Source organism: Nannobrachium achirus (assembly GCF_963921795.1).
Source record: "Nannobrachium achirus genome assembly, chromosome: 12".
NCBI lineage: Eukaryota > Metazoa > Chordata > Actinopteri > Myctophiformes > Myctophidae > Nannobrachium > Nannobrachium achirus.
The window spans coordinates 56,042,844-56,114,932 of NC_137832.1; the positions used below are offsets into that span (position 1 = coordinate 56,042,844).

The 72,089-nt window shown below is 42.4% G+C and overlaps 6 protein-coding genes across 7 annotated transcripts in view; 4 read left to right on the top strand and 2 right to left on the bottom strand.

The window, feature by feature from the left end:
• Positions 1 to 1,598, top strand: part of ppm1f (protein phosphatase, Mg2+/Mn2+ dependent, 1F) — a 17,957-nt gene extending 16,359 nt beyond the window's left edge. For both annotated transcript variants that reach the window (XM_080738266.1, XM_080738267.1), the window contains exon 8: positions 1 to 1,598. This exon is cut by the window's left edge and continues 833 nt beyond it. The gene's annotated coding sequence lies outside the window, so the exon portion shown is untranslated.
• A 6,777-nt stretch (positions 1,599 to 8,375) lies between these two features.
• On the top strand, positions 8,376 to 17,741 carry ube2l3b (ubiquitin-conjugating enzyme E2L 3b). Its single transcript, XM_080739600.1, has 4 exons — positions 8,376 to 8,436; positions 12,370 to 12,465; positions 13,162 to 13,348; positions 15,422 to 17,741. Exons 1-4 carry the CDS (start codon positions 8,410 to 8,412, stop codon positions 15,574 to 15,576), a joined length of 465 nt encoding a protein of 154 aa, XP_080595726.1. The 5' UTR covers positions 8,376 to 8,409; the 3' UTR covers positions 15,577 to 17,741.
• A 13,472-nt stretch (positions 17,742 to 31,213) lies between these two features.
• Positions 31,214 to 48,605, bottom strand: ydjc (YdjC chitooligosaccharide deacetylase homolog; the record flags this gene model as incomplete). Its single annotated transcript, XM_080738162.1, has 5 exons — positions 31,214 to 31,568; positions 34,026 to 34,203; positions 38,844 to 38,943; positions 46,823 to 46,982; positions 48,442 to 48,605. The coding sequence occupies 5 exons, from the start codon at positions 48,603 to 48,605 to the stop codon at positions 31,214 to 31,216; spliced, it is 957 nt and encodes a 318-aa protein (XP_080594288.1).
• Positions 48,606 to 53,353: 4,748 nt separating this feature from the next.
• Positions 53,354 to 56,665, bottom strand: LOC308295071 (ATP-citrate synthase-like; the record flags this gene model as incomplete). The annotated part of the gene is made up of 1 exon (XM_080738023.1): positions 53,354 to 56,665. One exon carries the CDS (start codon positions 56,663 to 56,665, stop codon positions 53,354 to 53,356), a length of 3,312 nt encoding a protein of 1,103 aa, XP_080594149.1.
• A 1,178-nt stretch (positions 56,666 to 57,843) lies between these two features.
• LOC308296004 (ethanolamine kinase 1-like) lies at positions 57,844 to 58,929 on the top strand (the record flags this gene model as incomplete). The annotated part of the gene is made up of 1 exon (XM_080739112.1): positions 57,844 to 58,929. The coding sequence occupies one exon, from the start codon at positions 57,844 to 57,846 to the stop codon at positions 58,927 to 58,929; it is 1,086 nt and encodes a 361-aa protein (XP_080595238.1).
• Positions 58,930 to 61,918: 2,989 nt separating this feature from the next.
• Positions 61,919 to 72,089, top strand: part of LOC308296408 (scavenger receptor cysteine-rich type 1 protein M130-like) — a 19,702-nt gene continuing 9,531 nt past the window's right edge. The window contains exons 1-9 of the mRNA XM_080739687.1: positions 61,919 to 62,076; positions 63,891 to 64,184; positions 64,940 to 65,248; positions 65,448 to 65,645; positions 65,743 to 66,054; positions 70,125 to 70,418; positions 71,207 to 71,515; positions 71,715 to 71,912; positions 72,010 to 72,089. The exon at positions 72,010 to 72,089 is cut by the window's right edge and continues 232 nt beyond it. Of these exons, the coding sequence (XP_080595813.1) occupies positions 61,995 to 62,076; positions 63,891 to 64,184; positions 64,940 to 65,248; positions 65,448 to 65,645; positions 65,743 to 66,054; positions 70,125 to 70,418; positions 71,207 to 71,515; positions 71,715 to 71,912; positions 72,010 to 72,089 (2,076 nt within the window). The 5' untranslated portion in view covers positions 61,919 to 61,994. The remainder of the gene's footprint in view (positions 62,077 to 63,890; positions 64,185 to 64,939; positions 65,249 to 65,447; positions 65,646 to 65,742; positions 66,055 to 70,124; positions 70,419 to 71,206; positions 71,516 to 71,714; positions 71,913 to 72,009) is intronic.

The window sequence follows — 72,089 nt, forward strand, 5'->3', positions numbered from 1 at the left end:
CTGGTTGTCTCTCTCGAAAAAAAGTTAATGCTCAGCCAAGGAACCCAGATTGAAACAAATCAAAAGTGTGTGCCAAACTACTGAGCATCTCTCAGCCTTTGTGTTCGCCGCCTGGTGCTATAACACACAGGTGTTAACCATAACGTTTGTTCATCTAATTAGTGTTGTTGTTGTTTTTTTGTGTAACCGTTTTACATGTCAATGGAATCCACAGCCTTTGAAATCTCTGTCGCTCATTTTAAAGGGCTCTTGGAGTTTTTCGTTCAAAGTTGAGCCGTCGAGATTAACCCCTTAATCCCTACATACTTAGTTAACCTGCGGTCTCAAGACGGACAACTCTTCAACGATCTCCCAGCGCTACAGAGAGTCTGTAGCTCCGCCTCGCAAACGTTGTGACCGGAGGGGTGGAGGCGGGTCAATCCTTTAATGATCGCTGATTGGTCCATTTCTACGCTCAAAATGACATTTCAGCCAGTTCACAATGTTTGTTTTCTGTAAAAAGTATTACTTAAATGAAAGGTTGTGGAATATTCCTAAAACGGCGCCAAAAAGCAAAAGGTTTTGAAGATGCAATAATTTGTGCTTTTAAAACACGAATCCAAGTTTTTAAATGATTTTTTTTATTGTATAGCATATTATTAAGTATTATGGGACGTAATGGGGAGGACAAAAATGCCTGCAAAATTTGGTGCTTCTTGTTTTGCTTGCAGTCTCTCTTTTTAAATTTATTTTAAAACGCAAATCTTGTACGGGGATCCCCGGGCACAAAACCTTTTCAAATGGGGGTCCGTGCCTCTGTGGCCAAATACATATCAATTTGGGGGTCCTCAAATGACATGAAAATGTTTGAGAGCCACTTGACTGCTGTATGGAAATCTAATGAAATTCAATGTACAGTATAGGCTTGAACGACGGAGAAAACCATTCACTGACAGTCCTAAACCCACTGTTATGAATTGAAAACAAAAAAACTAAAGGTCTGAAAGCCTGCTTTGGCCAGCGAGAAGAGCACAATTTATTATACAATTGACTAAATGGATTTCCATCACACTCTCGCCTAAAGCGAGGGAAGCGGCTCGTTTTGCTACTGAGGAAATGGATCAAAAGTCCATTCCAGTGTTTTCTTACAGGATTCCCATTAACTACTTGGATGGAAAAATAAGTGTTGTCCTTGTGTCTGTGTATCAGTATTTGCGTACAAGTGTACATGTGCCCTATGAATCTCCAGTATTAAACAACATATCATTGGTGAAGATCCAGATAAAGTGCTGTTCACACGGAGCACGATAACTGTATACTCCAACTATAACGATAATTATGTTAGAATCCACACCAGTGTTAATTTCGTCGACTCGTTGGCTATCTTTTTTTTCACTGACAAAAACAAAATAAAAACTATGATGAAAGGCTATGATGACTAAAACTGAGACTAAATATATTGAACATTTTGCCAACAAATAAAAACTGGACTAAAATGTTAGGGAGGGACTAGTGGAGAAGAGATCCAGTAGAACTAAAAGTCATTTTATGTTTGGTTGTGCTCGGGTGTTGCGTTCTGAAATGCAACCAAGTGTAAAATCAGCCATTAGGACACTACCAAGGCCTGCAAAAATATTAGTCATACAGTATTATATATATATATATATATATATATATATATATATATATATATATATATATATATATATATATATAACTAAAACTAATTGAAATTTTATTCAAAAGACTATGCCTAAACTAAATCATAATTTGCTATTTTAAATGATCACTGCGGTAAACCGTGTTGCACCAAATGTTGGAAGACACATGCAACAAGATATATGGATAATCTGACTCTTGATTATGAATTTATAAGATGAAGATGGTTGTACCCTACCCGAGGTTTAGCTTCATAACAGTACTCCTCATCTGCACTAACAACGTCGGTGCAGATGACCACTGCGGTGCAGATGACCGCGTGGTCATATCTATAGTTATCGTCATTGCGCTTGGTGTGAATGGCACTTAACGTGGTTTTCGGTGACCGTGGTGTCCACAGAATGTTTTTTTATTAAATTTCTTAACTGCCAGTGACTTTTCAGGATTCAAATAAAAGAATGGCAAAAGATCTGCATGCTAGAAATGCACCGCGAGCTACTACTTATGATGCTTTTGTGTGACGCTGTAGTGTGATCAAGTTTAGTAGGCTCTCAATTTACAAAGAAAAAACGCAAGGTTAAAATATGGAGGTAAGAGGTTTCTGCCCGACAGCAACGCAAAAAAAAAAAGAAGAAAACGAAAAGAAAGAAAAAACACTTTCTGTGGACACAGGCCCTTATGCAATCAGAACCGATGTGTATTAAAATGAATGATTGTTGAATTCTCATGTGCCAAATGCAAAAAAGATTTTTTCTTTTTGTGGTATTGAACAGTACTATTCTGTGGGCATTAAAATTGCCCTGTAAATTCTCTTGTTGTTTAGGACTTGACTGGAGTGCCTTTTTTCTGTCAATGAAATGCCTCTAACTTATGTTAGTTTATAATGACATATTATGTTACTTTAGGTCGTATCTAACTTGTATTATTACATAATATACTGTAAAAAAGAAAAAGAAATAATTGGCTAAACAGACACTATTCCAGGGATTTGTCCTGATGGCGGTTAGTTTCTCGCAGGAATGCAGTATTTCTAGAAAGAGAGGTTCATGCTTAAGATAAGCCATCAGTTGTACAGTATCTTGCTGCTGTCATTTCTGCTACTTGTTCTTTGTGTGCTTTTTAAAATGTTTGTGTTATGTGTTAAACCTCAACTCTGAAAGTTTCATTTTCACACTTTAAATGAGTTTAATAAACTGCATCTCTACTGGGAACGTGTCATCTTCTGACAGCAGTTTCCCCATGAGTGCATCCTCATATTTCTTTTTTTTTTTAAACAAAATGTGTTCCTTTAATTGCCTTTTTTTTTTTTTATAAGCAAACGGCATCACTTAATACATCTAAATCATTATGTCTTAATCATTGTTTTTTATATTAATGTTATGTGCACTGCAAATAAATCTGTCTTTAATAAGGTTTCAATACCAATCGTAGGTGTCGGACACCATCTTGTCCATAATTAAACAGTGTCTCAAAGTCACGAAAATAGTCAATCCAAAAGCTCACGATGTGTCACATCGTGATGCTTTGAGAGCTTGTAGATCTAATTTAAATACATTTTTAAAAGCTGGCTGTGGGTTTTATGAATATTTAACCAGCTGAAGGTATTATTAACAAGGGCTTGTGACTAAATGGTAAATGTGCTGGAAAGTAATGGTATTGGACATACAAGGTTTCCACCCAACAGCAAATGATGAGCTGATTTTGTTACATTTTGTTAATTATTAAAACAAACATGACTTCAAAGTGTTGATGATGAAGTGTGTTATTGTTATTGACAGTGGTAGAAAAAAGTTTTTTTTTTTTTTTAAGTAGCTAAAGGTAGGCCTATCAATAGGCCTACTGGAGTTTAGAACTACTATAGGGCACGGTCACACCAAAGTACAGAGTGGATTTCCGATTCCGCCAATGCATTTCAATGGCAATGGAACACACACACACATCTCCGGCGCCGTTGGTCCGTTCTCGGCCAAACTGTGCACACACACTCCCTGGATGCCAATTCAGAACCTCTGCCCAACATTTTTCTCATGGGCCTTTTATAGCGCCACCATGAGGCCGACCCGACATATAGGGCCTAAAATGTATGCTAATTAGTCGGTCCGGGTATAGGGCCTCGGGCTCAATGAGAAAAGAGAATATATTGTTTTATTACTATTACTCTGTGATAGAGTTCTCAAATTATTTCCAAACCAAACCAGACCATACCTATCTGTCATAATCTGTCATCCCTTCTGACAGATATGTACAAATATATGGTTATCATGTGTATGTTTTTTGATCAAATAAATAAAAACTAGAAGCAGTGCTCTTTCGAGCACAGGTCTCCACCAGGGCCAGGCCAGGCGTCCTGGTGGTGCTACTGTATAATAGGCCAATGTAAAAAGGGTGGCATATGTTCTTCACCTTAGACTTTTCATGGCAATCGGACACTGCATGCATGATTTGAAGCATGGTGTTCCAAAAATGTGTTTTGCTAAAGTCTACCTGCTGGTGGCACTATAACAGGCCAATGTGAAAAGGGTAGCATTTGTTCCTTGACATAGTGGGAATATGTGTGGCAAATGTCACGGTAATCGCAAGCTGCGTTGATGATTTGAGGCATTTTGTTCAAAAACGGAGCAATCCTGCAAACTTTGGAAGCGAATATTAGCCAATCAGGATGGAATATGAAATATCAGACGGATCAGACTTGATCACATGACTATAGAAATACTGTGTACTGATTTGTGTTATTTTTGGAGAAAATCTGAAGGAGTAATATCCAAAAATGTGTTTCGGCCCAAAGGTGGCGCTATAAAAGGCCGATGTGAAAAATGCAGGCAAAGGGTTTTTCCTTGGCCTCTAGGGAGTGCGCTTACAAAGTTTGAAACTGATCGGTGGAGTTATAGGTAAAACCACAAATCGGCCTGTTATAGCACCACCATGAAGCTGATTTAAAAAAAATAAGTGGCATTTCTTCCTCGGCCTAGTGGGAACGTGTGTGTGCGATTTCATGATAATTGCACTTTGCGTTTGTGATTTGAGGCATTTTGTTCTAAACAGCTCAATCCTACAAACTTTGGAAGCCAATCTTAGCCAATCAGGATGGAATATGCAAAAACGGACAGATCCGTGTCGATCACATGACTGTCGAGATACTGCCTACCGATTTGTAGGATTTTTGGACAAAATCTGTAAGAATAGTGTACAGAAATGTGTTTTGCGAACATCGGCCTCATGGTGGCGCTAGAAGAGGCCCATTTGAAAAATGTGGGGCAGAGGTTCTGAATTGGCACCCAGGGAGTGTGTGTGCTCATTTTGGCAGTGACCGGCCCAACGGCGACTGAGATTAGGTGGTAACAGACGGACGGACGCACACACACACACACACACACACACACACACACACACACACACACACACGGACGGACGGACGGACGGACGGACGGAGGGGAAAACATACTCTCACCATGCCTTCGACTGATGGAGACAACAAATCATACACTTTTTTTTAAATACATGTTGTAGTGGTAGATCTCGGCTTACACATTCAAAGAAAAAGTGCTCATGGGCTTGGAAAGGTTGAGGGCGTTCGCGTTCCACATTTTAGCGTCATAGTGGAGAATGCATTTTTTGTGCCAAATCTGGGTTGGACATGATCTGTGGAGCTCTGGTAAAGTTTGAGTTTTTTGTTTTGTTAAAGTAACATTATCAATACTACAACAAAGAGATACTTTGTTGCAGGTAAACATCCTGTATTCATAGGCAATCACAATTCACCCAATGACAAAATGTTTCAACTCTTTTTTAACAGATAAAACATATAATTGGACTTTGTTTCGCAACTGGTAACTAAAACTGTCAAATAATTTTGGATTAAAAAAATAAATAAAACAAATATTTACCAGTTTTGGAGTAAAAAGTGCAATATTTAAGTCTGAGGTGTAGTGGAGTAGAAAAGTACCTCGAAATTGTACTTAATTAATAATAATAATAATATAGCACTGTAGTTCTTGGCTGCCCTCTATAGCCTCAACAGATTCACTACAGGACACATAGGAAAACAAAACAGTAGGCCTATCATATTTTGACCTGTCTCAACCTCTATGGTCTCAACAAGAGGGACTTTAAGTAATTCTTACTGAACAGTCAGTGGATGAATAGGATAGCTTGCCAACTAGCCCACATCCCACACAGATGATTTAGACCAGCGGTGGTTCTCAAAGTGGGGTCCAGGGACCCCCAGTGGTACTGAGGAGGTTTCAGGGACCCCAACAAGATGAGGAACAGTTTAATGTCACGATTATTTCACTGGATACTAGAAGGTAATGAATGCAGTGATAGATTTTTAGATGATAGATTATGTTTTAAATTGTTGTTTCCTACAATAGTTATTCTTCTTCTTCTTCTTCTTCTTCTTATTGTTTCAAAATATTTTAAAACATTTTCTTTCTTTCTTTTGTTCAGTAAAAAAAAAAAGTTAAAAATTCATTCTATTAGCTCCTGGGAGACACCAAATGTCTCTTTGATCATTTAAGTTTCCGCCCCAACAGCAATGATATCATGTAGGCTAATGTAAGTAGGTGGAAGGCCTATTCTTACTACTTTAGTAATATTCTAGCCAATTAAAACTAGCCTACTTATACTTGTGTTTATATTTTTATGTATTGTGTATTATTGTAATAGTAGCCTCAGACACAGTTTCTTTTTTTTATTGTTGTATTTAAGAGTAAGACATTCAAGCAGTAAACACAAACCAGATCTCATTTTCCCCCATCTCGATTTCCCTCTCCTGTCCAGTATTTCACTATCTTGCATGTGACTCGTGTGAGTTTTGATTTACAACAATTCTGGACATCACAGTTTCACTTTTTGTGAACACGTATTACACCAAACGCAGTGTCCTATCGAATTGTATGACGGTAGGGGGCGTTGTTTTCGGCTAATCCACGCTTTGGATGTGTTTTCACTTAATGACAAGTTACAAAATGATACAGCTGGCTAATAGCCTATTAAGCGTGGGGGGGGGGGGGGTTCCAGAGGGCCCCTAGCAAAATAGTTAGGGTTAGGGACTACTGTCCAAGTGTCCATATATGGACCCAAGAAGAACATTGGTTCTCAAAGGGGGGTCCGGGGACCCCCCAGGTATCCTTGAGGGAGTACCAGGGGTCCCAAGCTCAATGATAGTTAGGAACCAAATGGACCCTTATGGGTCTGTATCAGAGAGTGTACAAATGGAACCAAATGGATCCTAACGGTCTATTTGGTTCCATTTGTACACTCTCTGAGAGTTCCGGGGGGGGGGGGGGGGGGGGGGGTCCTTCCGGGGGGATGTGCTGGCCATTGGTAAAAACTCCCGAACCGCCATAAAAAAAGAAAACATCGGCCGCTGGTAATTACATTAACCGCCTTCGTTCCATTTTGTAAAAATCACAGTAACCGCTCATCGGTTAGTATTTTGGGCCTCGCCGTGACTCCGGAAGGCAAAGAAATCTGGTGCGAGGCCGCGCACAATGAGGGCCTCTCCAACTCCTTTTCCCAGGCTGAATCAGGGGCCCAGCACGTCCCTGAGGGGGTCCCCAGCTAAATGATAGTGGAACCAAATGAACATGTAACTCAGAGAGTGTACAGATTTGGTTCCATCTGTACACTCTAATTTAACACTCCGAGTTATATTAACATTGATTGTACAATATAAACTGGGTTGCCTAAAGCATGTCAAACTGGTAACTGGGGGTCCTTGAAATCAAAGTGGTTGAGAATGACCACTAGAAAAAAAAATCTTCTTTTATGGGGTCCCTGGCGTATCTTTTCAAATGGTATCTCTTCACAAAAATGTGGAACGCCTTAGGCCTGAAGGCCTTAAAGGAGTGTGGATCACCCTGAAAAACCACTTACAGGCAGCAGCCGTTCGCAACTGGTAAAAACAAACATAGCCCAGCCCTACCCTCCCCCTGACCCTTCTTTGTATTTACTGTATGTTTTTTTATTTTACTCTTTCTTTAATTGTTTTTTTTTAAATATTTTCCCTTTTTTCCTGACTATATCTACTGCATAGTACTGTGTTCTATCCGTCTGTCTTTCAATGTTATATGATACTTCAATGGTTTCCTATGGAAATAAGCTTAGTCTTTTCTAGGATCTCCTTTTAGTAGACCTTGTACCAGTGAACTCATGAAACTGTACCTTTTCTCCTGCTATACCATCAACATGTGGAACGCCCTTCCACAAGCCCTAAAGGAGAGCAAATCCCTAGCCTCCTTCAAAATTGGTATGAAAAGTCACCTTCAGACAGCAGCTACCCGTGACTTGTAAATAGACTAAGCCCCCATGCTCCCCCCCCCCTTTTTCTTTGTATTCTGCCTTTTGTATTTGATGTTATGCTTTTGAAACTGATATTATCCTAGATAAAGTACTATGTTCTATCCGTCTGTCTTTCAATGTTATATGAGATACTTAAAGTGTGGTTCCTGTGGAAATAAGCCTCGGCTTTCTAGGATCTCCTTTTAGTTGACCTTGTACCAGTGATTTGTACTGTCATGAAACTGTACTTTTTTTCTATTGCAAACTTCTAATAAATTCTTCAATCAATCAATCAATCAAACTCCTAATGAAGTCTTCAATCAATCAATCAAAGGTGGCCCTAGCTACGTTGTGTGTGAAAACAGCTCCCTCTGGCGGCCACAGAATCGCACGGGGCCACCGGGTTCGGCGTGACAGCCATGCAGCAGCAGAGAAGGGGGCATCTATCCGCCGCGCTGTGAATGCCGGGAAGGACACAGTAGTTTCAAGATGGCGGCGAGCAGAAGGCTGCACAAGGTAAACCTCCTGATGTTCCTTTTTTCCCCCACTCCACCACATCCACCGTGAACTTTGAATGACGGACCCGTCGACCTCCCGGGGGTCGTAGCGTCTCACCAAAGAGCCGCTCGGGACGATAGGAGACGGAACGTGGGACGATAACGAGGCTAAACAACCCCGCTAAAAGCGAGAAGTCACTCCTCGCTGTGTTAGCCGCGATGCTAAGCCGCTGTTGAGATGCTTCCCGGCTAAGCGGAGCAGCCGGCGAAATGTAGGCCGGAGGGAGAGAGAGGAACCCCGGGGCGTTGGTTGGAGAACCACCGGGGCGGTGGGGGTTTGTGTTGTACCGTATCGTCGTCCAAAAGCCGAGCTAACTGCTCTTAGCTTGTTTGGCTAACGTTATAATAAGACCCATTGGTAGGGAAAATGTACTCGAATGTTTTACTTGAGTAAAAATATCGATACCGCAACGTCCAAGTGCGCTGTACGAAGTACAAACAGTATTTGTTTAATATCGAAATGTACTTAAAGTACCAAAAGTACTCGTCGTGCCGACTGTTCCCATTTCAAGTTTACGAATGTATGAAATTCCTCTGAAAATAGCAGATCTACAGGTTTAGATGTGCTATTTTCAAATGGCCAAAATGTGTGTAAAGTTGAAGTGGTTATTGTATGTTTTGTTATAATAATCCCAATTGTGATAATACTAACTCCTCTTAGCATGTTTGGCTAACGTTATTAAGACCCATTGGTGTAAAGTAACTAAGTACATTTACTCAAGTACTGTAAAGTACAGTTTGAGTTGCCTTCATTTTACAGGAGTATTTTCCAATTTCCAGTACTTATGCTTCCACTACATCTCAGAGTAAACATTTTACTTTTACTAGTAAAAACTAGATTGATTATTATTACAAAACATAGATTAACCACTTCAGTCCAATATGTACATTTCAGCCATTTGAAAAAGTACAAAAGTACTGGTATTAGTATTATTATTGCTATCAACATGTACAGGTAGAAAGGACTCATTCAGAATGTCCCATATTTTGAAAATGACAGATCTACAAGCTCGCAAGTAGTGAGCTTGTGGAATGTAGATCTGCTACTTTGAAATGGCCAACATGAGTATAGGACTGTGGTATCTTAGGAACTCGAAGAAGTGGTTAATGTTAATGCATGGTTTGTGAAAATGACAGATCTACAAGCTCGCAAGTAGTGAGCTTGTGGAATGTAGATCTGCTACTTTGAAATGGCCAACATGAGTATAGGACTGTGGTATCTTAGGAACTCGAAGTGGTTAATGTTAATGCATGGTTTGTGATAATGATCAAAATCTACAAAGTAACAGTGAAGTAAAAGTAAAATATTTGCCTCTGAGATGTAGTGGAGTAGATAGAAGTAAAAGTACTGAAAATTGGAAATACTCAAGTCAAGTATACAGTACAAATAACTCAAATGTGTACTTAAGTAAATGTACTTAGTTACTTTACACCACTGTTAAGTCGGCTAGCTAGCTAAGAAGCTCGCTAACCTCCTCTGTCGGTCTCCAGTTAGCATGCTAACCCGCTGCTCACTGTGTTTGGTGGCTGTAACAACCGCTAGCTTCAGCTAAGTGAGCTAGCCTAGGTTGTTGGGGATGGGTGGGGATGGACTTATCGTGCGAATTAAGCCAGAGAGAAGGCGTTTTCGTTTGATTATTTGTTCAGTTCAATTAATTGTTTGGTATGTGGTTGTCAGCCATTGAAAAGAAGGCAACACCAAAAACACCAATGGTTGTGTTGCTCTGGTTTCACTTCAGCTTGATGTCTGTCAAGTCTCTCAGCCGTCACATAATCAGCCGGAAAACGCAAAACTGTTAATTAAAATCTCTGTTTGTACAAATTAGAAACAGATGGATGAATTAACACTTAAAGATTTGATCAGGTCACATGGGCCCGTTTTTTTTAAGTTGACTTGTGCATTTTCTTTTAACGAACATTATATTATCAGCTGATCATCATCATCATCATGACGTTATGCAAATTGCAAAAGTGAAAGTAAAGCCTCATTTTTAATCCATTGTACAATTGTTGTCCAGGGCAAATAAAATCAATCTATAAGATCTACAAGAGTGGCTTGTGTAGATCTTGCTACTGATATTACTTGTGTAGATCTGTTATTTTTGTCGAGCGACACCCTTGAGCGATGGTCTGTTTTTACCGGTTACACTATACCAACTGGAAAGACCTGTCTGCATTGTGGATAACCTGGTCACAGTACACTGCAGGTTCAATGTCCGACATGTACGTGATCAGTCATAACACCTAGCTGCCTTATTTTCAAAAGTGATGCCCAGAAAAAGATGAATCTGTCTATGTACTGTTTTTCTACTTTATAATAATTAGACAACTTGAACTTGCATCCCTATTCGGGGAGGGGGAGGCATAATTGCAGATACCTAACCCTAACCCTAACCCTTTAGATTGTAGTTATACACATTTGTGTGTAGACAAAAAAAATCAGTACAGAGATCAGTAAGGCACCCTAAAGGGCGAGGTTGCCCAGGACGGAATTTGTTTGCAAGTTTGATTCGAGTTGCGGTTGGTTGTTTAAGTTGGACAAAATGTTCCCAAATATGGATATGACTGACGTCTGATATCATAGATATCTTATGTTATAGACCACATGAGACTCACACACAATATGTCAATATATGGGCATTCCAATCTATGGGCTTAATATTGATGACATCAGGGATCTCCATATATGGGCAGGTCAGCTATTCATGGGTTGCATTTGTAGTCCTACAAGTCCATTTTGAGGACCAACACGGGTGTTTTGATTAACGTAGAACATTGGTTCTATGCCAATCAGACAAATTGAACGCCTGTGTTGGTCCTCAATATGTCCGGTTTAGGACTACAAATGCAACCCATGAATAGACATTGACGCCTTTGTAAATGAATTCTGTCTTGGGCTTGGCCATATATGGATTTTACATATATGGGCAATGCCAAATATGGGTCAACAATGTGATGTCACAACAGGTCAGCTAATAGACATTGAGGCGTTAAGCTGCCTTGGTCATTGAGTCAACAATGTGATGTCACAACAGGTCAGCTATAGACATTGAGGCATTACCTACCTACTGACTGACTCACTCACTGACGGTCAGTATCTGCCGGGTTTGATAGTAAATGCTCCGTACGGTGGCAAACACTCTGGCCCAGTTGACGAAGTCTAGAGGGTTTAACTGGTTATTGGTTAACAGCCTGTACTATAGTTTATATGAGCTGTTTGAACTTGTGCGACTAAGAGGTGTGTCATTGAGTTATTACCCACAAAAAGGAACAAAGTGTGTCCCTTATCAGTTCAATAAGAGACATTTGTTTTTAGTTCCAAATAAGGGAACTATTCCGTATTTCAAGGTACAATTGGCAACCCTAGGAACAAGTGTTACTATGAGTGACGTGAGGGCTGTCTGACCAATATCGATACTTTGAGTGACGTGAGGGCTGTCTGAGCAATATCGATATTATCTGTAATCCCAGGCCATGTCAGGTAGTTGATATACTGTATATGGCATGAGTGTTGCGTTGTCCTGGTTTTAACCAGTTACGGTTAGTATGTATAGTTGATCTACAACACTTTGCATTGCAGGGCGTTGTAAGCTTGTAGATTGTCTATTTTCACTATTAAACTAATTCTATCATCACACACACACACACACACACACACACACACACACACATATATATATATATATATATATATATATATATATATATATATATATATATATATATATATATATATATATCATAAAATCGATAACGAGATGTTTGGTAAAAAAAAATATATATAATTGTATTTCATTTTGTTGAAATGATGGGCCATCCTTCTGGCAAGGATATGTAGACACCGTGCCTCCTCGTAACCTACATTCTTCTACTTTTCCCCTCACTCTCTTAGGAACTCGAAGAACTTCGCAAGTCCGGAATGAAAAACTTCAGGAACATTCAAGTCGATGAATCAAACATATTGACATGGCAAGGGCTCATTGTTCCTGTAAGTCACTTTTCAATTGTCTTTCTTGGTAGATGAAGTGCGTTTGCACACCTACTACTTTTCTGTTTTTTTAAAATCTTCTGTTTGCCGTGCTTAATGTAACTCACTCTGGATTAAGCGTCTGCTAAATGCCTAAAATGGAAATTGAATCAGCTCTGTTTGTTCATAACTGTAGTCCCAGGTTTCCCAGTAGCAGATATAAACGGGGAAACGCACATGGCAGTGGCACCTTTATATTACAACGGAAATCATCATCGTGTCTCGTAACACTTCCTATATGGGGGTCATCAATATGTCCATACACGGATTAATGTGTCAGTGGCAAGACTTGTCTGTGGCGAATGTTTTCTTTTCTTTTTACAAAACATAATGTTTAAAAAGACCCAATTACTGTCAGTCTTCAGGTGTCCTTCAGAATGTATGACACTGATTAACTTTTAATTTTTTCAAGAGCCCCCATTAACAAATGAGTACAAATTGACTCATTTGTAAATGGTTCCATGTGTACACTCTGAGTTATAGACCTGTAATGGTCATTTAGGGCTAGCTCTTTATGTGTTTCTGGTAATATTATTTTCGACTCATTTTCATGTCCATGGCAAAATTTTAAATTTGACAAATGTCCACAAGTCAGCATGGCGATAACCCCTGCACTTCTGCCATGGTTTGATCATGTGTGCACCTCCTCTTCTCCAGGATAACCCTCCTTATGACAAAGGGGCCTTCAGGATTGAAATCATTTTCCCCGCCGAGTACCCCTTCAAGCCTCCCAAGATCACGTTCAAGACAAAGATCTACCACCCCAACATCGATGAGAAAGGACAGGTTTGTCTGCCTGTGATCAGCGCGGAGAACTGGAAGCCAGCCACCAGAACTGACCAAGGTGTGTGATAACCTTAAGCTCTATTACAAAAGGAAAACAAAAAAAGAATATTGACAAATGAAAATAGATAATCTACAAACTCTCCAGGCATTGTGAGCTTGTGAAATTACATTGCAATATCGATTTCAAAATGGGTATAGCAATCTATTTGAGAGTGCAATGAATTGTTTATTGGATATAATTTAAATATTGTGCATCCTTAACCTAGGTAGAAAAACGATAATGCGTTTCTATAGCAGTGCATTTCTAGGGTAGAATAAGTGACCATGTGGTGTCCACATAAAGAATTTATTGAGTGGAGAAGCACTATTATGTGCATAGCACTTGCCTCGCACGGAGCATTTATTGATGCCCGCAATGTTCGAAGTTCGAACCTATCACCGATGCTGTGCACAAACGGCGTGTCATCTGGCATTAGCGCTAATAGAAGAGTCTTTACGATAGAAATGCGTGACAAGGGCGGTGGCAGCTTTCAATGGACACAACCCCTAAACGTATAGGAAACTAGAGGGGTCCTAGGACTGATCTTGAGAATCACTGTTCTAGATGAAAGGGAGGTGTAAATTATGTTTTTGTTAACGCAAGTGTTAATATATCTCTATTCCCATAGTGTAGTAAACATTGCTATAGAGTGCTCTGTAACAGTGCTCTGTAACTCTTCTCTCCAGTTGCTTGGCAAATAGAAAATAAAATTTCAGGCCGGAATAACACGTTAATCCAATCAGGAGAGAGAACTCATGCCGGATACACAAGTGAAATTGGAAGTGAATAAACAAAATATGAGCATTGAGCAAGCTAATTTAGAATTTGAACACGTTAAAAAAAATCTGATAAATGGGTCCTCTCTCCTGGTCGGATGAAATTGGTAACACACCTGAACATGTATTTTCTGTTTACTAGAGAGCTGTAGCGACAGGGAAACACCTGGTGAACAAACACGCAATCTACCATCTTTTGTTTTAACCAAAGAATTATCAATTTATACCACCGCACCCTTTTTTTTGTTAAACAACCCTGACTTTTTAGTTTAGTCCCTGTCTTCCAATGAATTCATATATTGTTCATATTCAACCTGTAAAACATAAACGTTACATGTTCAGCTGTGTCACTTGAGCATTCATATATTTCATGACATTGACCGCAGGAAGTCAGTGGCCATGCTGTCGCAGTGAGTCGCGTAAAGATAGACGGCATGCCATCGTGGCCTGAATGCATAGCATCCAGAGAATGCCAGTCATTGTGTACGTTTCGTGGGCTTCACTGACGCCTTGCTTATTGGCCTGGCTGGTCATGGCCAATCTGCAAGCTCAGTAACTAGCTGGATGACTAAATGTGCTTCATTTGAGAAAATGTTGATTCGGGAAGCTGTGTGGGAGGGGGGGTTTGGGGGGGGGGGGGGGGGGGTGAGCAATGTAACCAGTCTCCAGCTGGAATCGAACCAGGAATGTTGGGATCTTCAGTTGTCTGGCTTAAGGCCTCATCGTTTGAAACACATAGCATGTAGTACATTTTAATGCAACCTAATTTGCATTGGATATGGGTAAGGTCCCTGCGTTATAAAAGTAATTAAAACATTTTAAAATGTTTGAAAGGGAAACGAAGTCCTCAAATGTGATGAGATTTGATTATACTGTAACATTAAAAAAATGGAAGTACATTAGGCCATAAGATGGCACCATTTCTTTCTATTCCGTGTCTCATGGAGGTCAGGCAGGTTTGAATCATTTCAAACCTTTGAAATTGTTCTATTAAACGCAAGAAAGGCTTATATTTCAGCGTGCTAACTTTCCAGGAAAAAAAGCTGAAGTTTTCGATTCACATGGAATTCCCATCAATGATGTCATCGTTAGGCAAGTTTCTGAACTGTCCAAAGGCCACCAACAATGAAACACCAGAAATGGTGCCCATCTTAAGCCTTAGTGTGTACCAATTATAAGACGATACTATTGAAAATGGGAGAAGTGCTCCTTCAAATAAATCTACAAATGTTTGTTTCAGTCTGACTTAAAAGTGTTTGTTTCTCTCCCTCCCCTTCCTCTTTCTCTGCGCTGTGTTCTTTCATTTCTCTTGCAGTAATTCAGTCCCTCATCGCTCTGGTGAACGACCCGCAGCCGGAGCATCCTCTGAGGGCAGACCTAGCAGAAGAATACTCAAAGGACCGTAAAAAATTCTTTAAGAATGCAGAGGAGTTTACAAAGAAACACGGTGAAAAGCGGCCAATGGACTGATCACACCCCTCCTCCCCTCCGATGAGCGTGTGCTCCCCATATCTCGCTCGCTCGCTCTCAGTCTCTTATCCCCCCCCCTTCATCTCACCCGCCCAACCAAATATCTTCTTCCTGCCTTCTCGCTACCTACCCCTGCCCTACCCCCATTCTATCTCTCTCTCACACATACACACACTCACTCTGTCTCCCTCTCTCTCTCTCTCTCTCTCTACCTACACCAGTGGTTCTCAGCCCCCTCAGGGTTCCTCGAGCCGGATTCCGAATGGACCCTTTACTGGTCTGTAACTCTCCGAGTGTGCAAACGGAAACCGAGTGTTCGGTTACCATTTGCACAAGCGCTGAGTTACGGGAGGTTCCTTTTGAAATGAGAAAGTTTGAGAACCAATGCTTTTTCACCCACCTTCCCTACCTGTTCTGACAAACACACACACGCAGACATCATCCTAGCAGGCCAGGAGCAGCTCTCCTGAAGTACCGGGGCGATGGTGGCCTAAACAGCCTCCCTCCCCAACCAAAGGACTCGCTGTGGATCCAACATGGTTCCTCCTCCTACCTCCTCCCCCTCTTCTCCTCCTGGTGACGTAGCTCCAGGCCATTACTAACTTTCTACATCTATTATTTTTGTTTTCTTGTTTTTCTTTCTTTTTTTTCTTTCTTTTTTTAAATTGTTGTTAAAAATTTGCCAGAAAAGGAAAAGTGTCTAGAAAACATTTTCCGAAGACAAAAAAAAACAAAAAAACTAAACAAAATCGCATTGAAGGTTTCGGTTTTAGCGTTGTACCCTCTTTTCCGTAAACATTGCCGCCAGCCCCCCTCCGACCTGAGTTTATCCCAGATCTGTAACTTGTTTGAGGAAATGTTTTGGTTTGATTTATCCTTAATCATGTTTTTGCTATTTGCAAACCATCTTTTACGTAGTGGGGGGAAAAAAACATCCTGTATAAATAATTGTCTTGGTTAAGGAAATGATTAAAAAAAGAGACAGCAAGGTTCTGGAGGTGTGTGGTACTACCCCCCCGCCCCCTCCCCCTCCCCACATTGTTTCACCCACCTATCCTGAACACAGCTTCTGGACATGCACTGCATTCTGTGGATCTGTGAGCCAGCTCTCAGTCTCTCCCCCCCCCCTCCCTTCCACACACAGTAGAATCATATCACAGTACACCTGTTATTCAATACGTTGTTTAAAAAAAAGAGAGGAAAAAGTAAAAAAAAAAAAAGAAGAAAAATAATGTTGGAGTCGTGTGATGATTAATTTTAAAATAATTGGTTTGAATTTACACTCCTAAACATGGCGAGTTAACCCGGAGAGCATCACAGTGGTTTTTATTAATGCTTTTTTGTGTCTCTTGTGCCAAATAAACGGCACAAAAAACCTTCTCTCTAAGCCGGGATTGTGTCCCGTGACGGGCTTTGTTTTGTAATGTAGATATAAGTTAGAAATTATCCGAGTCCATAGTTTAGAAGGCACTTATGTGTTTGCATGAGGAACTGGGAGCCATTTTGTGTTCCGTTTCTCCTACCCTCTCTTGTTCCCCTCATTAAATTATTCCGATTGGCACTTGGTACCAACCCTAAAAAAAGCAGGAAATCCCTTCGATGTTGAGTTAATACTTTGTCCTACGACGTTGTTGTGCGGCGGAGATAGCCGTCTGGCTACGCCCACCTCATGACACTGTTGTACGACGCAGAATACGTTAAGCATTAACCCCACAGCGCATGTATAACAAACGTACAACAGGAAGCCCCCCTTTGACCCATGCATCAGCACAGTGTAGGTTCCCGATATATCCTTTTCTTTTCCTTTTTGCCGTGCGTCGGTCAGCGCAGCACCAGTTGCAGATCATTCTTATTCAATCGCCCTGCTGTAAAAGGGACCCTAACTTTGTCACATGGGGAGGAAGTTGGAGAAGGAACCCACTACCGGCGGCGGAGAGAATTAAGACCCCTTCCCAGGGGGGCGGGAGGGGGAGCGGGTCCTCGAACCAAGCACCTTGTACGCAGCTGGGAGAGGGCTGGCTGTCCCAGGGGCGTGCCGGACGGACGGACGGATGTTCGGACGGACGGACAGGGACTGGAGCGGCCCCAAAACCCAAGTGTAACAGCTGTATGATCTGGTCCCAATTATTTGTTTCATAATAAAGATGGCTAACTATTTTGGCCTCACTGTCTGCCTGGTGCTGCTGTGCATGTTTGTTTGTGTGTCAGCGTTAATTTTGCCAGCAACATTTTGATTTAGCTTTAGAATATATCCACCTCTTTCCGCAGGAATTTACTGGAGAATCTTTTGCACCACACTTCCGGTTAACAGCAGACATACAAGCTCACGTTGCGTCGCAGATGCAGCCGTTGTGAGCTTGTAGATCACACTCTGCCGCGGCGCCGGAAGCTCTGTGCAACTTCTGCGCAATGCACGATGGGATGTTGGAAAGTTGTGGATTTATATATTTTTTAATAAAATGTAATTTATAATATTTTAGACGGGGGTAGTTAGCAGTAAACAGTCACTAACATGTCGTTGCTGTCGGGCAGAAACAAAACCTTATCTCCTACAGTAGTAATATTTATTTTCATGTTTTTGTTTTAGTGAATGAATGCCCTACTTATCCTACAAGACTTGAGTCTCACAAAAGTAGTGAAAATAGCCTTTCTACAAGCTTACTATGGTTTTGGAAAATGTTTCCACCTGACGGCAACGATATATTACTGCAATGTTCTTTCCCCAGTAACTTAATGGACCGAGAGAAGACTATATTAAAGGACAACTTTAGTTTATTACAACAAGGGTTCATATTTTAGATCGTAATTAAAGAATATAAAAGATGAGTGTTAAATTGATTTAATTTACTTTCTATTGTTTTAGAGATTCTTATTTCAGTGGTTGGGGGCGTACAAGTGGCTAAATATGTAATTTTATACAGAATAAGCCCATTCCCAATATACAACGCAACCTTTCATGGTTGGATGTGACTTATGGGGGCTAGAAGTATTATTGTGAATAGCAATAAAGAAACTGCTGGCTTATTGTGCCTAAAAAGACATATTTAGCCACTTGTACGCATGCCCCCATGCGTATGCAAGCCCCACATTTTAGCACGGTAAATGCGATAAAACAATAGAACGAAGCAAATGAAAACATTTTAACACTCACTTTTTCTTTTCTCTAATTACAATGTAAAATATGAACCCTTGTTGTAAAAAACCAAAGTTGTCCTTTAAGCCTAATAATTTATACACTGTGGTAAATGGTTGTCATATCTGAAGAGAAAAAAAAGAACAGACCTAGCATGTGATGCCATGCGCAATTTGTAGATCTGTTCTTTTTAAGCACCTGCCCTCTTGCGAAATTGACACTTCTATGTGCAAGTTGGGGTAGCAAACCTTATATAGTATAGTAAATATAGTAATATTTTCTTGTCATGGTTACTCTTCATACCAAGTATTGATTGATTGAAGGCTTTATTAGAAGTTTGCATAGGAAAATGTACAGATTCATGACGGTACAGTTCACTGGTACAAGGTCTACTAAAAGGAGATCCATGAAAATTAGCCTAAGTAATGTAAAAAGATTACGTATTAAATGAGTAGCTTGCAGTGGTGGATTCATTTTATTTTAATTAAGTAAAAGTATACCACAATGTAGAAATACCCTGTTACAATTAAAAAGTTCTGTACTCAATTAACTTGACATATTGCCATCAAAATATACTTTAAATGGTAAAAGTAGCTTACTCATTTTGCAGACTGCCATTTAACATGTAAAAGAAGGAAAATAGCAGATCTGCCCGCTCAAACGTGTCACATCCCAACTCATTGAGCTTGTAGATCGGTCAATTTCAATTAGCTGAAGTATAAATAGGGCTGAAGTTTTTAAGTAACTATTAACTAAAGTTCTCCAATTATTGTAGTGTAGTAAACAAAAATACAATATTTGCCATTGTGGTGTGCCTAAAGTAGGTTGAACATTGGAAATACATTATAGCAACTTATTTACTTGCCACTAGAGGGAGGCATTTCTATAAGAACTATAGGCCTAATCAACATTTAAAGGGATATTTCACTTAAAAATGTTATCATCTAATCAGGCTTTTATGAACACCCTGAACAGATTTTAATTTGTTTCATTCACTATTTAGATATTTGATGTAAATGTTATCAGGCCCCCCTCCTCCTGGATTCATTAAAAACACCCATTATTCTGTTCTGGTGGCATACTACCCTCCTAAAACGTGAGCAGGCTGTGTTTTTTTCATTTATTTTTAATATTTATAAATATTTATATATACATAGCAGAAAAAAAGGAAAGATAATAGGGGGGGAAACAGAAGGGGACTCGGTCTATTGCAGGGTTGCCAACAGAGGACTGTCAGAATCCAGGAGATTTCTATTTTTTGTAAATAATGATCTACACACTATTTATTATATATGTCACAGCCTCTTTGACCTGGCCTGTAGGGCCTGTGGTGTCCATATGGTGTTCTCCCTGTATGTGTGCTTCTCCCACAGAGCCTATACTATGGGTGTCGGCCAATGAGCTTGATGATTAGGTGCATTGGGAGCACCTGGCCAGTACTCCCTGGAGCCCTACATAAGACTGGGTGGCAAGCCAGTCTCTCTCTCCCTGTCCAGACACAGCACCTCTTTTGTTTGCTTTCCCTTATGTTTGAGTTTGCACACTCTACAACACCCCACACTACACCTACCACACATCCATGCATTGCTGACACTACTGATTATTACTGACCTACACAGCTCAAACTCCTGAAAGTATTACTTAAACATTTTGTTAATAAATTATTGTTACATTTAAAACCACTACTACGTGTCCTCCTCAATTTGTCATGGCCCCACAGTCCGGGTTGTGACACATACACATTTAATTATTAATTATATATTTAATAATTCAGCTGTATTTAATTGAGAAACTAATTAGTTAAACTTTAAATGTTTTTTAATGGTGTGATGATACTTGTATTATGCCTATTGTAGCACTTTGAGATTGTCACGAATGTAAAGTGCATTATAAATATAAATATTGTTAGCCTTTTTTTAATCTGTCTAAAGTGAGAGGCAAAACAAGAAAAACTTGTGGCTGAAACTGCTATAGTTTTGATCATCTGAAACTAAGAAATCCATATATGACAAAAAGGGTATGAATTTTAATGACATTACTTGGGCTAAAATGAAACATCTCTGTTTGCTTTAAAGTGTTTTCAAGTGTAAATGTAGGTGCAGACTCAGTAAAAGTACAAATGTTCAAACGGATGGTTTTAAACAATAACCTGGAATAGAACTCATTTGTGTCAAAATGAACCCTGATCACCAGGGGCTGATCTAGTAGATTCAGTCATTCTATCAGGGGTAGAGGTGTTTGCAGTGGATTTTCATCTTTTGACCTGTCATCTCTCGTTTCAACTTTAAATATAACCTCCAAAATTGTATTAGTGTGAAAGGCCTGGTGGTGCATGAGTAAAGCAGATGCCTCACAACCTGAAGGTTGAGGGTTTGAATCTTGGTCAGGGAATGTCTTCATTTTTCTTGTTTTTAAGGCGATGAGGGCGGAGAGAGCCCAGCTCCCTCCTCACGCCCTCTTTTAGCTCCGGTGGAAGAGGGAGGAGTCTGCAGGTGTCACACCTCTAGGGGGAGGAGCTTTCGAAATTTACATGGGGAGGAGCTAGGAGCTTTCGAAATTTACATGGGGAGGAGCTAGGAGCTTTCGAAATTTACATATTAAGTTAAATAATTTGTATTAAACATTTTTTTTGATTTGTTGTTTTCATTTTTTTTTGATTTGTTGTTTTTCTTCATGTTAGTGATTTTTTTCCCAGTAATTCTGTATTTGTAGTGCTTTTTTTCCAGTTTATATATTAGTGATCTTGCTCATTACCAGTTTTATTTTATTGTTTTGGTTTTTGTTGGGACATTTTCATTGTAGTGCACTTTCAGGTTGGTTTATTTGCTTTTGATTTGTTTTGACATTTGAGATATTTCAGTTTTGTTTGAGGTTTGAACTTGGAACCTTTGACTTATAGACCTTGGTTTTAACCATTGAGCCACGCTGGCATGGATGATACAAGGGCGAACGTAATACTTAACCCAACTTTTAGAATTGAGATAGATAGCGAAAATTTCCAGTGGGGAATTGAACTACTCACCTTTGGTTTGTTAAACCTGTGTTCATCTCTTGAGCCACACTAGCATGGATGACACTTCAGCGGACGTAATACTTAACCCAACTTTTAGAATTTAGATGGACAGCGAAAATATCCAGAGGGGAATTGAACACCTAACCTTTGGTTTGCTAAACCTGTGACTATCTCTTGAGCCACACTGGCATGGATGATAAGAAGGCGAACGTAATACTTAACCCAACTTTTAGAATTTAGATGGACAGTGAAAATATCCAGTGGGGAATTGAACTCCTCAACTTTGGTTTATTAAGCTTGTGTTCATCTCTTGAGCCACACTGGCATGGATGATGTTATGGCGAACATAATACTTAACCCAACTTTTAGAATTTAGATGGACAGTGAAAATTTCCAGTGGGGAATTGAACCCATCACCTTAGGTTTGTTAAACCTGTGCTCATCTCTTGAGCCACACTGGCATGGATGATACAATGGCGGACGTAATACTTAACCCAACTTTTAGAATTTAGATGGAAAGCGAAAATATCCAATTGGGAATTTAACTCCCCACCTTCGGTTTGTTAAACCTGTGTTCATCTCTTGAGCCACACTGGCATGGAATATGTCAAGGCAAACATAATATTTAACCCAACTTTTAGAATTTAGATGGACAGTGAAAATATCCAGAGGGGAATTGACCTTCACACCTTTGGTATGTTACACCTGTGTTCTTCTCTTGAGCCACAATGACATAAAAATCTACTTTAGAGAACGTAATACTCAACCCACGGTGGGTTCTTCAGGCTTCAGTATTATGTTGATCATGGCCAGTAATAATGTCAGTATCATGTTAGTAATAATTATGGTCAGTATCATGGCCAGTATCATTTAAGTTATTCTATCAGGGGTAGAGGTGTTTGCAGTGGATTTTCATTTTCTGACCTGTCACCTCTCATTTCAACTTTAAATATAACCTCCAAGATCGTTCTAGTGTCAAAGGCCTGGTAGTGCATGAATTAAGTAAATGTCTCACTACCTGTAGGATGAGGGTTTGAATCTTGGTCAGGGTATGTATTCAATGTCTGCATTTCTAAGGCAACAGGAGCGGAGACAACCCAGCTCTCTCCTCATGCCCTCTTTTAGGCCCGGAAATCATTTTATTCAACATTGTCTTTATTGGGGCTTTTTTTAATTATTATGTTAGTGGTTTACCCAGCAGGTTTGTGGTATGTTTCAGTTTATATGTGACTGTCATTGACTTTTTTCCCCATTATCATTTCAATTGATAGTTGTTTTGTTGAGACATTTGAGTTTCATTGTAGGACTTACCAGCTATCTAAATTGTTTGATGGGTTAAGATATTTCAGTTTTATTTGAGGTTTGAACCTGGAACCTTTGATTTGTAAACCTTGGACTTAACCTTTGAGCCACGCTGACATGGATTGCTCAGTGGCGAACGTAATACTTAAACCAACTATTAGAATTTAGATGGACAGCAAAAATATCCTGTGGGAGATTTGAACTCCCTGCTTCAGTGAAATATGATATTCATCTAGATGTTGGACTCCAGAGATCTTAAAGTTATGTGTCTGTCAGCCTCTGTGATTATCTGACACAACACACTGTCAAGGGCTAGGACTTGAACCTCTGACTTCTCGACTTCAAGGCAGTTACTCTACTCATTGAGCTGCAATGACATTTACAAACCATTGGCAAGTAAAATCTGATCAATACAAATTTGGCCGCAGACCACTATCTGAAAACATGTAGTGCCAGGAGCTCCTATAAGAAAGATTTGTATTAAAAGATAAAAAATGTAAGATGTTGGAGACAAATAATCAAGCTGGGGAATCAAACCTGTGACTCCCTACTCCCCAGGTGTGCTACTGTCTGAGCTTACTGCTTACTGTATTTCAAATGCCAAATGGATAATCAGATAAAACCATAGAGTTATATATAGAATGAAATTCTATATATATATCCAAAATGTGGGGTGCCCGCTGGCCTGGTGGTCAAAGCGCATAACACATACTAGGCTATGATGCCTGCTGGCGTCGCCGGTTCAATTCCCGATCCAGATGACCTTTGCCACATGTCATTCCCCATTTCCTGTCAGTATACTGTCCTATCAATAAAGGCACAAAAAGCCCAAAAACTAATCTTAAAAAAATATATATCCGAAATTTGAACGGAGTGAGCCAATGCAAGTCGACGTCCAAATTTTGGTGCGCAAATCTTCGGAGGTGGCAATTGGTGCATTTTTTCAACTTGGACAGGGGAGCGTCAGTGTGGTGTAATTGTGTAATTAAAGCAACAAAGTAGATTTATTTGAGGTAATTGTACTCTAAGTTAGCCTCGTAAACCAGTCTCTCTTCCTGCCTTCATTCGAATGCGAAGGAGAGACTGGCCTCTAGTAACGTCTGAGCGATTGGGCTGGGCGGGAGCATGGGCGGGAGTAGAGCGTTGACAGACAACCCCTTCAGCCAATCAGGGACGACTGGTGTTTGGCTGCTTAGTTTTAGCCTCGTAAACCAGTCTCTCTTCCTGCCTGAAGATGGGAGGAGTCAGTTTACTAGGCTAACTCTAAGTAGCCGTGTTAAGATGTTCTTGGGGGAGTTGACCCCCAGACCCCGGTTGGGGAGTCGTAAACCCAATGTTTAAAAAGTTGGAAACGGGGCCCGGTCTGACTTTGAAAATGAACGCAGCTGCTGTTCTTGGCGTCGTCCCTGTTCGTCATTCATCGCGCCACCGCCGTGCCCGGGGCATCAGGTTTGATCAGATTCTCTAAACGTCATGATGACAAACAAATTGTTACAGCCACTGAAAACAGCTGAACGGCACAACATCGTTAACTGGATGGAAACAAGTTAATAAAGCTCTGTTTAATGGATGTGATCTTCAAACAGCTGACAAAATAAAGTAGGCCTAGGCCTATATCATAGGGCCTATATACGGCATACGCCCAACACCATTCAATGACCCTCAAGCACGAAATAGAGATCACTAGACACCAGACTATATCACCAAATCTCCCGTAGGCCATGATGTGCTTTGTGCAGAGTTAATCTGGCACAAAATATGCTGAGCCCTCTATATATCTAGTCAAACTGCGCCTTCTGGTGTAAAACTCATAACATGAACCAATTTACCAATGACATCATCTCCATAGCTTTTCTGTGTAGAACTCCCTCCAAAACATGAAACCAATTCGTACCTGTATCTAATCTTTCAGTAAAGAGCGCACAAGAGAACAGATTAAGTATTAACCATGGTGGTGCAGCGCTGGCCGGGAATCAGACCCGGTAGACCACTCAAGGACAGATTAACCTCAGCAATGGCCCCTGGTCGATAATTGATTTTTTTAAGATTAAGTTCTTGGGGAGGACACTCAGACCCCGGTTGGGGGTCCCTAACCCTTTACAAAAAATAGAAATCTTGTTGATTCTGACAGTCCAAAGTTGATAACCCTGCATATGGTGAAGCGGACTGATGATTGGACTCTTAGTTCATAGATTCCGTGTTCAAATCCCAGTCCTCCTACTGTTCATTGATGGAGTATTTTGACCTTTTCCAAGGCTAAAATTTGGAAGTGAATAAAGTCAGTTGAATTTCACCATTTTGTAGTTCTTCCTGTAAAAGGGTGGCTGGACAGAGTTCTTTCAGACATAACCCTACACCTTTAATTCTCAGGAAACAGGGGGAGGGACACCCCTCCCGATGGTCCTCCATGTACCTTGGGCAATGGGCATGGCTCGCGTCACAACTCCCAAAAACACTGGTGGGATTAATGAATGCATTCCTTCCCTTCCCCTCCCTAGTCTAAAACAATAAAGCAAATCATATGATAACTTTTGCAGAAGCTTAGCCTACCTAACCCTAACCCTTGCTTGTCTCATTTTTAAGGTTTATGCACGTCCACGACCACCAGTGAAACAGTTTATAGAGCAAAGGGAACGTGGTGACAAGCGTGGGGGCAACTACCAGAGGAATACCAGTCACTTCGCCAAAAATCCAACTCGCCAACTCAACTTGCTAGGACACCTGTCAACATTGGACTGTCAGTCCAGGAGAATCCAGGAGATTTATTTTTTATGGGGTGCGAGGAACTCCCCAACAGGGGTCTGGTGGTCCTCCCCCCAAAACTTCTTAACAGATATATTTTCCTGTGTTCTGTTGAATTTTGTGCATGTTTGATACTTTTATCAGGCTTGCTTTACTAGCATGGGTACCATTTCAGCCTTAAAATGCCAAATGTAGGTGTACAAATTTGATGACTGAAGCAAAGTAAGACATCCTTAATAATGACTTCACATCTGGGGGTCCTCCCCCAGAAAATATTTAACATAGTAGATATAATTGCCAATCATCCTGGTGAATCCAGGAGCATTGACATGCCTGCCCAATGGGCGTGGACAATTTGGCGAGTTGGATTTTTGGCGAAGTGACCGGTTACCCTACCAGAGGGGACTGTCATGTAGGCCTGCCAATCGTAGTGTGTTTGGTGAAACAGTTTTCTGTTAGAGCCTCCCAATCAATCTGGAATAGTCTCCCTACCTAATTTGACCTTCAAATTCAACCTTGAGAGGTGGCTTAAACTTTAAAATCATTTTAACCATTAAAGCAAATCAAATATGTAATCATGGGTAAATTATATTTGTCAAGAGTGCCACTTTCATATTTCACTGTAATTGTTCCCTCCCCAGTAGCCTACTATGTTTACTTATATTGTATATCGTCAGTGTCAGGCCAAAACTTATTAACTCCATTTTTGAGGTTTTTGGCATAAATCAGGGCTATTGAACACCCTTTATGTCTGAGTGTTGGTTAAAATAATATTGAACCAATAGAAAGTAGTAAAAATTGCTTGGGACAAAACCTTCTCTGTCAAACCTCACGATTGGCCCTCACTTTTTAAGCCCTTCGGTCAAAACCTCCTAACTCCACTTGAGCTAGTTTTCCCGAAAATGAACATTTTAGAGTTAGGAGGTTTTGGCCCGACAGCAGAGATATGTTTTTGTATGGATAGTTTTATCACTAACAGCCTGCTCAGGGACTACAGCTTGTCATGTATTTACAGTATGTTGGGATCTCCTCGAAAACGAGGGCTTTATCCTATTTAAAGAACACAAATGAAAACTTGCTTCTGGCTAACTCTGTCCCATTTACATTGATGTGAAAACTGACATGTTGATTAATAGGCACTGATAAATTAATAAATAGGACTACTAACAGCCACAAAGAACATAATGTAAAGCAGGCTAAAATAATAATTGTGTCATTTAGCTGGTCTTATTAATATTATTAAACATGGATTATTATTAAATGACAAGCATACACACATTTAACTACAAGGCGAAAGAATGTCTGTCTGCTCTCAAATATCAGCATAAGTAGGCTGTTTTGGTCTTATGTTGTTCCCATGACACATGCTGGATGAAAAAAGTCAATGCAGGGCTTTATAAACGGCACTGACAACATAAATTCATGATTTTGTATTGATGTAGTATTGTGTGACATTTGCTCATTATTGGCGAACAATAGTATTCTGTATTTTTTGTGAAATCGTGTAGTGTAGTACAGTGCTCCTAAAAGTTTTTTTTTTTTTTGTCAAGGACCCCCGAATTAATGTATTTTGTTTTAATCCTTCTGTGGAACCCCCCTTCATTCTTCCTTCTGAACCCAGTTTCAAGGAAAGAAGTTTACAACATGCATCAAGAGAGGATACATTCTTTTTTATCATTTAGATGTTTTTTGTTTGCTTTTTGCCTTTGACAATACGATTTAAACAAATCTGTTATTCAAAACAATACAACAGGATTAAATATATCCATATATACTTTTTAATTGACAATGTAAAGCCCTTTGCACACAGGACAGTTGTGTTTTCTTTTCGTTTGTTGCATGAATAAAACGCATTGGATTTGGTGTGCAATGCTGTGCGGAATCGGCGCTGCGGATCCCAAAAGGAGTCATAAAAGGAGTGATGAGTTTTTACCGCATACGACAAGACACACAAATCGAACTGGGTTAGATCGAGAAAAAAACGCACGGCCACAGCCACTCGTCGCACGGCTAATTCGGATCCGGTGTGCATGAGGTCGTAGAGAATCATTGTTTTCTTTTAAAAAAATGAAATTGTCCGTTTTATCCGTGCGGATAAACACGCCTGTGTGCAAAGGGCTTAAGACATCAGCAACATGGAGAATAGTCTGAAAATAGCTTTGACAATACTAGCCCATCCACACTGGGACAGGATAGCCCATTTTGGCTTTTCCCCCCCATTTTGGCACGCACTCCAGATGTGCATGGATCACAGATGTAGTGATAAATGTCCTGAGATGATAATAATCAGTCCTTCCCTTAGATAGTGGTTCCCTAAAACCTTTCCACACCACAGTTTTCTACAATTCTTTGAAAATAATTTCAAAAGACAAATTCTCGAATTGTACATCGTCTCTTTTCGAATATCCCTAGTCTAAAATAGGGCTAAAGTGATTTAATGCTAACAGTATATTAACACATTTTGGGGGAACCCCGGGAACCCCATCAAGGACTCTGAGAACCTCTGCTCTATAAGTGCCTCAATGTAGACAGTTTGAAAAAGACGAGACTAGAAGTACATAATTCCATAGAACCTCTCACAGTAGAAGAAAAAATATATATTTCTACCACTTTTTGTGGTCACATGTTCAGATACTGGATTCTGATTGGCTTAAAACAGTGGTAAATCAGCCAACAACCCACTCCCTCTCATGGTAAATGGCTTACATATATGCCTAAGACATTATATAAAAAATTCTGAGAAATATGGAGAAACCCGAATTTAGTGTCTGTCACTGTATGTTATATGCATTAAAGATGATGCAAGTGATACATTTTGGTTTGGTTAAAACTCATGTGATACAATAGCGAAGAACACTTTTAACCACAAAATTAACCAAATGCGTTCTCTCTCCTGATTGAATTAAATTGGTATCCAGTACTATTTTCTGCTTACTAAAGAACTGGAGAGACACAGAGACCACTGTTACTGAACTCTCTATAGCAATGATTACTATCCGAATGTAGAGCTATTTAAAGGTAGAGCGCGAGTCGCCAGATAAGGAACAATATCTGACATTACATACTAGTCCATATCTAAACAATGGTTTCTTTTTTTCCCTGTAATTATAATGAATTCCCACATTGTTGACAATATCAGTGGAGGTCGGAGATGTACATACTGTATCGACTACTTTGAGTACAATATTGGCATATACATGTACAGTGGAAATGTCTAGCATTCAAAACCAAAATATATTTGCAATGCTCCTCAAGAGTCTGTAAAAGGTTACATTAAATATTGTATATTGATATAAGTATCCTTTGTATTTGTTTACAGGGACTTTGGGTTAGCGCTCTAGTTAATGTTGGCTCAGGGTAGATACGGGGTATACGCTGTTCAAACAAATTTTTCCTACATTTATAAAACCCTTTTTTCTTTTTTACTTTTTTAGAGAATGCCAAATTATCTGTTGCCCTGTCCCTTAACGCCTGTTTTAACAAATAAATATAAATCACACCCCCTTTAACATGTGCAGTGCCCGATCAGGATGCTCCACCGCTTGGAATGCTAGTTCTAAAAATTAATAAGAACTAAGTACTCGAAACGGACAGACAGACATAAGAGTCTCTGGGGTAGATCATTTAGATGGATTGCCTAAAGCAGCCCTGCTAAAACATAAATAATGGTAGAGGCGGTTAATTAGCAATAAATAATTTTGACTATTGTATTTAAAACAGGACACGGCAATTAACCGAGTGCAGACAGAGGAATGCTTCCAGTTATTATGGAGAAAATGTGGAGAAAAGAAAGTGTCATGTTTTTCCACACATATTCCAGGGTTTAACGTTGCCCCTTCTGCTTTGTCGACCTCAAAGAGATAAGTGTTGTTGTGCCAGGTTCACAGAGCATCCTTTTGAGCAGCCAGCGCCTTTCTATAGTAAAGACGCGCCGGAATCAACCCATTTAGGCCTAGAATTATTGAATGCTTTAACCAGTGAAAAATAGCAGATATACAAGCTCACAGCGCGGCACCGAGTGCCGCGCTGCGAGCTTGTAGATCTGCTATTTTTGAAAAAAGTCGTGAAAATGTGTGCAAATCTTTGAATATATGTATTTTCAATGCGAATGTTTGTAACTCAAATTTAGCTTCTTGGTGGTCCCTGGAACTAAATATTTTGAGATGGGGGTCCGTGGCCAAATACATATCATTTTGGGGGTCCTTCACATGACAAATCCTGAGAACCACTGACATAGTAGTCTCTCAAGAACAGACTAACTGAGCTCCAGTTAAGTGAAAAGGACCTTTTCTTTGACGATGGCTAGCCAGATTGCTGACATAGAAACATAGATTTTTCAAAAAATCTAAGAAGGATTCAAGACACTAATAGAATAGGGTCAAAATTCTAATTTCACGATTTTTCAAAAATAGCAGATCTACAAGCTCGCAGTGTGAGCTTGTATATCAATAGTTAAAGCATAAAATAATGATACACAATAATGTGTACCCTTTCTGAATGGGTTTAAATTAATGCCGCCGCTGATCCTCCTGGCTATGTGTGACAACACGGTCATTTTACGACAACTTTGAATCGCCACTGACTTGCGCTGACCCGTTAAAACCAGGAAAGCCTCGAGTCGTGTCATTTTGGATTTTAAACGATGGCTATTCAAAAATAACAGATATACAAGCTGGTGCCACGCTGCAAGCTTGTACTGTACACATCTGCTATTTTTGAAAAAGCTTATAATGACAATAATGACACAACGTTCGAGCACGCGCTTAGTTAGTAAGAAGCGCCATACACTTGATATCCAGAGACCTCTGTGAAGTTGGCACCCCATATGATGAAAACATAATAAAAATGGTGTCATTCTTTAGTGCTGAATTTGTGCTGAATTGTGCCGTAAATTTTATAATTTGTGCTATCACTTTTTAGTTAATCTACATAACACCACTGTTCTGCTCCTATGTTCTACCATTATCTCCATCACCCTCTGCTGGCCACACCACTGTAATGCTGCTAAATCTGCTAATTCATAACCATATACATATTTATATATATAAATATATATAAAAACACAATTGATGATTTCAACGGCACAAATTAGAGCACATCCAGCACTAAAGAATGAGACCCTTTTTTCCCGATTTGGAGCCAAAAAATTGGGGGTGCAAGGCTCAGCAAAACTATAACTTGAAATATCTCAAAAATGATACCAGCACAAATTATAAAATTTACGGCACAATTCAGCACAAATTCAGCACTAAATAATGACACCATTTTTATATATGTTTTCATCATATGGGGTGCCAACTTCATGCAGGTCATCCAGAGCACTCCTCCACTCAAAAAAATAAACACTTTCTGTGGACAAGCCCCCCTTATACTTGCATCCTGCCGTGCACCGAAAACAGAGCTTGCAGATCCGGAGGCCGCGCGTTCCTACGCATAACAGGCACTGTTCAGAGGTCTTTAAAAGCACAGAGCTGAACCCTCTGCTGCGCGTAGAGGTCCAGCAGCGAGGGGTGGGTCAGCGCCGTCAGTTCGTGCTGCCTGTCGGTCGACTGCGAGAAGGCGTCAGGGCCCTGGGGGCCGCAGCCCCCCTCCTGGGGGTGGCTGGGATATCCCGGGTGGACCATCAGCTCGGCGGTGACGGTGAGCCGGTCGGGTGCGGAGGAGGAGGATGTGGCACCGGAGGAGGAGGAGGTAGAGGCTGCAGAAGGCTGGGCCTCCAGGGCGTGGCTGAGCGCCCTCTGCAGGTTGGCCACGGACATGTTCTGGCCCATGGTGGTCAGACCCAGGTAGACGTCAGGCCACCTGAGGGAGAGAGAGAGAGAGAGGCGGTTAGGGGCCGTCAGTCACCGACGTGGCACGGTTTTGATGACGAGGAATTGTCATACAAATAATTGGGGTTTATGATTTAAAGGACAACTGTGTTTTTTTTACAACAAGGGTTCATATTTTAGATTGTAATTGGAGAAAAGAAAAGATGAGTGTTTTCAGTTACTGTTTTCTATAATTTTAGCGACTTTAGTGCCTAAATACATCTTTTTTGACACAAAAAAGCCGTTGACTTCTTTATTACTATTCACAGTAACACTATTGCCCCCATAAGTCACATCTGGCCATGAAAGACTGCAGTGCATCTTGGGAATTGGATTACTGTGTCTAAAAATACATATTTAGCCACTTGTACGCATGCCCCCTAGCCTAGTAAACGACCAACTTCCGTTATCCAGGATGGTTTCCGGAAGAGGGCGGGTACGAGGCTACATGCCCCCACCCACTGAAATCAAAATCATTCAAATCGCTAAAATGATAGAAAGAACATTTTAACACTCATCTTTTCATTTCTCTAATTATAATCTAGATTCTAGAATATGTTGTTGTAAAAAAACAAAGTTGTCCTTTAAGCATGATTTTTTTTGGGGCATTGAATGTTGGAACGTATGAATAAAGATTACATTTCTGTTTGTCTTCTTGGCTTTTGTAAACAGAAATTGTGGCAGACATGACAAATAACTTAAATATACAAAGAAATGAATGAATGAGCTTGTAGATGTGTACTTCAGAGTACCATGAGCCAACCAACCCCCTTCACTCTCACGTTCATTTTGTAATTTCAATCTATGAAAATGTTCAATGTCTTTGGACTTATATCCAGGACGGCTAATTTGCTTGGTACCATTGCGGCATTTGACAACTGTTAACTTTATCAACAGTTTGCAAAACCTACAGAGGGTACAGTTGTACAATAATGATAAAAAGGATAACACAAAAGCCCATAAGCCTCAGTATTGGCCATGTTGCTGCTCCTGACTCTCCAGTCTCCAGTGTCAGTTGCTGAATGGGTGTAACATTGTTTGTTCTATCTGTTCATTCTATATTATCACCCCCTAGCACTCACCTTCGCACTCCACCTCACTCCCTAGGCTAGAACTCACCTCTTCAGACTCCAGCTCAACCCCTCGCACTCACATATTCAGACCCCTAGTACTTCTCTCTCCTGTTATGCCCTTTTGTCACATTTGTTCGATAGATGCTAGTTTACTATGCAAATAAAATCTCACTTCTTCTCATGTCTTTGTTCCTTAGATTAGTTTGTCTTGACCACAAAATGCTAAGAATGTTCTCAAGATAAGCATGTTGTTTAGAAAGATGCTAGGTTTCTTTGAGCCACTACACACTCTCTGCACTGGCAATAATTTTGTACACCCTTTTTTTCTAGTTACTTTCCACTGCTGGTAGCATTATACAACTATGTATGTCAACATGGCTGCCACAAAAAGGAGAGAGAAAAAAGCTCTATTCAGAACAGTGCAAAGTACATCAAACAGGTCAGAAGCGCCTCCTACTTCTACTACTAGCTAGGTGTGCGATGTGATTTCCACTACGTCATGTAAAAAGGTGCACGGAGATTGTGGCATCGGTGTCACCACTTCCCACCCTCAAGGCCACCAACAAGAGGCCAAGTGACACAGGAGCCAGGCTGATAATATCACTGTGCCGCTAACGTTCCCGTATCCGTATCAGCTTATCGCTGTATTCTGGTGTGAAGGCCACGTTTGCACAATGGGGACAAAAAGAACTGCGGACATTCCACAGTTCTCTCCCAGCTGTGTGTGTATCCACAGCAAACTGACACAAACAAAACACATGACTGTGGAAGTACTGCCGGTCACTTGACATTGAGTCATTCATTTAATGGAAAAAAACTTGCATGCTTACTTGTTACTTTTCAGGAAATGGGGGGAAATAACCTGGGTTCCAATGTATCCAATGAAGTTATTATTTAGTCTTTAGCTCTTGTTACTACTTATTTTTCAAGAGTTCAATATGTACCAAACCCACCATTTCATTTTCGCACACACAAAAAATTTAAAAACCTTAATTTAAATTTTTCCGAAAGACCTTTACAAAAATATTTATTTCAATTATTTTAAGCCTAGAAAACAGGCCATCGAGGAACCTGGTGAATCATGACCATAAAACCTTTGATTCTGTGAAAAGAAAAAATAAGTAAATCGCTAAACAAATGGTATTTATAAATTAAATGTTGTATATAAAATAATTAAATATTCAAAAATGTATTTTTCACAGAATCAAAGGTTCCATGGTCTTGATTCACCAGGATCGTGGATGGCTTGATTCTAGGCTTAAAATATTGATATGAATATTTGTGTAAAAGTCTAGGGGGAAAATGAACGGGAGATTCTTTTAGTGGCACCAGTAAACCACGTCCACAGCTACGCCCTATATAAATGCACCATATACCTGATTCTGTAGCGTGCGAACACATGCACGGACTCCAGGGCGTCTTTCTCCACCTGTGCATAGAAGGCTCGGAGATGCAGCGGCAGCCAAGGACAGTCCTGCAAGCCGGGCTCCACAGGGACGCGTGTGTACGGGATGTCAAAGTCACTGAGGACCTGTGCAAAGACATCACGCACCTCTGTCACACACACACACACACGCACACACACACATAAAAAAACGAACTCCCTATATTATTCCCTATATTTTTCAACTCGGCTGTGCGAAATGTTAGCTGTTTCTTTTTACCCAAATGCACTGTGAGCTTGTAGATCGGCTATTTTCGGGGGAAAGGATTTGATGTAGAGAAGGGTAAAAAGAGCATATCAAGTACAGAGTCCGCCTCGGTCATCTATTCATTTATCAAGGATAAAGGGTTTAAAAAAGAAAGAAAAAACAGTAAGTAAAGGTAGAAATTTTCACATTCACCAATTCAACCTTTTCAACGACAAAAAGCTACAAAACAACAAAGCGTGGTCAAAAGAGTCCATTTGGGGACCCTTTTTGTCGCTGCTAGGGTGAATGAAGCATTACTTGTCGTTTACTGTGAGCGCAATCCCACTTTTACAATATTGTCACTCTGTAGTCTGTACTAAATCTAACACAAACACTATGGGTGTCCCTAGCTCATTATCATGTCAAATGGGAGTCCTCTGCCTAAATATGACAATTTGGGGGTCCTTGATCTGAATTTCTTTTTGAGAACCACTGCACTATGGACTGTACCATTTCTGTCTATTGTACATGCTACTGTACTGTCTACTGTACATGCTCTGCCTCTCAGAGGCTCTCAAAAACGTGCCTACCAATGACACCAACTGTGGTTATTAAAAAAAAAAAAAACTTCAAACGTAATTGTTTTTTTTTTAATGCAAGAACAATGCTTTCTATTTCAGCGCGCCAACTTTCCAGGAAGAGAAAGGCTGTAGTTTCTATTAGCTTGGGATGGACAAAACGGCTCGGTTCTCTTTTCGTCTCTCGGGTATTCGGTTCCGGGCAGACCCTCTACTATGTATGCATCCCACTGTTTCTCAACCAATGGTCCACGGACTACAACTGGCCCATGGCATATTTATGAAAAAAAAAGTAAATACATAAATAAAATACTGTACCTTCTATGTAGGTAAATGTATTAAAATATGTTTAAATTATATTTAATAAGTCAACTGTCCATCAAATGTAAGAACATTTTTTAATTAATAGGCGAAAAAGTTTGAAATTAAATAATCACATAAGGGCTTCTCTTCTTCCCAGCTAAGACCTGCCCCATGTGGGATCTCACTATTTCCATAGACAACGCCCTGGTGACTTGGGTTCCAACTGCTAAGAACCTTGGTGTGGTCCAGGACAGCCAGCTCTCATTCAAGGCACACATTGCATCAGTCACCTGATCCTGTAGGTTCACACTCTATAACATCCGAAGGATCAGACCCTTCCTCACCCAGGAGTCAGCCCAGCTCCTCATCCAGACACCAGTCGTATCAAAACTCGACTACTGTAACTCACTCCTCGCTGGCCAAAATGCCGCAGCATGATTGGTCTTCAATCAGCCAAAAACCTCCACATGTTTCCCCCCTTCTCCGCTCCCTCTGGTTGCTCCCCGCACAGAATACAAAACACTGATGCTGGCCTTCAAATCCACCACAGGTATGGCACCTCCATTCATACGCCTGATCGCACCCTGAACCCCACCCGTGAACTCCGATCAGCTAACACAGGGATGCGGACAGAACCTTCGCTTAAAACCCCAGGACAACGATCCACTCGCCCTAGACAATTCCCCCTCCTGGCCCCCAAACTGAGGAATAAACTCCCAGTTGCAGAACTGCAGACTCACTCCTATTAAGAGTGAGTTAAGAGCTACAATCGTTGTGTTTGTTTCACTGGGGAATGTAAACAGACCCGCACCACGTGACTTAACTTCCGTTAAACGCAGCACTTCCACCACTTCACCAACCGGAAGTCATATCTTGCCCAGGGCGATGACTCATGACTCATGATGATGCGTCAATTTTGTCAGTCACTGGATGTCAAGAAATTCCACTGAAAAGTTAGTCATCGTCTGATTGAGACATCATTAGGAAACGTAATATGGGCACGTGTGTCTGCTCACTCATACATACAGGTAAGATACAAAACAAGTATATCAGTTAAAGGAGTAGTTCACCCCCAAAATGACTTTTTTTCTATTGATTACTCTTGCCATGGAGAGTAGAGTTCAATAATATTTTTTGGTTTTTGTTCACATTCCTAAGACAAAAATTTGATTCGAGTAAATTTACCCCCATTGATTCCGGATAGGGACCCGTTTCGGAACGAATGGGGGTAAATGTATTATCACATTTTTGTCTTAGGAATGCGACAAAAAACTAAAAATATTATTGACTCTAGTCTCCATGGCGTGAGAAAAAAAGTCATTTTGGGGGTGAACTACTCCTTTAACATGAGTTTAATGGAAGGTTGGATAAAGTAAAGTAAGAGAATGGAATAAGGGTAACCAACCATGGGATAGGTCAATTGGAAAAGATCTGTGTTTTTTGTTTAGTTTTTCTGGACCACTTGTATATTTCAGTTAAATAATGCCTGGGCTTGAAATATTGTCTCCGCCAGGCTGAAGGTCATGGCCGAGACAATGTTTTGCACCTTGTCAGTCATGTCCATGTTTGTATCCGTCTGTCTGTTACCACAAAATGGGCACACACACTCCCTGGATGCCAATAAACCCTTTTGCAAATCCCGCCCCATTCTGCCCTGTTACTATGATGGGACATTAACCCTGGGCAGATTGTTTTTATAGTGGAAGTGGATGTGATTTTTTTTCCCCTTCATAGCCTCATTACAGCTATATAAAGTACCAAAGGAAAAACACCTAGGTGATATTAATAAAAAGGGAAGACAAAGGTACAGTAGTTACATTGCAAAACAGGGGATTTACCCGAAAATATATGTTTTAATTTGTTTAATCCCAGTGGGACAGAATCCTCTTTGCAGATTCTTTTATAGTGGTAGTGGATGCGATTTTTTTTCCCTTCATAGCCTCATTACAGCTATATAAAGTACCACAAAAAACACATCTACGTGATATTAATAAAAAGGGAAGAAAAAGGTACAGTAATTACATAGCAAAACAGTAGTGTTCCCCCGAAAAATAAATGTTTTAATTAGTTTAATCCTCTGGATCAGAGATAGAAAGAGAAGCGCATTGCATCTTGGGTACTAGGAAGAGGACAGAGAGAATGTTTCTCCTCACATAATAGGCTGGCTTTTCGTAATTCTGCCCATTTAAATTATATGTACCCAATCGTGACTCTTAGACCATTGATAAGGTACATGTGAACTAGTTTGTTGAAGCTTATTCGTTATGATGAGCGAGATCGCTTGACGCTTGCCGTCGCTATCACCGTACCGGCCGATCTCCGTGTCGCGCAGTGCGGACAGTTTTTGAAAGCCTGAAGCAACATTCTCCACTGCACAAACTCCACCCCCGATAGCAAAAAGTGAATGATTTTTTCTGGTTGGCCAGTCAGGGAGTCTCAGGGACCAATCAGAAGGCTGACAAACGGTCTATTCAGGGAGTGAATCTCTGCCCCACATTTTTCACATGGGCCTGTTCTAGCGCCACCATGAGTCTGTTAATTGCGTAACACAATTATTTGACAAGAGGTGTGTCCAAAAATCACAGCAGTATCTCTATAGTCATGTGATCAACATGGATCTCTCCGATTTTCCATATTCTATCCCGATTGGCTATTGGCTTCCAAAGTTTCCCAAATTGGTCACTTTTGAACGAAATGCCTCAAATCATGAATGCAGTGTGCAATTTTGGTGAACTTGTGTACGCATTCCAAGGAAGATCAAAGAAGGAAGGGACACCAATGTCATTTTAGGCTCCATGGCCATCCGCCATGACACTTTGGGTGGCGGAAGTGGCACCGGAGGTTCGGTGAATAACATTGTGTCTATGAGCTTCGGCTAGGACAGCTCATGAACAAAAAATTATTCTGAACGATAGAGACCTTTATAAAACACTCAGCTCAGGAATATAAAAGAAAACATGTCACACATTGTTTTGTGCTGTGTTGCTTTTCGGTGAGTACACTGTATAACATTATAGAGGCATCTAAAGAGCACAATTTACGTTTCTGAACTAGATAGTATCGCGAGACTCTCCACCATTCCCTGTCTGGAATCCAAATCTCGCAATAGCTCAGAGACAGAAACGGCCGCCGCCGCTGTTTAGCTGCCTCAATAACATAATGTACCGTGCACATCGAAAAGCAAGTGATTGTAAAAATACCTGTGATATGTCTTCTTTTATATTCCTGGAGCGATTATACAACAAAGGTCTCAATCGTTGAGAATTATTTTTTGTTCATGAGCTGTCCCAGCTGCAGCTCATAGACGCCAATGTTATTCATCAAGCTTCCGTTGCAAGTTCCGCCACCCAAAGTGTCATGGCGCATGGACCGTGGTGTGGGCGTATCTTCTCCTTCTTTGGATACTTCTTGACGCATTCCAGGAAGAAATGCCACTTCAATTATTTTAAATCAGCTTCATGGAGGTGACATTTTGGCCACATTTTGTCCAACTTAAACAACCAACCAGGTCTGTGCATTTTTGTTGGTCAAAGTTGATCCCATGCCAAAGCACTAGCTCTCGCCCAGCAGTCTGCTGTCACCCAGGTGGATGCGTGCACGCGCCCATGTGCGCCTCACCCTTTAGGGCAAAGTCGATTCTTGGCCTTAGGGTGTCTTACTGGTTATTATTACTATAGTGTACCTGGCAGTACGTGGACGTGTTGGTGACCATCCATGTGACAGGGCAGGTGACCCGTGAGCTCCCTGAACAGCTTCACCTGAGCTCTGAGCTCCAGCTCCACCTGGACACAAACACACACAACACTACTATTACTATACACGTGAGGACCTCCCATGTTACACCTGGACACAAACACACACAACACTATATTACTATACACGTGAGGACCTCCCATGCTCCTCTTAGACACAAACACAGAGTTGTTCCGAAAAGCTGTTGATACTGCATAAAATGCCGGTATCGGCGAGTATGTCAGTCTGTTTCAATCAGATACGACGCAATTCGTCACATGACGACATTTCATTTACAGTCATGCTTTGAATGCTTCAGCTGATGTTGCACGAATGTTTTATACTCTTACTGTACTATTTACATTATTGTTTTACCAACTTGTGGCTGCACTTTAACTTAATTTATGTAAAAATGTAACCAAGGGTCCATTTCGACACTCTCAAGAGTTACAGACTTGTAAGGGTCTATTTGTAACCCCCTCAAGTAACCCTGAGGGTCCTAGATATATATGTTTTAATTGCACTCTGGTATCCGATATTGACCAATACTCAGCTTATGGGTATCGGAATCGGTATCATTTTGAATGGGTACATACCAGTGTTGATTTCCTCGACTAAAACTATGACGAAAATTGTTTGTCGAATGTCGACAGCATTTTTTTTCACTGACGAAAACTAAATAAAAACAAAATAAAAACTAAGCTGTGATGACTAAAACCAAGACTAAATATATTGACATTTTCTTTTATATATAAATTTTATTCCACAAATTTCTCACAAAGCCATCAATTCACATACCATGCATACATTACATTGTATCTTCGACATTTGTGCAATAAATCACACTGAGCGAGTAAGTATGTTCATTTCTTAAAAATCTTGAATTGTTCTTCAAGTAAGGTTGGTGCCTTCTTTGTGGTTTTTCTTTTTTTTTTTTTTCCTTTTCCCCAGCTACTCTATACCCAGTGATGTTAATAGGTTTTTAATGTAATGAGTCCCGGGACCCAAGACGGGTCTTTCGGATGAGTCCCAGGGATATTTTATGGGTCCCACAAAAATTCAACGCATCATGTCATTTTTGACAAAGTGCAGCATTTAACTTGAATTGGTTATTATATGGTTATGTTCATGTTACGTAGAAATGTGTCTGAAAGAAATGAACCACAATTCCAAATCTTACAATTTTAATACTTCCAAATAGTCATATGATGGTTTGATTTTTTTTTATACCTAACCGGTAATATCGGATGTTGACCACTTGGGGGCGTAGATAGAAGCTTTTACCGAGTCTTCATAATCAACAGCCAGTCAGCCACCTGTTATTTTATATACATCGATAATATATGGATCTTCTAAGTGAGATCATGATGTCTCCTGTTTGTACTGTTACTGCTTCTATGGAATGGGGGAAATGCCGTGCTTGTGTTTGCTCTACTGTACAGAGAACCAGTGGACTGGGTCAAAAGGGATTGCTTGTAGATCGGCTACTTTTGTTTTGAACGGTTGATCATAGAGGGACGTGCCGCCCCTCTATGGATGCGGGAGGGCAAGGCACAGGCGGCCGCGGTGGTCCGCGGCGGACCACCAAATGGACGGCGCCGCCACGAAAACACTATATCAATCAAACAGTTAGGCAGCCTAGGCTACATACATACTGTCTCAGATAGCATACATGCTAGGCTAGCTTGCTTCCTCCGTGTTGTAGTTGAGCCAATAAAGGTTATTTGACCACGTTCACCACGACGTTAATCGTCGCTATTGTTGTAAAGACGCAATGAAGACCTGTGTGGCTTCTAACACGTTGTCCAATGTCCACCACATCTATAAACAATAGCGTGTGTATCCAGTTGTTATTGAATGAAGAGGACAGAGGGAGAGGAGGCGGGTCGCTGTGTGAGCAGTGAGCATGTCATGTTTCTGCGCCATACACGTTCTGTGGGGGAACACTTTTTGGTGTATCACCTAACACGCTGTGCCACTATGGTCAGAGAGCGGCCCGGTGCTACGCTAAAACTCAGGCACCCATTGAATTCTGTGACCATCCACGGATACACAATGGCGTTCAAAACACACTGTCGTTAGTTCTATCGTCTGTTTTAAGACTTTCTACGCGGATTTCATTTGTGTTAACATAGCGTTAAGTAGCATGCCTTCACCCATGAACAATGGTGGCGTCTGGACTTTTTAAAATATATTTTTTTTCGCAACGTGGTAAATTATTTTAACGTGGACTCCAATGGAGGCGATGCGTCCGTGGGACCCAAGGACACTGACGTGAATGCGTCTTTAGGCAACGTGAATGCGTCAGAGACGCGTGACGCGCACGTAATGACATCACTGCTATACCCCTACCCCCCGAAGCTAAAGAGAGAAAGAGAAAGAGAAAGAGAAAGAGGAAAGATAAGAAAAAAGAGAAAAGAAAAGAGTTAAGAGAAATTAGAGAGAGTAAAGGAAGTAAAGAAACCAGCATGTTAATTCAACCTCGAGTGGCGCTTTATGTGTTGAGATCCAAAATAAAATAATAATTTGTATATGTACATAAGGAGGATTCGACGACGAGCGATTAAAGAGGCAAATAAGATTATGTTTCTTTGTCTAGTGTTTATTCTGGTTCCCTCTTCAGGGACACCAAAAATGGCAATACGAGGTGATGGATCCACATTTAGTCCTATTATTTCCGAAATTACCTCGAAAAAATATCTCCAATAGTCCACCAGGCTTGGGCATGACCAAAACATACGAGTCAAATCGGCTGGGGTTAGAGAGCATCTATCACAGGTGTCAGAGAGGTCTGGGTATATTCTCGCTAATCTGGCTTTACTATAATGTATCCTATGAAGTACTTTAAATTGAATGAGACCGAGTCTCGCACAAGATGATGAAGAGTTAACAGCATTTAATGCAGCATCCCAAAACCTATCTGACATAGTGATACCCAGTTCGGTTTCCCACCCTACTTTGATCTTCGACAGAGCAGGAGGAGTTGCTGTCGTTAATAGGTTATATAAAAAAGAAATATGGCCTTTTGATAGTTGATTTACTGGTAAAATAAGGTCAATGCCCGAAGCCGGTGGAATCTGTGGGAATGATAAGGTATTATGTCTAGCAAAGTTACGAATTTGGAAATATCTAAATAAATCAAAGTGTTGTAGATGAAATGCCAAGCGTAACTGTGTGAAGCTGGCAAAAGTGCCATCTATGTAGAGGTTTCCCAAACAAGACAAACCTTGTGTCGACCAGAAGGAAAATCTACCATCGGTTTTGCCCGGTTGAAATTGTTGGTCGTTACATAATGGTGTAGCTTGGGACCAGGATGTCCATCCAAAGTGTTGTCTAATTTGTTGCCAAATTCTTAGAAGAGTGTTGCTTAGGTTTGAGTGGGAGACTGCTACATACTAAAGCCTTTAAGGACGAAGAGTGACAGGAGTTAGATTCCAATTGAACCCAGCTGTCCTCGGTCTCTGAGAGCCAGAGTGCAATTTTAAACATATTTGCTGCCCAATAATAAGCCTGGAAATTAGGTAGGCCAAGTCCACCCTTTGATCTTTCCCTCTGAAGTAAAGGTTTACATATTCTTGGGGTTTTCCCGTTCCATATAAAATTTAAAATAATTGAGTCTAATTGTCGAAAGAATTGTTTGGGCAAGACATGCCCAAACAGCATGAATATATTGACATTTTCGTCAACAAATTAAAAACTAGACTAAAACGTTAGGGAGGGACTATTGGAGAAGAGAGTAATTTTATGTTTGGTTGCTCTGTTTTGGTTGCTCTGCTGAAAATAGCAGATCTACAAGCTCACATCGTGTCGCGCTGCGACGCGTTGTGAGCTTGTAGATCGGCTATGTTCAGCACGCAACCAAGTGTAAAATCATTATGATGCCATCAAGGCCTGCCAAAATACATTTTAGTTGACTAAAATTAGACTAAAACTAAAACTTTTCAGGTGACTAAATTACATTTTATTCAAAAGACTAAAACTAAATCAAAATTTGCAGTCAAAAACAACATTGGTACATACATCTCTACAACACTACTATTAATACACATGTGAGCACCTCCCATGTTCCACCTGGACAAACACACACAACACTTACTACACAAGTAGGGTGTATTGTTAAAAGGTTATGGGTCTATATAATAACAATTGCTATAGTGTTTGTTCCGTAACAGGGGTCTCCCTGTCTCTCCAGTACAATGATAAACTGAAAATACCTTTTTTAGGAGGATTATTATTACATTTCATCATTTCTTGTTTAGAGGAGAAGGCCTTTTACACACCTACAAGGACTGGTGCGTTGGAACAGTGGCGTTGAGAATTGGAGAAGGAGAGTCCCGCAAACAGTCTTCACTCACAATAACTTTATTACAACATTTCGGTCGTTCAGAGTCAGACCTTCATCAGGCATCATGCCTGATGTCGGTCTTCATCATGCCTGGTCTTCATCATGTCTTCATCATGCCTGATGAAGGTCTGAACGACCGAAATGTTGTAATAAAGTTATTGTGAGTGAAGACTGTGTGCGGGACTCTCCTTCTCCAATTATCATTTCTTGTTTACCGTTTCCACTTTCTCTTGTTTATCCTGTATCCTGTTGTACGAGTTCTCTCTCCTGATTGGATTAAAAGTGGTATCCTGACCTGAAAATGATATTTACTGTTGGGATATGGATCGAGAGAGTCACTAAGCGCTGTCTCCATTAGAACTGGTTTTAGCCTAAAACAGTGGTTCTCAAACTTATACTGATTTCTGAAGCAGACTACAGCATTTTGCTTAGAAAATGTTACGTCAAAAGTACAGTTCCCATGCCAATATGTTCAAAATAAAACAGCATAATGGCAAATAAGAAATAAACATTGCTTTCTATTCAATAACGGATGTACTAATCAAGGTATTGGTGTAATTTGGTTGAACAATTTACAAATGAGCAGGTTCACACAAAGTCTGTCGATGTTTTATCACACTAAATACATACGTATTCCCATGTTCTAGTTCAGGGTTCCCCAATAGGCGGCCCGTGGGCCATTTGCGGCCTGCGGGGGGCTACTGTCTGGCCCACACCAACCCCAGTAATAATGGTAAGATAATAAGAGCAGCAACAACACTAGTATATCGTCGTTGTCGGCTGGAAATCTCGTATCTCCAAATTTGTACGTTCCATCGCAAATCATACAAGGCCGTCGCACAAAAGTAGTGAAAACAGCAGATCTACAAGCACACAACACCTCGTTGTGTGCACACAGGCGTTGTGTGCTTGTAGATCGGTGTGCTTGTAAATTCAAACCGGTTTTGGACATAAAAGATTTTCACCCGACAACGACGATATCTGAACTGTCACTGGAGTAGCAGGAACGCCGCTGTCGCCGTCGCCCCCTGCAATGTTGTGGCCCTCGGCTTGGTACCCTAGACATAATTCGGCCCTTGGGGAAAACTAATCTAGTTTCTTCTCACGTACACCCTGCAGTACCCACGCATACCCCTAGGGGTACGCATAACCCCCATTTGAGAAAAACTGGCCTAAAAAGTTAGAAGATTGGATGTCAATCCAGTTGAACCAGTTAAGCTGCCTTTCCCAGCCATACATCAGGAAGTGAACGCAATGATAATATTGTACATACAGTACATGACGCCTGAGGAGGTGCAACCACCACGCAGGCTGACGAAACACTGTGCTGCTTTTGGCTGATGCTTAACCATTATTTTATGCTTTAACTATTTAAGAATAGCAGATCTACAAGCTTGCAGTGTGGTACTCTGTGCTTGTAGATCTGTTTGTTTTTGTTTTTTTAATCATGAACATTTGTGCAAGTCTTTGAATATTTTGACATGATTCTATAAATGTCGTCTAAATCGTTCTAAGGTTTTTTGAAAAAGGCATGTTTCTATGTCAGTGGTTCTCAAACCTTTTCATGTCAAGGACCCCCTAGAATTATATGTATTTGACTGCGGACCCCCATCTGACAAAGATAACAGATATACAAGCCTCGCAGCGCAGCACTCTGCGCCAGGCTGTGAGCTTGTACGTCTGCTATTTTTCAATAGCTAAAACATAAAGTAATGGTTAAAGTAATAATACGTTCCAGGTCTTTGACAATCGTGATTGTGGACCTGCACGGAATAAAGCAAAAAGAAAAACTCATGCCCGAAAGTTTAATGATGTTTTAGCCATTATCATTCTAAACCTTATGTTGGTGCTGCTCCACATAGAGCTGACCAGTTGAAGAATCACAGATTTGAGGCTTTAAACTTTTGCTTTTATGGCATTTCAGAGACCATGCATGTTTATTGAAGATGCTTCGGAAATAGCTAATGACCGAGAATGGCCGATCGCACAACAGATCGCAGCGCGGCGTGTTTGTAAAGCTGAGCTTGTAGATCTGCTATTTTCGCTGCGCAACATGCTTCCATAGAAGAGACGCTGGCTACTATGGAATCCATATGACTGAAATCAGGAATGGCCACTGAGAACTTTAATCCATGGGACATGTTATAATGTGAACATTTGGCAGAAATACACAAACAGGTGGTGGCTGCGAGGAAAATGCATAATTATGACAACCCTAAGTTGTCATAATTAAGTTATGACTTTAGGCTATTTGATTTGTCTCCACAGTGTGTGGAGGGAAAGGGAAATTGTTATTATTGTTAATAAGTGTTGTTAAGTAAAAAAAAAAAAAAGAAAAAAAAATCCGGGTAAATAACAGGACACAACTAGATAAAAACCATGCAAAAGCAATATTTCCTGGCCCCATAACATCTTTTGTATGTCCAATCCTACTGATCCGGAATGTTAAGTTCACACACACTCTGTTCGAGCTCTGGAAAAATCCTATAATACAGTGCATGTCTGAAAGTGGCACACACACATGCACATCCGTGCGCGCGCACACAGGCACACCCACTATGTCACACGCAGTCAGTCACACAACGAGGTCAGAGATGGAGAATGCCGGTATGGCACACAGAGAACGATAAGTATTGTTTGGAGTTGCAGTATTTCACTCCAACAAACACACAGTGTGAAGTCAAAACTATGTTGATATTTCTGCTGTTACTGTGACACTTTATTTACAGTAATACTAATGTAGCCGTTTGATAATATTATGGTTATTTTCGAGCGGTGCAAACCGCTCCTACGTTTGACTTGTGTAGGTCCCTATGTCCCTATGCAGTATCAACAGCTCACACGAGACTGACGTCATAGAAAGAAAGAAAGAAAGAAAGAAAGAAAGAAAGAAAGGAAAAAAGACCAGTTTTGCATCAAAAGTAATCAACAAACTAGAGACCCGGGACCCAAACTAGCAAAAACAGCAGATCTGAAAGCTCGTAGCTTGTAGATCAGCAATTTTTACAACTTCTTAAACATTTGTTTTCTGATTTACTAATGATATTTACTAATGAAATCACTTAGAAACTTTTTTTCTTTTTTTTTAGGAAGCAAATATTTAAGGGACCCATAGAAATGTGTTCTGCGACCCGCAGACTGTTTGGGAAACGGTGCAGTACAGTACAGTACAGCATTGGTTCTCAAAGTGAGGGAATTCCAGGGGGTCCCCAGCTAAATGATAGATAGGAACCAAATGGACACTTATGGGTAACTCAACACTCTCTGAGTAAAATTAACATTAACATAACACAGCAAATTTTACAACAGATGTGGTGTCTAAGAGATAGAAATGCCATTAAAATCGGGGTCCGTAGCCTAATTTATGTAAAAAGAATAGTTGAGAATCACTGCTAGATCTGTAAAAATCATCTCTTATATGAGGGTCCCTGGCATATCTTTTCAAATGGGGGGTCTGTGGGCTAATTAGTGTCAATTTGTGGGACCTTGACATGAAAAGGTTTGGGGACCAGCACAGTAGCGTACCTCTGCTATGGCTATGTGTCCACTCTTCAAAAGGTTTGGGGAGCAGCACAGTACCGTACCTCTGCTATGGCTATGTGTCCACTCTTCAGTGCTTCACGGAAGCCCATCTTTCCATGGAAGAGGCCTTCCTTGTTGACCAGGCTGGACTCCAGCCTCAGACTCTGGCACACGGGCACTCCCTCTGACAGGTTGGCATGGAGGCCAATAGGGATGTGATGTCTGCACGGGAAACAACCAGGATTAAAAAAAGAAGTGTGTGTGTGTGTGTGTGTGTGTGTGTGTGTGTGTGTGTGTGTGTGTGTGTGTGTGTGTGTGTGCGTGTGCGTGTGCATGTGCGTGCCAGGGATGGGATCGATATGACATTTTCATATCACGATTATTGTGACCAAAGAAATCGCGATTTACGATATTATCGCGATAATCAAAATCCATTATCCTGGGGTGGAACATTTGCCAAAAAATAGCAGATCTACAAGCTCACAACGTGTCGCAATGCGACGCGTTGTGAGCTTGTAGATCGGCTATTTTTTGGCAAAGACATTTGATAGAGACAGTATCAAGTACGTATATTATAAGTACCTTTTACCAATTATAGAGGGTTTAAGTGGTACCGGATAAGCAGCTCGACAAATAAAAGGTGAATTGATTCCAGTGCATGACGGAGGACAATATCACGATAAATTAAATCTCCACAATACAATTATCATGAGTGTTTTTATCACGATAAACGATAATATCGCGTATCGTCCCATCCCTAGTGCGTGCGTGCGTGCGTGTGTGTTTAAAAAATGGATTGTTTTCATTGCTTTACTACACAATGTCCCAGTGTCTGATTTCTATCTTGAACCATTAGGCTGTGTGTGGTTGTTCCTTTTAGCCCTTCTCCTGTTCTCCATACAAAATACATATAGGTTCAATAAACAATCTATTACAATCAATGCTATTTCTGTAATTACTTTTACATGAACATACGTAATATGTCTTAAAGGGATATTTCATTTCCAAATAAAATAAACATTAACAAATAAATATATAGAATATAAAAAAAGGAAAAATCACAGCCCCCACACGCATTATAGAAAGTTGTATTGCATGAGGGGTCCGTGATTCTTGATGTTTTTATTTTAATGTTTATTTTACTTGAAAGTGAAATATTCCTAGAAGTAACCACGCATAAGAGTTAATGGCAAAGACCTACAAGATTTTGTATTTACTTTGAAAATGTTTGCACTAATAATAATTATAATAATAATAATAATAATAGTTGAACATATACATAAGACTACACACAATACATGCACACATAAGACTACAGCCTACATAGGCCTACATACATACATACATAACCATTATTTTTTATTTCATAACATTCTTTTTTTTTTTTTTTACGACTGTCTTGTGATATTTTCTGCATAGTAGCCTACTGTGTTCTGTTTGTCTGTCTTTTAATGTTGTATGAGTTGTAAAAGGGACCCCCATTTAAACAAGCCAAAGGCTTCCTTATGGTGTTTATCCTTTTTTCTTAGTTGACCTTGTACCAGTGAACTGTAGCTTTTCCTAGGCAAACCTCTCTCACACACACACACACACACACACACACACACACACACACACACACACACACACACACACACACACACACACACACACACACACACACACTCTATTAACTACACACCTTTTGGCCAGGTCCGCTGCGTTGTGGGCGGCGGAGCCGTTGACCAACAGCGACACGTTGGAGATCCCTCCCGCCTGGAAGCAGTCCACGATGCCCCGGTTCCGCCGGGGACAGTAGCCGAAGTCATCCCCGGTCACCACCAACTTCACCCTGGGCACTGGCATGACGCTGGTCCCCTGGACAGGACGCTGGATGGCCGGGGACAGGAGGACAGGACAGGTCCGGGACAGACAGGGACAGCCGGACAAGTCACATAAGAGTAGATTGACACACACAGGCAAAGTAGGATGTGTGAGTGCCTGCGTGCGTGTGTTTTAGTGCGATCGCGCGTGTGTGTGTGTGTGTGTGACACGTAACACTCTCCCTCTACACATTATTTATAGATACATTGTAATCATCGCCCAGCGGATCACGTGGCTTATGTTCTTTGAAGCCGATCTTGAATGCGATGATCGCGCGACAAAAAGGCGATCGCCGTTCTGAGCTTGTTGTAGATCTGTTCTTTAATTGTCGTGCGATTGCATTCAAGATCGGTTTCAAAGAACATAATGTTTATGTGAACAGATTGCAGAAATGCCAGCAGTTGCATGCACGACACGCGCAAAGCACCGACCGAAGTCCCTTCATAAAAGTTTGTGTTTTTATCATAAACGTTATGTACTCGTAAACTTACCCATTGTATTATGACACAGGATCGGCCATTTATGTCCTAAAAAGCCGGGCAGAGAGGCTGCAATCGAGGAACTGTGAGAGAGAGTCTACTTCCGACAACATTGATGATGTGTATTCCTGTAGCCTTCTTTACTCAGAGCCGTAGCGCCCTCTTGTGGAATATGTTAGGAACACATTCGTTCATCAGTGGTGTATATTAATAGTGATATTTTATAGCTCCATATTCTGATAGTAGTCATTAATAGAGTGTTTGTTAAATAACAGGGGGGTTCAATAAAAGTTCCAGTTCCTATTTTGTCTTCTCATTTATTTGTGTCATCACTTCTAATTTCACTTGTTTACTCTATATCCTGATTGGATAAAATTGGTATCAGACCTGGAAATGCTTTTTCTGAAAGGCTGTAGAGACATGGAGACTCCTATTACTGAACATACACTCTATACAGCAATGGGTATCAGAATATAGAAAATCACTTACCCTACCTTTAAATCAATACAATAAATGTCAATGTGGGTTACACATTTTAGCCAATCAGGAAGGAGAATCACACAAAGCTCATCTATCAGCTTGTGTTACAGTTCCAATTTATATTTGTTTCATCGCTTGACGCTTCCAATGTCATTTCTTTGTCCCGTATCCTGAATGAGTTCTTTCCCCTGATTGGATGAAAACTGGCATCATGACTAGAAAAGTAGAAATGTGTATTTTCTGTTCACTAAAGAGTTGAGGAGACCCCTGTTACAGAACAACCACTCTAGTCTATGGGAATATAGAGCTATTTGAGAGAGAAGCTGATAAAAGACACACACATCCCAGACCTACTAGGCTGGGTGCTGGATCAAAAAAAAAAAAATGCTGCACCAGCGGCCCAGGCCTAATAGGCCTATTCTATTAAAATTCTGGTTGGCCGCACGGACGGTGAACAGCAACAAACCTAGCACCATTGGTCCGACCCGCACAGAACTTGGTACCAACGTTAGTCAGGGGTCTGCCATCAGAATAGCCATACCAGGGCAGGGTCCCCGCAGGGTGCCACAGGCACACCCATCCACACCAAACATGCCACAAACACTGTTTAGGGACCTGCTATCAGAATAGTCATACAGTATCAGCGGCCACGTTGGGGGCCCCCGTAGGACACAGGTACCCGGTGAGGCCCTGTAACTGGAATGAATGACTTTGGAGCCTTCCGCAGTCTACTTTGTTTATTCAAAAATAGCAAATCCGCAAGCTCACAGCACATCATATCATGGCCGAGATAAGATTGTAGATCTGCGCTTTTGAAAACCTTTGAAATAAAATGTGTGAACTTTTTGTATAATGATCTTTTTTTAAATTAATTTTAACTTTTTGTATTGTTAGTACATTTTGATGCCAATACTTATGTGCTTTTACTCAAATAGAATGTTGAATGCAGGACCTTTTCTTGTAACAGTATTTATATATTGTGGTATTGTTACTTTTACAAAAATAAAAATAAAACAACTTCTTCCACCACTTATCTTACCATAAGTTTCCTCTCCACGATGTCGCTTGAGAATCTAGCTGGTGGTTTGACTGACTAGGTACAGGATGTAGCTGTATGACTGACTACTAGGTACACAGGTGTGGCTCTAAAATGCTTTTCCCATGCAAGGTTTATGGGACCCCTCCTCCCCTGTGTGCCCCTTATCAAGGCCCACAACAGGGCTACTGTTTGACCAAACAGTCCTGTTAGGCAAACATTATGGTTAGCGGAAACTATTTACAGTTCCCTGTAACCAACAAATAACTGTTATCATCTCCGCCTGCAGGAAACCGGTGGTGCAGGAAACCGGTGGGTTCCTGCAGGCGGAAAAATAAGGGACACCTGGAAAAGGTCTCAGTGTATTAATAAAATCACACCCGTGTGAACTGAGCGGTGGTCGTGGAGGCTGCGCAACAGCAAAATAAATATATATATATTGTGTGTGTGTGTGTGTGTGTGTGTGTGTGGGTGGGTGGGTGTCTGGCCTGGCCTGGCCTGAACAACAGCGCCCCTCCCTTAACATGTGTGGTCACAAAAGGTACTACATACAGGCTACAGGCTACATACAGACAGACACGCATACAGACAGACAGACAGACAGACAGACAGACAGACCCACACACACGGCCACGTATAGGAGCGTTGTGACCACCGCTAAAAAAGGAAGAGGAGATCTGAGCGCAAAAGAAATGTTGAGGAGAGGAAGCAAAGTTAAAACAAAAGTTATTCTATAAAAAGGCTGACAAATGTTTTTATTGGTTAAGGTCTTCATCAGGGCGAGCACAGTATATATGTAAATGTTTTTGTATAATATTGACACCATAGCATACAGTATGCATATGAGCTGTTTGAACTTTGTAACATACGTGTCATTGATTGATTCCACAAAGTAAGGAACACAAGTAGTGTCCCATATCAATTCAATAAGGAGCAAAAATGCATTGATTGCACATTGCTTAGATGTATGGCCTATCTCTAAACAATGTGCAATCAATGCATTTTTTCATTGATTGCATTTATTTTGCATAGTCGTGTTTTAATCATGTCGCCAGACCTGATCTATAAATTGTCCGTCACCTAGTCACCGCCCTGGTCACCTAGTGATCATTTTGCGTTACTTTCTCCTCATTGGCTAGCGCCATAGCCAAATATGGCTATATGGACTGATTCTATTTAGCCATATTTGGTAATTCATGTCACTTTCTCCTATGTCTGACTTTGTGTGTTCTATGTCACCAAATAAGATCAATCAATCAAACAGACAGACAGACAGGTCTTTTAGTTTCCAAATAAAGGACAATTCTGTTATTTCAAGGGACGGTTGGCAACCCTAGGTGGATTGTCCACTCCCGGTGGGGAATGAGACCTTACCCCCAAGTGAAGTCATGCTCTTGTTCAGGAGTGATGGGAGGACAAAGCAGGATGTCAGCAGCATAGTCAATCTTTGTTCCCAGTCTTACCTGGTCATGACCGAAACATGGGGGTGGCTGGTACCCATCTCCCTTAATTATAAGCTGTGGTGTAAAGTAACTAAGTACATTTCAAGTCGCCTACTGTAGCCTACTGTACTTGAAGGTTCACCCCCCACATGTTCCCTATCAATTACTTACCCATTGGCAAATTCTTCTTTTTTTTTCTCGCATTCCTAAGCCAATAATCAATGTGATGAGCAGCAGTGGTTCCCTATGGAGACACAAAGAAGTCTCTTTGTCCCGCTCAGTGGTTTATTTCACTCTGAGTGTAGGTTACAAATGGAACCAAAATGGACCCCGCAGGTATAAATGTTTATCCATCCTATAATCCCGGTGGTTCTCATTCTCAACCTTTTCTGGATCAGGATCCCGCTTGAAAATATTAGAAGCGTTCACGGTCCACCCATCTGACCACTTAACACGACAGCCTCTCGGCTGCCGTGTAGCAGATCTACAAGCTCGCAGCGCGGCACTCGGTGCCGCGCTGTGAGCTTGTATATCTGCTATTTTTCAATAGCTAACATTCATGGGGGGCCCACAGTGAATCCTTGTACCCAGGGCCCAGAATTTGGTGTGACGCCCCTGCCTATATCTATAAATGCATGGAATCTCTCTGTGTCCTTTCCCCATATCTAAAGAACAGTGCGCGCGAGCGATCAAATTCAGACTGGCTGTGTGTATCATCGAAGACCTGAGGGAGTGACGTGCCAAGTGGCACGTTAGTCAGATCAGAGATTTTCCAGAAATATTATCTACAAATTCACAATCCCTATATTTATCTATACGTCTGTCTGTGTCCCTTTCATGCTCATATATTGAGATTTCTGTACAGTATATGTCCTGTATGCCCATGTCACTTTTATATATCATATAGGCAGGGTCCCTGATACTAACATCATAGACTGGCTTCCAAGTACTATGATAATGTGTACTGCTCTAAGTACACTCAACAATAATAATACCAGCGCAGTGTATGATGACAACAAGGTCTGGCACTGATATAATGATCTCTCCCAGCTCATCATAACTCTTCATAGGGAAGAAGGCCTCTTTCAGGGCTTGCTTCTTAGCTACTGCCATATCAGAGGCCTGGTTGGCACAGGACCCAGCATGGCCAAATTGGACCTCAGAAGAGAACATGGAAGCATAGGTGTCAATACACCAGCAAACCACTGGCTTGGTGATCCTGCCTACATTGTATTCTTTTGTTCCTCCTATATTTCTCCCAGTACAACAATCACCTTCTTGGTCTCTTTTGTTTTACATGGACATGTGTTCTGGGAGCACGTAGGAAATGTCATCCCAGGGGTGACGGTACAGACCCTGCTTCAGCCTCTTCTGGTCCAGGTAGTGTCCAATGAACCCCATGCTGCGTCCCAGGACAAAAATGGCATTCAAAGCACCGGACTCTACGAACTCGTCAGCCTCGTCCCTTGTGAATCCGTCGCAGGTCCGGAGCAAGTCCACGAAGGCCACACCAATCAAACCATCCACATTCAGGATCAGGTTGGGTTTCTTGGAAGTGGTGATCTTCTCTACATCTAAAGCATAGTCCAGAAGCTGGGTGGCGGGGAAATGCTGCTTCACAAAGTCCTTCAGGATCTGGACTCTCACGTCAGGGTTGTTAATGGACTTGACTCTGTGACCGATGCCCATGATCAGCTTGCCTTCCTTTTTCATGTTGTTGACAAACTCCATGGGCTGCATGCCGCTGTCAAACGCCTTGCTGAACTGCTTGGCTGCGGCATCCAGTGCACCTCCAAAACGATCGCCGATGGTGAGGAGTCCAGAGGTGAGGCTGGAGATCAGATCCTTGCCCGCGCGGGCACAAACGATGGTGTTGTGGGCACCCGAGACACAAGGGCCGTGGTCGGCAGTCACTATCAGGCACATCTCAATAAACTGACAGGCATAGCCGGGCAACCTCCTCTGGAACCAGAGCAGACCCAGGGTTCCTCCCACACCCAACTGCGACTTAAACACCTCGGTGATAGGCATGCCTGCGTAGACCAGCTCCTGACCCCTCTCGTCACAGACACTGGTCATGAACGAGGCTGGCTTACGGATCAGACCCAGCTCCCGTGCCCAGGAGTAGTCCATTGGCACAGTGGGAGGGGGCAGTTCATCTGCTGGCTCGATCACTCCCTTGGCAACAAGGTCATCATACACTGATTTAATGATCTCTCCCAGCTCATCAAAACTCTTGGGGACGAAGGCACCGGCCTCTTTCAGGGCCTGGTTCTTAGCTACTGCCGTCTCAGAGGCCTGGTTGGCACAGGACCCAGCATGGCCAAACTGGACCTCAGAAGAGAACATGGAGGCACAGGTGCCAATACACCAGCACACCAATGGCTTGGTGATCCTGCCTGACTTGATGGCCTGGCAGATCTTGTATTCTTCCGTTCCTCCTATTTCTCCCAGTACGACAATCAACTTCACTGCTGGTGTGTCCTGGTAGCGCAGCACATGGTCTGTGAACACCGAGCCGGGGTATCTGTCACCGCCGATGGCCACACCTTCAAAAACGCCATCCGTGCTTCTGGAGATGATGTTGTTGAGTTCGTTGGACATCCCTCCGGAACGCGACACGTAGGCCACGCTGCCCGGGCGGTAGAGCTTAGAGGCGAGGATGTTGTCCAGCATGCCCCCCGTATTGCCAATCTTAAAACAGCCAGGCTTGATCCCTCCGACCGTTGCTGGTCCGATGATGACGACGCCCTTCTCACCTGCAGCTTTGATGATCTTCCTGGTGTGGGCTTCGGGGATGCCCTCGGCGATGACGGCGATGGTGTGAATCTGCGGGTACTGCAATGCTTCCATGGTGCTATCGAAAGCAGACCTCAAGGAGGCAAAGCTGATGAGCACGTCGGCGCCCGGGTGTATCTTCATGGCGTCGCCCATGTTCTTATACACGGGTATCAGGATCTCCTTGTGGCCCCAGTAGAATGTCTGCTTGTGATCTCCAGAGAACGGGTAGACCATGGCCGTTACCGATGGCTCTTCTCTGGAGCTGGCATAGTCGAAATCCAGCATACCCTGCACCGCCCTCGTCTGCATACCCCACACTATGGCCTTGGTGTTCTTGCTGAACAGAGCGGTTGCCTTGGTTCCTGACATGGCTGAAGAGATCTGGCCCTCGAGGGCAGCACCACTCTGGACACTGTTGGCTGGTGAACCCTCTGCCCTGGAAACGTTCTCGGAGACGGACACGGTCCTGCCAGATACCAGGGTTGATGAGCTCCCAATGGAGTTGAGGAGGAAGTTGGCAGTGTGCGCGGCCACAGGGGGCTCACTGGGGACTGCTCGGTGGCCCAGTGCCATGCCAACAATGGCGGTCATGTGGGTCTCTATGCCGAAGACGTGAATGGGGATCCCAGTGGTCTTGGCCACTTCGCGCATGACCCTAAGACCCTCTTGGTAATTGGGACCACCACGGCGGACATAAATGGTGACCTCGTTCTCTTTCAGTGGCCTCTGGTAGTCCATGATGGCTCTGACGATCCCCTTAAATGTGGCCGCAATGTTCGTGAAGTTTGCAATGCTTCCTCCAATGATCAGAACCTTTCCATCGCGGTGTTTCTCTTGGGTCATCAACGAGAGGATGGTCTTGGCATAGTCGTAGGTCTGTTGTTCGCTAGGTGCTCCTGAATACTCCCCATAATTGGCCAGCTCGTGGACTCCGCCCAGGTCACAGATGGTGTCACTGTAAACAACCGATGCCCCGCCTCCTGCCACCATGGTCCATATCCTGCCGTGGGGGTTGAGCACCGTGAGTTTCAGACTAGCGCCACTCTTAGCATCCAGGTCGGCGATGTAGGCCTCCTCTGGGTAGGCCTCTCTGCCGAAGGGGGGAGGGAACTGCACATCCCCCCACTTGGCTTTGCAGATGTAGTCAGCCGTAGCATCAATCTTGGCCGCCATGTCGAGCACATACACGCCAGCCTCGTTAACCACTAATGGGTTGATCTCCAAGTAGGTGAAAAACAGCTCCTCATAGAGGTTGAAGAGACCCACGATGAAGTTGGCCAGGATGGCTTTCTTGTCGTCGGGGACGTGGGTGAGGAGGTTCGCGATGACAGCGTCCTCGCTGATCTTCTCATCTACCCCGACCAGCAGCTTCTTAGCCTTGGAGTCCACGTCTCCAACATCCACCCCTCCCTCGTGGTGAAACAGCAGGTAGTCGCCCTCCCGGGCTGCATAGACACACACGTAGAACTCCTCCTCCTGCCCGTGGGCCACGAAAGGTTCAACCAGGAAGTTCCTAAGGACTCCCGTGGTTTCCCCCACTGTCGTCTCTTTCATGAGGCGGGGCTTTAGCCATTCTCTGACACCATTCAGGTCCAGGTCGACGCCCACCAGGCCCAGCTTCCCCCGCCGCTTGATCCGCTGGTCGGGTTTCACCACCAGCCTCTCCGTGAGCACCCAGGGGTGCTCCTCTGCCAAGCGGTCAAAGTCCGTATGGGCCGTCACGCTGGCGAGGCGAAACCTGTTCTGGACGACGGTTGACGATGTATGGATGTACTTGTAGAGGAACTCTTTTCCTGTCTGCTCGGAGATGGCTTTGGCTGACATGACCGCTGTGGTTTAGAGCGGCCTTGTTGTTAAAGTATGATGATAGATGCACCCTGATCTTAAGTTGACTATAATGAATGGTGGCTCTGCAACAACAGGGACCTGGCTGTTAGAACACTTGTGATACACGTGACAAATGTTCTTTTAAACTGAACTGACTTGGAATCCCATGTCATCAACTATGACGGCATATCAGGCAACCACGGCAACCTGATGATAGACGTCACAGGAAAGGGATCTATTATCAGTATTTGATATCATAGGAAAACACATGGAAAACACATGGACGACATACACACAAAGTCACGTGTTGAAGCGGTTAGCACTGCTCAAAAGCAAACACAGAACACCCCATCCATCGATTGGTTTGTTTATGGTTTATATCCAAGTCAGAGTGACATGGCCGTGGTCTGCTGGCCCTTCTAGTAGCCGATTTTGATATAGGATTGTGGGGATCTATTTGGGGGTGAGGAAGAATTGTGGTTGTAAAGCTTTATAACCAACCTTACTTAATGTACACTACCTTAGAAATAAGTCGATATTTAAAATGTAGGCATTTAGCAGATGCTCTTAATCTAGAGCGACTTACCAATAGAAAAGATGCAATTGAAAATTGCAAGAGTGGTTGCATATTTTATTGCCTGGATAGCCAGAACGTCACCACTCCCCCAGAACTCAACTACACTAACGACACCAATCAGAATCAGACTTACTCTATATAATGGTGACGTCACCGAGAATGCTGCTTCCTGATTGGCTATGTTGACCATAATAAAATAATGGCCGGACTAGAACAATAGTTGAACTCAATGGAGGAAAAAAAGTTGGAAGATGGAATAAAGTCGGACAAGTACTATAGTCACTAAGATATTAGTAGTTACGTACAGTACTTGAGTAAATGTGCTAACTGGCATATATAGTGACGTCATATTAGAGACATACTGTAGTGATGACGTGAGCATCGAGGCAGGTCAACTTACATTTAGGCACAATGAGTGGCTATTCCCCATTAGCTTCCACAAAGTGGTCGCCTGTCTTCCTGGGGTCCAAACATTATATACCGGACGGCCCCTTGCAGTCAGCCTGTTTCCCAGTTAACTCGCTTCAGTAGCTGGTTTTCACAGTTCAAATATTAAGCGAATAAAGCCAAACAAACAAACTAAGGTTTTACGGTGACAATGGAGACGCAAATCCACATGTCCATCGAGTCGCAGGTCATTCGCAAACTTCCCATTCACGTGGACGAACACAACATGGTGGATGGGGCGATGGAGCTGATGAAAGAGCTGCGGCCGGCGTGGCGCCCGGACCGCGTGAAGACCAAGCTCTTCACCAACGGAAAGACCAACAAGATGCTGGGCTGCTACGCCGAGGACAGCCCCGGTGATGTGGTGCTGGTGCGCGTGTACGGAAACAAGACGGAGCTGTTTGTGGACCGCGAGGCCGAGCTCGCGAGCTTCCAGCTGCTGCACGCCAGCGGCTGTGCCCCCCGCCTGTACGGGACCTTCCGGAACGGCTTCTGCTACGAGTACATGGCGGGCGACGTCCTGGGCCCGCTGGACCTGCGGGACCCCGCCCTGTTCGGGCTGATCGCCGGCGAGATGGCCCGCGTGCACGCCATCCGTGTGCGCGAGAGCAACGGCGGCCGCACCCCTGAGCCCAACCTGTGGGTCACGATGCGTAAATACCTCTCCCTGGTGGCTGACAAGCTTGTCGGCCACCAGGGGGAGCTGCCCAGCAGGGCGGCGCTGGAGACGGAGATGGTGTGGATGGAGGAGCACCTGTCGGCGCTGGGCTCCCCCGTGGTGCTGTGCCACAACGACCTCCTCTGCAAGAACATTGTGCGCTGCAGCGAGGACGGCCGTATCCGCTTCATCGACTACGAGTACGCTGGCCACAACTACCAGGCATTCGACATTGGCAACCACTTCAGCGAGTTTGCCGGCTCGAGCAGCAACCCGTTGTACCCGGATTACGGGCTGTACCCGGGCCGCGAGCTGCAGATGGAGTGGCTGCGGGCGTACCTGCGGGCCTACAATCTACTCACCGGAGGAAGCGACGAGGTGGCCCCCGGGGAGCTGGAGACCCTCTACGTGCAGGTCAACAAGTTTGCCCTGGCCTCCCACTGCTTCTGGGGCCTCTGGGCGCTCATACAGACAAAGTACTCGGCCCTTGACTTTGACTTCATGGGGGACGCGGTGCTCCATTTTAACCAGTACTTCAAGACCAAGCCTGCGGTGATGGCCCTGCAGATGCCAGAATGAGAATGTCCACCTTGCCTGCATCTGACCGACCACAACAAGATGCACTTATTAGGTCTAAAGAGGTTACGCATCCCTATTCTGGGGTGAACATTTGCTCACAACGTATCATATTGCAACATAATGTGAGCTTGTAGATGGCTAGCCCCATATAGAACCTCACCCTCCTCTGTAGAACTGAGATGAGGTCCTACCGTCCTCTATGCCGGCTGCAGTAGAATTCGTCCACAGCGGTGTAGATCACCCTTTGCACCACATCTCATCCAAACAGTAAAGGTTGGTTCCACGCTCCTAGATTTTCCGAACACTGGCAGATACAAAATGAACGTTGGGGTGAAACAACCGCTTAAATCGCTTGTTTTGTCAGCCAGTGTCATGTTTTTAAGTCTTGCAGGAAGTTTCAGACAGAAAGGCAGCATTAGCGCCTCCCCTGGTTGAAGAAAGGCCAAAGTATTTTATTTTTTTAGTTCGAGTGGTGCTAGCTTGAGGATTGGTCAAGCAAGCTTCACATGACAATTTGGCTCTCCAGACAATAAATAGGCAACCACACTCGCAATTTCCCAGAATTGCATCTTTCTAGTTAGTGTGCATGGTTGCCAGAGGGCAATTGTCTATCCAGGAAAATAATAATAATAAAGCTGGGCTGGAACTATAATGTGTTGCCCTCTGGCAACCACACTAACAACAATGAGTAAGCTGGCACTTCGACAGAGTGCCCACTTGCCCACTCACTTACATACAGACAGCACTAAAGTAGTAGGCTACTTGCATGCTCTGGCATACAAGTAGGCCTTATATGGCCACAAATGTACAAGGTGCAAGAGTGAAAGTCTAGTTTCCACTAGGAAATGAATTCCGTCTTACCATTTGTATTATATATTGTGATGTCAACAGGGGCGTCACAAGGGGTAGGAAAGTGGGACTGAGTTACCAGGGCCCAAGGTGGAGGGGCCCTATAGTAACTTTAGCTATTGAAAAATAGCAGATATACAAGCTCACAGCGCGGCACTCGGTGCCGCGCTGCGAGCTTGTAGATCTGCTATTTTTGAAAAGTCGTGAAAATGTGTGCAAATCCTTGAATGTATGTCTTTTTTAAGTGAACATTTGTAACTCAAATTTTGCTTCTGGGGGGGTCCCTGGAACTCAATATTTTGAGATGGGGTTCCGTGGCCAAATATATACCATTTTGGGGGTCCTTCACATGAAAAGGTTTGAGCTCCACTGACATGGAAACATAGGTTTTTCAAAAAACCTCAGAAGGATTTGAAATATTCAAAGATCTTCATGATTTTTCAAAAATAGCAGATCTACAAGCTCGCAGTGTACCCGGGGCCCAAAATTTGGTGTGACGCCCCTGGATGTCAAGTGAAGCATGACCAATCCTGTCTGATTGGACATTATATTGTCCAGGGTATCCGGCCTTACAACCCGGATAACTTGCCTATAGCAACCACACTAACTAGAAAAGCGCAATTCTGGGAAATTGCAGTGTGCTTGCCTATTTATATTACACATTGTGATGCCACATGAAGCTTCACCAATCCTCAAATCCTTTATATTGTCACAAACAGAAAAGGGATGTTTTGGATTACTCTAGAAATAACAATGAAGCTGATCAAGTATTAGGCTAGGCCTAATAGTCTGGTTGCCAACCACACTAGTTATGTTTTTTTTTTCTTTCTTTGATTTATTGATTACATTGATCCAAGCTGGAACAGATCTGACTGATCATTAAAATAAACATGGCTGCCTTGTTAAGTGGTCAGATGGGTGGGCCACAAGCACTTTCAAGAAGTTCAAGTGGGCCCTGATGCAGAAAGAGTTGGGAACCGCTCGTATTTAGATAGTTGTAGATTTCTGTAGAAAAGCTAATCTAACAAAAAACATTTTCTGTGGGTCCCTGACATGGCCTAATCATGTCAATATGGGGGTCCTTGTCAGGATCAATGAAATCACACCCAGTGTGAAGTGAACGGTGCCTTTTATGAGTTCATTTCATTAAGCGTCCCGCAAAGCTTTGCCAATGCCATGCAAGCTATGTGGGACAGACACACGGACATACACACAAAGCCAGATGTAGGAGCAATTAAGTCCATGCAGTGGCCGTTTCATTCCTCTTCATCTCAGTCCAACTCTGTTGCCTCGCAGTTTCAATCAGGGACGTGCTGGGCCCCTGATTCAGCCCGGGAAAAGGAGTTGGAGAGGCCCTCATTGCGTGCTATAGAGAGAGATCTCTCTATAGCGCTGCTGCTACTCAAAGATTTGCCATTTCAGATCATGACAAGTGACAAGCCAGTGGGCCAATTACTGTACATGCATGATATTTCGTCGTTGTCGGGTGGAAACCTAGTATGTCCAAAACAGTTTGTTTTGTATTTATCATTTTCAAAATGATTTAAACTAGTGAAAACAGCCGATCTACAAGCACACAACGCCTTGCACCGCGAGGCGTTGTGTGCTTGCTTGTAGATCTGCTGTTTTCACTACTTTTGTGCAACGGCCTTATATGATGAAGCAGGGCTTTGCTTTGCGAAAAAATGTATACATTTGAAACTTGGAGATACAAGGTTTCTGCCCTACAACGACGAAATATAACTCATGTACAGTAATTGGCCCGCCGCCCAGCCCCCAAAATGGAACGAAGGCTGACATTTTATTTTTAATTTTTTCCTAATGGCCGGCCTGGACCGGCCGGGAATGAACCGGCCCTTCGGGAGTTGTCCCGCTTTTCCCAATGGCCAGCACGTCCATGTCCTCAATGCAAGATTCTTCTTGTAGATGTGTTTTTCTACATGTTTTCTGAACCATTGACTGGTCCCGTGCAAACATAAAATATATTCTCTACAGTGGGTAGCTGATCCTTAAGTGCAGTTGTTTTCAAACGTGTTGTGCCCAAGGGGCACACCACCACTGGGCAAGTCCAAATCCCTCAGCCAATCCAAATATAGTTTGCAAACACATCACGTTCCCTTGGTCAAGGAGGGGACTATAACACACTTGTATAAATCGAGTTGAGCAACCATTGTCCTTGTTTAAACCACAGTGCAGTAACATTGCACTGCAGTTCAATGAAGAGCAAAATGCATGTAATAGCGCTAAGCTGTCTCTTCCTATGGACCCATACTCTGAACTCAGTGCGAGCTGAAGAAGGTAAGAGCATTCTTCATTTATACAGCACATTAGAGCAATACGTTTTTCTTTTCATGTCATGGGCCCACACAATTGGTATGTATTTGGCCACGGACCCAAATAAGACAATATTTTGAGCCAAGGACCCCCATAAGAAAAGACTTGAAGTGTCCTTGAAGTGAGCGGTGCTATTTATACAAGCTATTTATACGAGTTGATTTCATTACGCGTCCGCCAATATTGGTCAATGTGACCCTGGGCGTACAACAAACTTTGGATAAAGCGAGATGTTGGAGCTTAGTTCCTTCCAGGAGCACCGCTCAAAATGAACCACTGGACTACATTCACATTTCACCGTTTTGGAAAAACAAACTTGACAAAAAAATAAATTATCAGTTTTTGAAGCGGTGAAAGCCGCTTCCAAGGAGTGGCTTTGTGTGTCCCCCGTCCTTTCAGTCAAGAATGAACAGGTTTTATCTGTCCGTAAATGTGTGTCCCCCATGTCCATATATGGTCATTTCAGTCCAGAATGAACAGGTTTTATCTGTCCCGTACGTCCAGAATATGTGTGTAGTGTCCGTCCCGGTCTGATGATTGGATGATTAAAAATTACCCTAAAAATGAGGATTGGTCAAGCTTCACATGACAATCCGGCCCTCCAGATAAAATTATTCAGAATTCAGAATTCTGTAGCTCTAGACAATTTTATACTCAGATTCACCGCCTCACTTCGAACCGAGGTTTGATTTTTTTAACCAGTTCTTATTATGGTAGAATGTGGACCCAATGGGGATTGTAATATTATTGTGGGATCTTTCAAATGACTGTGTGGAATAAACAAACTAAAACAAAACAAGAAACCGTTGCAGCTGGTGAGTAGATGACCAGGCTGAACCTCTTGTGTTGATCTAACCACTCCAGACTACACCGGCTGGACTGGGACAGAGGCCAGACCTCTTGTAGAGCTGCAGGGTTCATATTGTTCCATCAAGGACAACCAAAGAGCCACAGCCTATAGCCTGAAAAAGGGAGGAAGAAAAGGGAACATGGCCGATGCCTAGCAGATCTGCAATAGATCTAAATAGCAGATCTACAAGCTCACAACGCGTCTCATTGCGACGCGTTGTGAGCTTGTAGATCGGCCTTTTTCAAATAGCCTAGGTCAGGGGTCTTCAACTATATGAGGTTGTGTGTGTGTGTGTGTGTGTGTGTGTGTGTGTGGGGGGGGGGGGGGGGGGGGGGGGTGGTCCCTGCTTCATCTAAACAGGGACCCCCCCCCCCCCCCCACACACACAACCTCATATAGTTTCATCGTATGACGGCACAATCATCAGTGTATTTTGGATTCATGCCAATTTGCGTTTTTAGATATTTAAAATTAAACCACTTGAACCGTCATTACTAATAAACTAGACCTTTCACTCTGTACTTACTAGTCTGCTCTTTTTCCTCTCTACACCAAAGCTCTTTGCCGAAAGTATTTTTGGAGGTTCTCAGAATATTGACCCTATAGGGTTCAAGTGGTTGATATAAAAAAGTAGAAAAAGATTTGGAGGACGCCCTGTTGTAACTCCGAGGACCCCCTAGGGGTCCCAGACCCCCTGTTGAAGACCTCTGGCCTAGGTATAAAATAGAGCTAAAGTGGTTAATGTATGTTTTATAATATTATAATTTATATCTGAAAAGTAACTAGTAACTAAAGTTTTCAAATAAAGGTAATGGAGTAAAAGTACAATATTTGTATCCACGATGTAGTGGAGTAGAAGTAAAAGTACAGAACATTACCTAAGTAAATGTACTTATAGTTACTTTACACCACTGCCCTCTCTGTACAGAGCCTGATGAAGTCAGGTTGGTGGGAGGAACCAGTAAGTGTGCCGGTAGACTGGACGTGAAACACGAGGGAGAGTGGAGACCGGTGGCTGGTCACCTGTACATAAACCCCCACTCTGTGGTGTGCAGACAGCTGGGCTGTGGCTCCGTTGTTTCAGTACAATGGACCAGTGGTTCTGAAGATGAGGATAACTGGTGGGTTAAATCTTCCTGTGACGGCTCTGAGTCTTCACTGAGCGACTGTGCACAACTACGACCACATCGCTCCCGATTGAGTGTGCAGATGAACTGTTCAGGTAACACAGAAAATGTCATTTTTGCCCATTTTCATCCCATTTTCATATAATTGGACCTCACTAATGCTCACTATAATATGGCACTATTTTAGTCTGTGTCTCAGAGGAGGGCTGCGGACATTTTAGGAACCTCCCTACCAATGACATCATCGATGGCAAATCCAAGGCTAATGGAGACTTTCCATTCCGGGGAAGTTGGCATGCTATAATGCGAAGCCATTGTTCTGTAACTTGTTTGAAGAGAAAAACCTGCCTAATGATGTCACTGGTAGTCGTAGATTCTGAACTGTCCACAGACCAGGTAGGATTTTTTTTATTTTTATAATTTTATCACAAGCATAATGAGGACCAATTATACAATATGAAGATACTGTAGGTTAAAATGGGTGAAGTCGTCCATTAATGTACACCAGTTGTTTTCTGGTGGATTCTTATTTATTTATTTAAATAAAATTCAACACGTGAGTTTATGGCAGTTTAACCCCTTTCTACGTGGTCTGCCTATTTTGGCTATGATATTATTGTCAAACATTTTCCAATTTGATCCTAAATGTCCAAAATGTTCCCAAAAGACAAAATAAAGTATAGCAAAAATAGGCTCACTCTGCTTTTTTAAATATGTGTATTGTGTGTGTTATTTATTTTCATACAGTAGGCTATTTACTTGCCTTTCTTTACTGTTCCTTTCTCTCGCTGTCTGTCTTTCTGTCTGTCTGTCTGTCTGTCTGTCTGTCTGTCTGTCTGTCTCTCTCCAGAGTCTGTGAGGTTGGTGAATGGGACTAGTTTGTGTTCAGGCAGAGTGGAGGTGAAGTCTAGTCAGTCTTGGGACTCGGTGTGTGAAGGTAACTTTGGTCAGCTGGATGCAGAGGTGGTGTGTCGGGAGCTTGACTGTGGGGCTCCCTCAGCCCTCCAGGTGGCGCTCTATCATGGAGAAACGACAGCACCAGTGTCGACCAAAGAGTTCCAGTGTAAAGGCAGCGAGTCTGCTCTCCAGGACTGTAGTACCTCAGAATCAACTAGAAACACCTGCTCAGCTGACCAGACTGTTGGTCTCACTTGTTCAGGTAAAAGACCACACTTGGTTTGGAATATTATGTTTTACTGCTCACAGGGAATGTTTTGAACTGTGGTTCTCAAATGTTCTGCTTGTATGTATGGGGCTAACAGATTTTAATGGAGACCCCCTGGATCCCCCGAAAGACCCCTGGGGGTCCCCGGACCCCACTTTGAGAACTATAGTCTTATTCTATTGTCTCTGCACAGAGCCTGCTGATTTCAGGTTGGTGAGAGGAACCAGCAGCTGTTCTGGTAGACTGGAGCTGAAGGTCCAGAGAAAGTGGAGACCGATGAATGAGTACAGCTGGGCAACGTCCTCTAGATTGTGTAGAGAGCTTAACTGTGGCTCTGTTATCTCCACCAAAAGGACATATGGTCAAGAAAAAGTACAGGTGGTCTGCTCAGGTAACACAAACAATTACTTCAATGATAGTTATGGCGATGATGATGATGCATTTCCTTATAAACTCTCTCCCTCTCTGCGTCCCCCCACCCCCTCCAGAGTCTGTGAGGTTGGTGAATGGGAGTTATGGGAGCTTGTGTTCTGGCAGGGTGGAGGTGAAGTCCAGTCAGTCGTGGGTCTCGGTGTGTGAAGGTGACTTTGACCGTCAGGATGCGGAGGTGGTCTGCAGGGAGCTTGGCTGTGGGGCTCCTTCAGAACTCGAGGGGGCGCTCTATGGAGAAGGGAAAGCTCCGATGTCGACTAAAGAGTTCCAGTGTAAAGGCACAGAGTCTGTTCTCCTGGACTGTGGAACCTCAGACTCGACTAGAAACACCTGCTCGCCTGCCAAGACGGTTGGACTCACCTGCTCAGGTAAAAGACAAACTACACATTTGGTTTGGATTATTATTTTATAATGCAAGTAATATTACATTGCGGGGCAGCAGTGGCTCTGTAGGCTGACCACAAGTTCGATCCCAACTATGTGTCAAATGTCCTCCCAGCAATACACAGAACTGCTTCCGATGAGTATACTGTAGGTTGGTGCTATCTATCTAACATCTATCCACATGACAATTTGGCTCTCCAGACAATAAATAGGCAACCACACTCGCAATTTCCCAGAATTGCATCTTTCTAGTTAGTGTGCATGGTTGCCAGAGGGCAATTGTCTATCCAGGAAAATAATAATAATAAAGCTGGGCTGGAACTATAATGTGTTGCCCTCTGGCAACCACACTAACAACAATGAGTAAGCTGGCACTTCGACAGAGTGCCCACTTGCCCACTCACTTACATACAGACAGCACTAAAGTAGTAGGCTACTTGCATGCTCTGGCATACAAGTAGGCCTTATATGGCCACAAATGTACAAGGTGCAAGAGTGAAAGTCTAGTTTCCACTAGGAAATGAATTCCGTCTTACCATTTGTATTATATATTGTGATGTCAACAGGGGCGTCACAAGGGGTAGGAAAGTGGGACTGAGTTACCAGGCCCCAAGGTGGAGGGGCCCTATAGTAACTTTAGCTATTGAAAAATAGCATATATACAAGCTCACAGCACGGCACCGAGTGCCGCGCTGCGAGCTTGTAGATCTGCTATTTTTGAAAAGTCGTGAAAATGTGTGCAAATCCTTGAATGTATGTCTTTTTTAAGTGAACATTTGTAACTCAAATTTTGCTTCTGGGGGGGTCCCTGGAACTCAATATTTTGAGATGGGGTTCCGTGGCCAAATATATACCATTTTGGGGGTCCTTCACATGAAAAGGTTTGAGCTCCACTGACATGGAAACATAGGTTTTTCAAAAAACCTCAGAAGGATTTGAAATATTCAAAGATTTTCATGATTTTTCAAAAATAGCAGATCTATAAGCTCGCAGCGCGGCACTCGGTGCCGCGCTGTGAATCCTTGTACCCGGGGCCCAAAATTTGGTGTGACGCCCCTGGATGTCAAGTGAAGCATGACCAATCCTGTCTGATTGGACATTATATTGTCCAGGGTATCCGGCCTTACAACCCGGATAACTTGCCTATAGCAACCACACTAACTAGAAAAGCGCAATTCTGGGAAATTGCAGTGTGCTTGCCTATTTATATTACACATTGTGATGCCACATGAAGCTTCACCAATCCTCAAATCCTTTATATTGTCACAAACAGAAAAGGGATGTTTTGGATTACTCTAGAAATAACAATGAAGCTGATCAAGTATTAGGCTAGGCCTAATAGTCTGGTTGCCAACCACACTAGTTATGTTTTTTTTTCTTTCTTTGATTTATTGATTACATTGATCCAAGCTGGAACAGATCTGACTGATCATTAAAATAAACATGGCTGCCTTGTTAAGTGGTCAGATGGGTGGGCCACAAGCACTTTCAAGAAGTTCAAGTGGGCCCTGAAGCAGAAAAGGTTGGGAACCGCTCGTATTTAGATAGTTGTAGATTTCTGTAGAAAAGCTAATCTAACAAAACATTTTCTGTGGGTCCCTGACATGGCTTAATCGTGTCAATATGGGGGTCCTTGGCAGGATAAATGAAATCACACCCAGTGTGAAGTGAGCGGTGCCTTTTATGAATGAGTTAATTTCATTAAGCGTCCCACAAAGCTTTGCCAACGCCATGCAAGCTCTGTGGGACAGACACACAGACGTACACACAAAGCCAGATGTAGGAGCAATTAAGTCCATGCAGTGGCCGTTTCATTCCTCTTTATCTCAGTCCAACTCTGTTGTCTGTTACCTCCAGTTTCCTCAATGCAAGATTCTTCTTGTAGATGTGTTTTTCTACGTGTTTTCTGAACCTCTGACTGGTCCCGTGCAAACATTAAAATATATTCTCTACAGTGGGTAGCTGATCCTTAAGTGCAGTTGTTTTCAAACGTGTTGTGCCCAAGGGGCACACCACCACTGGGCAAGTCCAAATCCCTCAGCCAATCCAAATATAGTTTGCAAACACATCACGTTCCCTTGGTCAAGGAGGGGACTATAACACACTTTTATACATCATTGAGCAACCATTGTCCTTGTTTAAACCGCAGTGCAGTAACATTGCACTGCAGTTCAATGAAGAGCAAAATGCATGTAATAGCGCTAAGCTGTCTCTTCCTATGGACCCATACTCTGAACTCAGTGCGAGCTGAAGGTAAGAGCATTCTTCATTTACACAGCACATTAGAGCAATACGTTTTTCTTTTCATGTCATGGGCCCACACAATTGGTATGTATTTGGCCACGGACCCAAATAAGAAAAGATTTTGAGCCAAGGACCCCCATAAGAAAAGACTTGAAGTGTCCTTGAAGTGAGCGGTGCTATTTATACAAGCTATTTATACGAGTTGATTTCATTAAGCGTCCGCCAATATTGGTCAATGTGACCCTGGGCGTACAACAAACTTTGGATAAAGCGAGATGTTGGAGCTTAGTTCCTTCCAGGAGCACCGCTCAAAATGAACCACTGGACCACATTCACATTTCACCGTTTTGGAAAAACAAACTTGACTAAAGAATACAAATGATCAGTTTTTGAAGCGGTGAAAGCCGCTTCCAAGGAGTGGCTTCCCCGTCCTTTCAGTCAAGAATGAACAGGTTTTATCTGTCCGTAAATGTGTGTGTCCCATGTCCATATATGGTCATTTCAGTCCAGAATGAACAGGTTTTATCTGTCCCGTACGTCCAGAATATGTGTGTAGTGTCCGTCCCGGTCTGATGATTGGATGATTAAAAATTACCCTAAAAATGAGGATTGGTCAAGCCCTCCAGATAAAATTATTCAGAATTCAGAATTAAGAATTCTGTAGCTCTAGACAATTTTATACTCAGATTCACCGCCTCACTTCGAACCGAGGTTTGATTTTTTTTAACCAGTTCTTATTATGGTAGAATGTGGACCCAATGGGGATTGTAATATTATTGTGGGATCTTTCAAATGACTGTGTGGAATAAACAAACTAAAACAAAACAAGAAACCGTTGCAGCTGGTGAGTAGATGACCAGGCTGAACCTCTTGTGTTGATCTAACCACTCCAGACTACACCGGCTGGACTGGGACAGAGGCCAGACCTCTTGTAGAGCAGCAGGGTTCACATTGTTCCATCAAGGACAACCAAAGAGCCACAGCCTATAGCCTGAAAAAGGGAGGAAGAAAAGGGAACATGGCCGATGCCTAGCAGATCTGCAATAGATCTAAATAGCAGATCTACAAGCTCACAACGCGTCTCATTGCGACGCATTGTGAGCTTGTAGATCGGCCTTTTTCAAATAGCCTAGGTCAGGGGTCTTCAACTATATGAGGTTGTGTGTGTGTGTGTGTGTGTGTGTGTGTGTGTGTGTGTGTGGGGGGGGGGGGGGGGGGGGGGTGGTCCATCTAAACAGGGACCCCCCCCCTCCCCCCCACACACACAACCTCATATAGTTTCATCGTATGACGGCACAATCATCAGTGTATTTTGGATTCATGCCAATTTGCGTTTTTAGATATTTAAAATTAAACCACTTGAACCGTCATTACTAATAAACTAGACCTTTCACTCTGTACTTACTAGTCTGCTCTTTTTCCTCTCTACACCAAAGCTCTTTGCAGAAAGTATTTTTGGAAGTTCTCAGAATATTGACCCTATAGGGTTCAAGTGGTTGATATAAAAAAGTAGAAAAAGATTTGGAGGACGCCCTGTTGTAACTCCGAGGACCCCCTAGGGGTCCCAGACCCCCTGTTGAAGACCTCTGGCCTAGGTATAAAATAGAGCTAAAGTGGTTAATGTATGTTATATAATAATATTATAATTTATATCTGAAAAGTAACTAGTAACTAAAGTTTTCAAATAAAGGTAATGGAGTAAAAGTACAATATTTGTATCCACAATGTAGTGGAGTAGAAGTAAAAGTACAGAACATTACCTAAGTAGATGTACTTATAGTTACTTTACACCACTGCCCTCTCTGTACAGAGCCTGATGAAGTCAGGTTGGTGGGAGGAACCAGTAAGTGTGCCGGTAGACTGGACGTGAAACACGAGGGAGAGTGGAGACCGGTGGCTGGTCACCTGTACATAAACCCCCACTCTGTGGTGTGTAGACAGCTGGGCTGTGGCTCCGTTGTTTCAGTACAATGGACCAGTGGTTCTGAAGATGAGGATAACTGGTGGGTTAAATCTTCCTGTGACGGCTCTGAGTCTTCACTGAGCGACTGTGCACAACTACGACCACATCGCTCCCGATTGAGTGTGCAGATGAACTGTTCAGGTAACACAGAAAATGTCATTTTTGCCCATTTTCATCCCATTTTCATATAATTGGACCTCACTAATGCTCACTATAATATGGCACTATTTTAGTCTGTGTCTCAGAGGAGGGCTGCGGACATTTTAGGAACCTCCCTACCAATGACATCATCGATGGCAAATCCAAGGCTAATAGAGACTTTCCATTCCGGGGAAGTTGGCATGCTATAATGCGAAGCCATTGTTCTGTAACTTGTTTGAAGAGCAAAACCTGCCTAATGATGATGTCACTGGTAGTCGTAGATTCTGAACTGTCCACAGACCAGGTAGGATTTTTTTTATTTTTAAAATTTTATCACAAGCATAATGAGGACCAATTATACAATATGAAGATACTGTAGGTTAAAATGGGTGAAGTCGTCCATTAATGTACATCAGTTGTTTTCTGGTGGATTCTTATTTATTTATTTAAATAAAATTCAACACTTGAGTTTATGGCAGTTTAACCCCTTTCTACGTGGTCTGCCTATTTTGGCTATGATATTATTGTCAAACATTTTCCAATTTGATCCTAAATGTCCAAAATGTTCCCAAAAGACAAAATAAAGTATAGCAAAAATAGGCTCACTCTGCTTTTTTAAATATGTGTATTGTGTGTGTTATTTATTTTCATACAGTAGGCTATTTACTTGCCTTTCTTTACTGTGCCTTTCTCTCGCTGTCTGTCTGTCTGTCTGTCTGTCTGTCTGTCTGTCTGTCTGTCTGTCTGTCTGTCTGTCTGTCTGTCTGTCTCTCTCTCTCTCTCTCCAGAGTCTGTGAGGTTGGTGAATGGGACTAGTTTGTGTTCAGGCAGAGTGGAGGTGAAGTCTAGTCAGTCTTGGGACTCGGTGTGTGAAGGTAACTTTGGTCAGCTGGATGCAGAGGTGGTGTGTCGGGAGCTTGACTGTGGGGCTCCCTCAGCCCTCCAGGTGGCGCTCTATCATGGAGAAACGACAGCACCAGTGTCGACCAAAGAGTTCCAGTGTAAAGGCAGCGAGTCTGCTCTCCAGGACTGTAGTACCTCAGAATCAACTAGAAACACCTGCTCAGCTGACCAGACTGTTGGACTCACTTGTTCAGGTAAAAGACCACACTTGGTTTGGAATATTATGTTTTACTGCTCACAGGGAATGTTTTGAACTGTGGTTCTCAAATGTTCTGCTTGTATGTATGGGGTTAACAGATTTTAATGGAGATCCCCTGGATCCCCCGAAAGACCCCTGGGGGTCCCCGGACCCCACTTTGAGAACTATAGTCTTATTCTATTGTCTCTGCACAGAGCCCGCTGATTTCAGGTTGGTGAGAGGAACCAGCAGCTGTTCTGGTAGACTGGAGCTGAAGGTCCAGAGAAAGTGGAGACCGATGAATGAGTACAGCTGGGCAACGTCCTCTAGATTGTGTAGAGAGCTTAACTGTGGCTCTGTTATCTCCACCAAAAGGACATATGGTCAAGAAAAAGTACAGGTGGTCTGCTCAGGTAACACAAACAATTACTTCAATGATAGTTATGGCGATGATGATGATGCATTTCCTTATAAACTCTCTCCCTCTCTGCGTCCCCCCACCCCCTCCAGAGTCTGTGAGGTTGGTGAATGGGAGTTATGGGAGCTTGTGTTCTGGCAGGGTGGAGGTGAAGTCCAGTCAGTCGTGGGTC

Bases quoted from the DNA above. Each gene is read 5' to 3' on its own strand.
- ube2l3b (XM_080739600.1), top strand. From the start codon at position 8,410: ATGGCGGCGAGCAGAAGGCTGCACAAG. The intron at 8,437-12,369 runs GTAAACCTCCTG...TCACTCTCTTAG, and splicing joins CGAGCAGAAGGCTGCACAAG to GAACTCGAAGAACTTCGCAA. The intron at 13,349-15,421 runs GTGTGTGATAAC...TTTCTCTTGCAG, and splicing joins AGCCACCAGAACTGACCAAG to TAATTCAGTCCCTCATCGCT.